Below are 72,089 nucleotides of genomic sequence, written 5' to 3'. Positions count from 1 at the left end.
CGTAACATAGCAATTAAAACCAACTTTCGAATGCCAAAGAACGTTACGTGTATCTTCGAATGCATGATTTAGGAGCGAATTTTATCTAGAACCTTCCCGAGTTTGCAATAACAACCGAACTTAATCGTTTCGTATCTTTTCGTTTGAGTGATTCCAAATAACCTGTGCTAAAATATGGCAACTTCACCTGTCCGTTGCTTCCTTCTGAGTATGAAAGTGGAAATTTTGCAAACTTCTACGTTCAAACTAAAAAGGTTTTTACCAACTCCTTTGCAAGGACGTCTTGGATGGTAAGAAGCCTTTCTAACTGTTGAGAAGTATGAAGAGTTGATGTTGTGACAACTTTGTTTTCTACACGCTGCCAGCTAGATCACACGATGATGGTCTCCATCACACCCATCACAATTAAACAATCTCCCACGATATTGGTGAAGAAGCATCATCGCGAGAATGGTGAACAAACACTCTTCACAACAGAGGCAAATTTAGCTGCTATTTCTGGCAGGTGGAACAACCAAGCAAACGTGCAAGCCATTTTAACACCTGTAAGAAAGCAGAGCTCTACCGCAGATATTATGGGTAATTCTTCTTCCAATACTTCTAACGCAGAAGCTCTTCCTCCTCCATCGCAACGTTGTTGGCCAAGCATCTGCCCTCCACATCCATTTTTGCTATTTCCTCTGAACTAGTGACGTTTCATAAGACAACTAAAGTCAAAATTCAAACTCTGACAGACAGATTCATACACTTGTAATCACCTCGATATTCTGCCTGTTCGAAATCTCATAGCTGACAGATTTTAATAAATTGATCATTCAGTCTTTGTGAGAGACCTACGATATTCTGTTGGTATCACAACCACTTTGGTGTTAAGGCACACAGATGCACCCAAAAATGTTCTTTCAAATTAACCACTCAATCGCTGAAAAACGGCAGCGCCAGGAATTAAGCGGGACTACAGCTCTAGGTGCTCTTGGCGTGTCTTCAATAAGTAGCGTCTACGACATTATTTCCATATATCGGCTTTTGGTAGACACAGAAGCAGCTTACTTGTAAGAAAAGCACTTTCGCCATTTCTTGGATAATAATGCGTAGGTTAATGGTTTATCATCAGTATAAACTGATGATAAACCATTAACCTACGCATTACTATCCAAAGCAGATAAATATTCCCCAAGAGACATTAGACACCTTGATTATATTTCATAGTTTACTGTGGCTATATGTCATAAGAAGGGTGCTGAACATTTTGTTACTATTTTAACCGGAAAAAATCATTTTCTCTTTCTTTCTTTTTTTTTTCTGCAGTCGCTAAAAAAGAAAAGAAAGAAAAAAGAACTCTTTACTCTTTTTCTTGTTTCAGTCATTTGACTGCGGCCATGCCGGAGCACCGCCTTTAGTCGAGCAAATCGACCCCAGGAATTATTCTTTGTAAGCCTAGTACTTATTCTATCGGTATCTTTTGCCGAACCGCTAAGTTACGGGGATGTAAACACACCAGCATCGGTTGTCAAGCGATGGGGGGAGGGGGAAACACACACACACATATATACATATACATATATACGACGGGCTTCTTTTCAGTTTCCATCTACCAAATCCACTCACAAGGTTTTGGTCGGCCCGAGGCTGTAGTACAAGACACTTGCCCAAGGTGTCACGCAGTGGGACAGCAACCAGAACCATGTGATTGGTAAGCAAGCTACTTACCACACAACCTATTTGCAAGTCATACAAATTTATTGCTTAGTCATTGTTACTTCTTTTTGCATTTGTGTTGCATATTGCGTGCATTTTCATTATTGTGATAATTTGTCTTTCCGTTTACACCGCAAATCACTGGCAGATGACCCTTGCGCAGATTTAAACCCCAACCGCAAGATATTCAGATAAGCATCACGATTGAGCCATTCATTCATGATGTACCAGCTCACCTTCAACAAGACACAACGCAGTTCTTTCTTCCCAGTCGGCGGTTATATTATCAGCCTCTTTCGTCTGTAAACAACCATCATAGTAGGCCATGTCATGTCCAGCATATGTTAAGAGTTAAGTTTGTAAATTTGCTTCATTTTTTATACGCGCGATGATGGCCACCACATCCATCACAATCAAACAATCTCCCACATGATATTTGTGAAGAAGCATCATCGTGGGAATGGTGAACAAACTCTTCACAAGAGGCATATTTGGCTGTTATTTCTTGCAGATGAGCAACAAAGCAGAGGCTTTCTCGTGGGCTCATTAGAACCAGCCCTTATAATATGCTTTTTACAATAGGCAGAAAGACTGAAGGATCTTGTTAAATTTCAACCACTTATTTTTTCACCTGAATATTTTCCAAAAATGTACATAACTTTAAATTCTAGTAACTTTTTTATTACTGATTTTTGAAAAAAAAAAAAAAAAAGTGAATAGTATCAAGCCATCAAGACTACGTTGATGTAGAAAATTCGGAAACAATCAGATGAGAAATTGAAATTCTTCTAGTGGCTGGAAGAAATTTAATAAGATCCAGCCTGAAATTTTCTGGCAAGTGGTTAATCGATTACGACCCCCTTGCCCAACTGGTAGTTATTTTTATTGACCCTGAAAGGATGAAAGGCAAAGCTGACTTTGACTGAATTTGAACTCAACCTGGAAGATGTACCGCTAAGCATTTTGTCCGCTGTACTAATTATTCAGCTAGCTCGCATCTTACTAGCCTTTATCATACCAATTCGAATTCAACTTCGGATGTTCCGTCTACTTAACCACTACTGCTTTCTCCATACCCATCCCAAATACTAACCACGAAGGATTCGACCTCAATATATTACTGAGAATTAGTCTATCAATTTCCTTATATTAAAGGATAACACTGACGACATCGGAACACGCACGCGCATGCGATGGGCTTCTTTCAATTTCCGCTAACCAAATCCACATTCAAGGCTTTGATGGCCCCGGCGCCACAGTGGATGACACTTGCTCAAGGTGCCGCGCGCAGTGGAACTGAATCTAAGCCACATGGTTGAGAAGCAAGCTTCTTACCACACAGCTACGCCTGTGCCTTATAGATGGTGTGTGTGTACAGACAGACTGATAGATAGATAGATAGATAGATAGATAGATAGATAGATAGATAGATAGATAGATAGATAGATATATAGATAGGTAGGTAGGTAGGTAGATAGGTAGGTTGGTAGGTAGGTAGGTAGGTAGGTAGGTATAGATATAGATTGATAGATAATCATCTGAGAATTCATATTGGTTAATATATACGAGGGGGTACCCGAAAGTAACTGGAAACGCTCAGTGTGGGACAAGCCCGTTGTAGTTCAGGCCTCCGTTGCTAGAAGCCACTTGAGGCGATCCTCAGGCATCAGTCTGCCGACCGGCGTTATCCGGTGGAGTCACACTGCCACGTGGTGAGTCTTTGGTTTGCAGTGCTTCTCCCCTGTTCGTCAATGTTTGCGATGGCGGAAACGAAGGAATAGCGTGCTTCCGTGACATTGTTTCCTGAAGGGGAAAACGGCAGCCGAAACAATTGTCATGCTTCAAACAACTTACAGGACCGTTGCCATGAGCAAAAACAGAAGTCTACAAGTGGTTTACATGCTTCAGAAATGAGCACTTCGCGCTTGAGGACCAACCTTGTTCAGGGCGACCGTCGACCTCTCAAACGAACGAAAACATCATGAAAGTTCATGAACTGATCATGGAGAACCGTCACCGAACAAATGATGAACTTGTTTATATAACTAATGTATCTTGGAGCTCCTGCCAACGAATTTTCAGCGAGGAATTGCAAATGAAAAGAGCTGCAGCAAAATTTGTTCCTCGCTTGCTCACAGAAGATCAAAAGCAGTCACGACTGAATGTGTGTCGTGAACTGAAAGAACAGTTGGAAGTTGATCCGGATCTCTTTTTGAAGGTCATTTCTGGTGGTGAAAGTTGGTGCTATGGAATCTGCAGATGTGGAAGAGGTGAAGAAAAAAAAACGACGGAGGCGTTGAAAGGCATCACGTCTCAAGAGTTTCAGCTCTGCTTCCAACAGTGGTAAACACGTCTGGACCGATGCATTGCTTCAAATAGAGAATACTTTGAAGGCGATAAAAGTATAAACATGTAAAACTAAATGAATAAAATAATATTACGAAATTCCGGTTTCTTTTAGATACCACCCTCATATATTCTTTTATACGTTTCAGCCCTAAGGCCGTGGCCATGCTGGGGCACCATCTATATTATAATAGAGAAAGCAACTATTAAAGGCTTGACCGTCTGGAAATATTTTTTTGTTAATTCATGTTCCAAGAAAGTTCCTGTAATTTCGATTTCATAAGGTTATTGAATAAACTGAACTAAATATTTTCACAAATTTAAATATTCATTGCATTCACTGCAGAGTAGATTTAATAAACAATATTAATTCGTTGCAGGCGAAATTCTCCGTTTTCATTTGCAACAGTCCCTCGCGTGGGCCCACGGGCATATGGCGTAGTGGTTAAGAGCGCGCGGCTACTAACCCTAAAATTCCAGTTCGATTCCAAGCAGTAACCTGAATAATAATAATAATAATAATAATAATAATAATAATAATAATAATAATAATAATATTAATAATAATGATAATAATAATAATAATAATAATAATAATGATAATAATAACAACAACAACATCGAAAAATACCTTAGGAATGAGAACCAAGGTTCGAAATTTCCCCAAGACACCTGATGAAGACTGGAAGGTATATCAGCCGAAACGTTGTGTTAAGAACAAAGATGAGGACAAATATCCGTAAAATGTAAATAATTTAATAAAATAATAATAATAATAATAATTGTGTACAGTGCTCAGGTGCACTACAACTCATCTAAAGTGTATATATAATCAGGTGTAGTTTCGGCGGATTTCGGAAAGCATGAGGGCCTTAAAGGATGCAGTGTCATGGCAGTCAACAACTGACGCAGGCAGTTTATTCCATGCTTCAGCAACCCTGAGCGTGAAAAAATGTTTCCGAAAGTCATGGGAGCTGTGCTGTTTTCTGACTTTGTAGGCATGTCCACGTGTGTTAGACACATGGAGATCAAAAAGGTGTTCAGTGTTGTTGTTGGTGAGGTGGTTGATAACCTTGTGGGTGTTTACCAAGTCCGTCGCTAGACGCCGGAGCTTCAGTGAATCCATGCCCAGGGAAACAAGGCGCTCAGAATATGGTAGGTGTCTGATGGAGGGTATGCGTTTGGTTGCACGTCTCTGGACAGATTCCAGGAGGTCAATGTTCTGAGCAAGATAGGGGTTCCAAACTGATGATGCGAATTCCAAGTGTGGTCGTACCATAGCTGTATACAGTTTTAAATAGATGGCTGGAGAGCGGCTAACAAAAGTCTTGCTGAGTGATGCCAAGACACCCTCGGCCTTCTTGACAATTTTAGAGATATGCTTTGTCCAACGCAAATCACTGCTGACAGTGATGCCTAGGTCACGCTCGCAAGAGGATTTCTTGATATCAGTGTTGTTGGAGGGAGTATGTGGACGCAGGGTTTTTTCTCCAAAATGCATGGTGGTACACTTGTCCACAGCCAGTTTCAGTTGCCAGTCTGTGATCCATTGCTGCATTGTGTCTAGGTCTGATTGCAGGAAAGAGTTGTAGACATCAGGATCTGTCCTCTTGATTTCAAGGTACAGCTTGATGTCGTCTGCATATTTCAATACTGTGGCATTCTTTAAATTGGCATCTATGTCATTAATGTATGCCACAAACAAGAGGGGACCAAGGACAGATCCCCGTGGTACACCCGATGACATCTCATATGGTGTAGAATGCTGTCCTAGAACTGTGACTACTTCCTTTCGGCTGAGAATGAAGGATTTCAACCAGTTAAAAAGGTCATCCCTCACACCCATTGCAGAGAGTTTCACCATAAGCCTTTTGTGTGGCACAGAGTTGAAAGCCTTAGCAAAGTCAAGGTAGACAACATCCAACCATGAGCCACTGTCAGTGATTTGAGTAATGTCCTCAAGGAACTCGACAAGCTGATCACTGCAGCTGGAGTTAGGGACAAATCCATATTGTGAGGGTCGGATGAGACTGTGAGAGCTCCAGAAGTTCCAGAGTGTTTCTCTGACACACGATTCCATCAGTTTTGCAATACAGCTAGTGAGACTGACTGGGCGATAGTTGACAGGTGATGTGCGGTCGCTCTTTTTGAACAGAGGAATGACACTGGCAGTTTTCCACTGTTCCGGAGTAGCACCATTGTTGAGACAGTACTGGAAGAAAATAGAAAGCTGGTGTAAAAGGAAGTACCTGGCACGTTTGAGAAGCAGGTATGTAACTCCATCGAGACCAGGGGAGGCATAGTTGCGCTTATTTTGAAGGTGACGTCGCAGCATTGCAGGTGTAAATTCCATAGTTGTTATGGAATTTGATGTTAGTGATGGTGAAGATGGTACATTTTGATTTTCAACAGTGAATATGTTTGCATAGCACTCGGCAATGAGTTCTGCGCATTCCTTGGGGTCGTCAGTGATCTGATTTGTGTGAGGGTTGCGAAGAGGGCCCACTGGAGAGTGAGGTCTCTGCTTTGAATGCACATATTTCCAGAAAACCTTGCTGTCAGGATTGGCTGCTATGCACTGTTCAAATTCAAGCACTGCTTTTTTTGTCACTTGCTTGAGATGGTTGGAAGATTTATTCCGCTTCTTTCTGTTGGTGTCTGATTTATGCAACTTGTATTCCCGTTCAGCAGTCCGACGTTCCTTCCTGGCAAGTCGGACCGCTGAAGTTTCCCAAATTGCCCTTTTGGGGCGGTTCGTCTTTTTCTGTTTACGTGGCACTGATGATGCACATGCTGCCCATATTGAGTCCAGGATACTCTGGAGTATAGTATTCACATCTCCAGAGTTGTAGAATTCACGCCAGTTTGGGTGCTGTAGTTCAGTGTGGTACAGGTTCCAATCTGCTCTCTTCCAATCGAAGGAAGCAGATTGGAGATGGTTCAGGTTTTTGTTGCCCGCAAGAGCCAGATTGGCGATGATCATAGCATGATCAGAGTCACCTAGAGGTTCCTCCGTAGTGCAATTGATAACCGCTTCAGGAGTTGTGGTGAAGAGCAGGTCCAAGGTGTTGTCGCCTCTTGTTGGAGAGGTGACTACTTGTGACGAGTTTGAGTCCAGCACAAGCTCAACAAAATCGTTTGCACTCTGTGGCCAATGGAAGGTTTCCCAATTGATCTCAGGATGATTGAAATCGCCTGCAATAAAAACATAATGTATCTAGTTCCTCATCACTTAAATATAGAACTGTAAGATATATATATATAGACGGGTAAAAGTCGACTATATCAAATTGTATATATATATATATATAATATTTTATATAAAATTAATTAAGGGTAGAAATTGATATTAGTCAATTAAAACCAGTGGTCTAGCATATTAAAAAGAATCCGAAGATTAAAATATTTATATATACCAATTGAGGACTGAACACGAAAAGTGGACAGTCAACATGCTAAATATAGACGTCAAATCGCCATTCTCCACAAAGAGTGTGTTCTCACATAAAACTCAGCACAAAACTGAGTTTTATGTGAGAACACACTCTTTGTGGAGAATGGCGATTTGACGTCTATATTTAGCATGTTGACTGTCCACTTTTCGTGTTCAGTCCTCAATTGGTATATATATATATATATATATATATATATATATATATATATATATATATATATATCAGAGAGTGCATGGCCAAGTGTTTGAGTTGTTGCGCTCATGATTGCGAGATCGTGGTTTGAATTCGTAGATCGGGTGGTGCGTTGTGTTCTTTGTGCAAAACACTTCATATCAAGTTACTCTTCGATCACTTCGACATTTCTACGCGTGGTGCACCGTGAACCTGTTCAGACAACGTCGATTTGATGGAGGGAGGGAGCTATTGTGCGGCACGAACATTTGATCACTATTAACGAATCATTTGTGAAGGTCGTTCGGCAAAAGCTGAACACTCATACGTTGTCTTCGACGGGATGAATTGGAAGAATCTTTATGAAATCCATTTTTAAAAGATTTCAATTAAGGATGGAACATATTTTAAAAAGATCTCCCGTGTATTATAACAAGTATCTACAAAGGTGAATATACAAACGTTAACAAAAAAGTAGTTGAAACTTCAAACTTTTCTGTTCAAGGGGAGACCACTGGTAAACACGTTCGAAGGGAAATAACCCAATAATTTCCGTTTTCAGAATTCTATTTGTCGGTTGCCTTTTCAAGTGTTAGAACAATTGAATAATTGTTATTTCACTGAAATCTATGTTAGAACTAAAGAGCTATTTCAATTTCTCTCTCTCTCTCTCTCTCTCTCTCTCTCTCTCTCTCTCTCTCTCTCTCTCTCTCTCTCTCTCTCTCTCTCTCTCTCTCTCTCTCTCTCTCTCTCTCTCTCTCTCTCTCTCTCTCTCTCTCTCTCTCACACACACACACACTCAACACCTATGTATCAATGGTTTGATTACCTCTCCTGTCCCACACAATGAATGCTACAAATACCTGGGCATAGATGAAAACCTATCAGACGAAGGTAGTGCAAATAAAAATAGAGTGATCCGAAAACATTATGCCAAACTTAGTAACATATAGAAGTCGGAACTCTCCTCTGCAATAAAACAATATCCCAACATGTCTTTGCAGTGTCAGTGTTGATTCCAGAATTTGGGATACTTGACTGGTCTGTAGAGGAAATCCACCCCATTTATGTTAAACCCCGCAAAATACTGACATCAACTGGAAATCTCCATAGGGATGGTGATATCGACAGGCTCCATCTAAGAAGACTTAAAAGAGGCAGAGCCTTGAGATCAGTGCTGACTGCACTTCCAAAGCAACAGCAGCAATAATATATACATTAACTTAGTGGTGAAAAGTGAAGAAAACAACATCTTATGTGTCGGCAGCGAGCTCCTCGGGAAGCACTCTCGTCCCGATGACCTCCAATATAACCTCAGAACAGCCGAACTACTATACCTCAAAGAAGACCTACACGTGAAACGCTTAGCCTGCAGAAAAAAAAAAGAAACTATCAAAAAACTATGCTAGGTTATGTTTCCTGAAGACTTGAAGATAGTAATATCTTTTCTAGTATAGGCACAAGGCCTGAAATTTGGGGGTAGGGGACTAGTCGATTACATCGAACCCAGTGTTTCACTAGTATTTAATATATCGATCCCGAAAGGATGAAAGGCAAAGTCGACTCTGGCGGAATTTGAACTCAGAGCGTAGCGACGGGCAAAATACGCTAAGCATTTCGTCCAGATTGCTAACGATTTTGCCAGCTCGCCGCCTTTGGAGAAGTTGGTAATATCGACATGATACGAAGTCTTTCTTGGTTTCGAGACCGCTACATCGCGCTTCGAAGGCTATGCATTTGGAATCCAAAATCAAGAGATTGCAACTAAATTCCTCATAAACAAAAGATACAGTGAAGCACTTTGTGGTCGAAGGAGGAATCACAAATTTTGATTGTCATATTTCTGCGAAAGACTTGGTTTTGTGAGGTTTTGTGCCTAACTGGCAATATAGATAAGCTTGGATTTTCAGAAAAAGATATCGACCAATTAACTCACACATTACAAGTAGTCTGTAAATGGAACAATAAAAATATGCAAGACTTTTCTCAAGTTTAAGATGTGACATTGTTTTTGTTATTTACATTCCAACAACGGAGCTTTGTATAAATAATAATAATAATGATAATAATAATAATAATTGTGTACAGTGCTCAGGTGCACTACAACTCATCTAAAGTGTATATATAATCAGGTGTAGTTTCGACGGATTTCGGGAAGCATGAGGGCCTTAAAGGATGCAGTGTCATGGCAGTCAACAACTGATGCAGGCAGTTTATTCCATGCTTCAGCAACCCTGAGCGTGAAAAAATGTTTCCGAAAGTCATGGGAGCTGTGCTGTTTTCTGACTTTGTAGGCATGTCCACGTGTGTTAGACACATGGAGATCAAAAAGGTGTTCAGTGTTGTTGTTGGTGAGGTGGTTGATAACCTTGTGGGTGTTTACCAAGTCCGTCGCTAGACGCCGGAGCTTCAGTGAATCCATGCCCAGGGAAACAAGGCGCTCAGAATATGGTAGGTGTCTGATGGAGGGTATGCGTTTGGTTGCACGTCTCTGGACAGATTCCAGGAGGTCAATGTTCTGAGCAAGATAGGGGTTCCAAACTGATGATGCGAATTCCAAGTGTGGTCGTACCATAGCTGTATACAGTTTTAAATAGATGGCTGGAGAGCGGCTAACAAAAGTCTTGCTGAGTGATGCCAAGACACCCTCGGCCTTCTTGACAATTTTAGAGATATGCTTTGTCCAACGCAAATCACTGCTGACAGTGATGCCTAGGTCACGCTCGCAAGAGGATTTCTTGATATCAGTGTTGTGAAGGGAGTATGTGGACGCAGGGTTTTTTCTCCCAAAATGCATGGTGGTACACTTGTCCACAGCCAGTTTCAGTTGCCAGTCTGTGATCCATTGCTGCATTGTGTCTAGGTCTGATTGCAGGAAAGAGTTGTAGACATCAGGATCAGTCCTCTTGATTTCAAGGTACAGCTTGATGTCGTCTGCATATTTCAATACTGTGGCATTCTTTAAATTGGCATCTATGTTAGAAACCGGCTCCTTCTTTAAAGTAAGAATTTAAATAATTTAAGTATAAGAGCATGCATGTATGCATGCACGCATACATACATACATACATACATAATACTTACATACATACATACGTGCATGCATGCATACATACATGCATGCATGCATACATACATACATACATACATACATACATACATACATACTTACATACATACATACATACATGCATGCATACATGCATACATACATACATACATACATACATACATACATACATACATACATAATACTTACATACATACATACATACATACATGCATGCATGCATACATACATGCATACATACATACATACATATATACATACATTCATACGTACGTACGTACATACATACATACATATATACATACATACGTACGTACGTACGTACGTACATACATACATATACATACATACATACATACATACATACATACATACATACATACATACATACATACATACATACATACATACATACATACATACATACATACGTAGGTACGTACGTACGTACAAGTTTGCATACATTAGGCTGATAACATCATAAGACTTGGAAAGCAGCTCCCTGAGCAGTATTCGTTGTCTGATGAACTTAAATACATGCACAAAGAAGTCACACGACTCTACCGCAATGTATCATCAAATGAAAGGAAGGAACGTATATCAGCAGAAGACCATGTATGGATATATAACTAAGATAAGTAATAAGGGAAATGTTATACGACTTGAGATGAAATGAACTGGTTAGCGACGGTTTATTCTCCGTTATAAAATACAATGATTGCCATGCATGAAATAAAATAACATAACAGGTTACAACAAAGATGTGTGAGAGACTTCTTGGTTAGGCTGGACTGTTGATCTGGTAGACATAACTGACCTACTATTCGGTGGTGTGTAGAGGCAGCTGTTGGTAGTGTGATGTCCATACAGCAATGATGTAGGCAGGCGTCACGTAGAGGTGAAAGCGTAGACTGGCTGGTATCAGGTACATCGTTGCCAAAAACGAGTTGCGTGTGGTCGGTGGCGTGTGCCAAAGACTTAGAGCAGTCGACAACTGTCGTTATTATAGAGATCAGTAGGCTCCCAAGAGCTGGTGATTAATTTCCCGCGTAAGAAAAAACGAACTGTTGCACCAACACGATTGGACGGCTGGAAACCGACCAATACAGGCAACAATTTCAGCTAATCACAAGGTCGTGTGACCTGCTGGAACGAAAGGCTTGTGGAGCCGATATCCAGGTATTTAATCCAAGACAACCCATAACGAAACATCTCACACATAATGACAGTGTAAATCACCTCTGCTACAGATATGTTTGTAGAAAGCTCCGAGATGATAGTAACATTGATCATCAAAGCAGTCTATCATGGACCAACAACCGGATTAAGAACACCCACTTTGAAGAATATGTGTTTGCAATCCAGGAACAGGAAATATCACGGTTTCACTGAAGCTCCGGCGTCTGGCGATGGACTTGGTAAACACCCACATAGTTATCAACCACCTCACCAACAACAACACTGAACACCTTTTTGATCTTCATGTGTCTAACACACGTGGACATGCCTACAAAGTCAGAAAACAACACAGCTCCCATGACTTTCGGAAACATTTTTTCACGCTCAGAGTTGCTGAAGCATGGAACAAACTGCCTGCGTCAGTTGTTGACTGCCATGACACTGCATCCTTTAAGGCCCTCATGCTTTCCGAAATCCGCCGAAACTACACCTGATTATATATACACTTTAGATGAGTTGTAGTGCACCTGAGCACTGTACACAATGTTTTTATTATTATTATTATCAACCAAATATTTACTGCACAAAAGAGTGAAAGATGCAGGTAAAGCAGCAAAATGTGACAACCGATGCAGACTTTGTGAAGTTAACACCGAAGATATCCACATCATAAGCAGGTGTCCGAAATGTCATCACGATATTATCTACCGATGAAACATGATGTTGTCGCTAGGACACTATATAACGAGATCCATCGGAAGAATAACTCCGAGGAAAAAGAAATAAGATTCCACAGTATGGCGGAAATCATAGCCACTAATAATGGAACAGAGTACTGATGAAATGTCCCAGTGAAAACCTCAATAAAATGTAAACACAATAGACCTGACATAAGGATTTGGGAGAGAAAGAGAAACTCTGTGAGGTTGTGGAAATCAGCTGCCCATCGGATGTTAACATAAAGCTAAAGATCAGCGAAAGAGAAAATACCGACGCTGAACTATTGAGAAATTTGCAGTTACTCTATCCAGGTTACAAGTTCAAGTTTATATCTGTAATTATTGGGTCCCTGAGATATGTAAGACACTTCCTAAATACCAATCTTGAGAAATTAAGGTTCTCAAAACCAGAAAGGAGAAACTGATTCGAAGACTAGAGATCCACTGGAACTGTAAAAATCTGTAAAACTTTCCAGAAGTTTATTATTAAAGTATATATGAGTATGAGCATGTCTCGTCATGCAATTATATGCACGAGAATACATACATAAAACAAAACATACAAATATGTACATACATACATACATACCCAGTTATGTTGAAATTCCAATGAAGGAGCCTTGGATCTAGGTTAGAAACCAGATCTTTCTCTATTGGCAAGAAATTTTGAAATAAAACTGAATAATAACACACACACACACACACACCTGTTAAATTCGCTTTTTAGTTTATTCCTCGTGTCATTGACGAGATTACAGTTGCGTGACAAAAATGTTGACACTCAAAGAAGTTAATCAAAATAGTTAAAATAGTATAGATAGATCGTAGACAGAAGAGAGAGATTTTGTGTCGTGTGTGTGTGTGTGTGTGTGTGTGTGTGTGTGTGTGTGTGTGTGTGTGTGTGTGTGTGTGTGTGTGTGTGTGTGTGTGTGTGTGTGTGTGAAAACAGGTAAAATATTGTATTATTTTACGGTATTACTCACAAATTTATTATTTCGTCTGCCGTTACGTTCTGAGTTCAAATTCCGTCGAGGTCGGCTTTACCTTTCATCCTTTCGGGGTCGATATATCAAGTACCAGTTGAGTACTGGGGTCAATATAATCGACTTGCCCCTTCCCCCAAAATTTCAGACTTTGTGTCTATAATAGAAAGGACTATTTACCAATTTATTTTTTCCAATGCAATTACTCTGAAAAAAATATTTTCCGTTGTTTTTCACTTATTTTGCATATCTCACCAATTCGATTTGTCATCAAAGCAATGCTGGACTAATCGAAGTTAATCTCTTTGGTGAGGCGTTTGGGAAACGCTATTTTAATGCATCCTAAGTTAGAATGTTTTTTAATGGAAAATTTCTAACAAATTATTGGTTTCCAAAATAGGAACAAGTCCACAAATTTTGGTGAGAGGTATAGTCCATAAAATCATGTCACTTTATTTTATCGAGTACGGTGTAACGGTTAAAGATATTTGTAGGTCGGGATTACCAGATGTGGCGGTAAGATGTAGCCGTCTACCAAATGTAGCGTGTAGATGTAATGCTTGTATGTAACGCTTGTTGATGTGAGGTTCTCACGACGAAGGCACCAGTGAAGAACAGCGAAAAGGAAGGAATATTATTAACATGTTAGCGGCAAGTGGTTAGCGTTTCTCAACCGGGGTTCCGCAAAAGGTTCCTAGGGATTTCGCGAGAAAGAGTGAGTTAAGCTGATGTGTCGAAGGGAGCAAAGAAACAAGATTCTCCATTATATAGCGAACATCCAGGAAGTAGGTCGCATCTGAAACAAAGAACTGACCGCTCGGTGACAGGGAAAAAATCGTAGGTCAAGTGTTTGCAAAACATCATCCAGCGTGGAGATGCAAAAACAAAGGAATTTGAGAAATGCTTCACAAGCAACAAGCGAGTGGATTCAGTTTCGAATCACAGGCAGTGCCAAGCGAGGTCCTTACACTACTCCCCTAGCTTACATAAGCTATAATGGCATGATGAAATGAAAACTAAACGGTGGCAAGATTTGAACCAAGTCGTTGCTGAATACAGCCAGGTTTGTGACCGGCCCAGTAATGGTTCTGCTAATCCGTCAAAAGTTTCTGAAAATCACGCAAAATTGCTCTCTAATTGTTCATTATTATTTCAGCCTGTGCTTATTATTTCATTTTGGAGCTTCCGTTTACTTTGGCATAGTCAAGATAAAGCTGAAGGGGGGGGGGAAATCAATCAAATACATTTACAAGAGAAACATATAAACATAGACAAGCAACAATGAAACTTATAAAAACAGATACAGAAGGGTATTACTTTGGCGTGTGACCTACAACTTAAAGGGCGATTACTCTAGGTTACTTTTTAGTTCACTTTTCAATTTCTAAAGGAAAAACGGTGAAATGTTGATTCTGTATCTCTACAGGTTAACTGATGCACCTTATCATAAGAGAAAGATTGAAAATGATTTTGTTATTTAAACCAGTACAACAGAAAAAAAAAGAATATTTCTGGTGCGGATAGACCGATAAGTTTGGCAACCGCCAGTTTGGCAAAATTCCTCCGTTTTTCCGTTTCTTCGAGCTTCTTTTATTTCTTCACCACAATGATGACATGGTGAAACATTTTCTTTATTATCTAACAGACCATTTCTTCGTAGAAATGCAACTGTCTTCGTCTCCTCGCTGATCATATTATAAAAACCTTTAGCCAACATCTTAAGGATTTTTAGAAAAGTGAACTAAAAAGTCACCTAGAGTAATCTCCCTTTAAGTTGTAGATCACACGCCAAAGTAGCACCTACAGAAGAATCTGAATTGATTTAGAAATAATTTGAGAAACCAAGAGTGATGAGCGACAGTTGTTATTTAATTAAAATTTTATTTCATTTGATCACATTAAAAAAATAACATCAATAATTGATGATAAAGTGTTATAAAAATAATGAGCAAATCCAATATTGGCGCTGATATACTATCAAAATCTTTTTTTTTAAATTAGGAAATATTAATTTTTCTAGAGTGTATTTCACAGTAATATACTGTGTTATGAAATAATGCAATTGGGTTTATAAACAGATAGTTGACTGATATTTATTCTGTTTTAGTGCACTCCAGAGAGATGAAAGGCAAATATGATACGTATAACAGATGAGCTCACAACGTAAAAAAAGACGTCACGAACCACTACACTCTGCTATTTCTTCTCTAGTCACCTTCAAACGTTGAATTATTTGTTTGTGTACGTGTGGCGACAACCTTAACGTTACGTTCTCTATCTACAATGTTTTTTCATCACAGTTTCAGTTTACTAATGATCCATAGATTACTTAAACAAAGTATGTTGCTTCTGAATAAAATCATGAATGATTTGAACTTTCGAAAATTTTTCAATATACTGAAGATAGAGGTTTTCATGTTTGATTATAGGTTCGCAGTCACATATAATTACGTATTACTCCCAAACTTGTACTGTTTCAGAGTCGTATTTCACTTCAAGGTTTCTTAACTGAAATGCTTCGATGGCCTGTTTTTAATTTCCTTGCTTGTAATTAGAACGTTGAAATTACCATCATTATAAAACTGGTAATATAAAAGCTTTTGGAACGCAGTATTCCGCCGAGCTTCATAGATTAAATGACAAAACCTCATTTTCGAAGGTTTTGTTTTAACAAGCTGATTTCTGTTTAGAAATATTTAGAGAAAAGAAAAAGGACTTTTTATTCATGCTTCCACTGACTGAGGTTTCAGTTACCTTTCCAAGTTTTTGAACAACTGAATGATAATTATTTCAATTATATCAACCTCAAAGCACTTCTAAGATCGGGTCATTTGTATTTTCTATGACAAAATGTTCACTGTTAAATTCACAAAAAAAAACCCAAAAAAAACCCCCAAAGCTCTTAGTTTGAACAGTTGGCTGTTGATGTGAACTTCATATCTCATTTTTTCTAGTGTAATATTCTTCTCCGCATCTGATGTCTATACCAGTTGCTCGTGAAAGAACAAAAGCTCAGCTAGAATATTTAGACTCATAGTTTCTTCAGCAAAGTGGTTCCTACTATTCGTTATCTTTTATTATAATAGCATCAAAATATTAATGAAGATTTTCAAGACAATTATTATTATTTCCCTGTCAAAAATTACTATTTTAAAACTAATTTTGTGCATTCTTCGTGTTATTTCTCGGCTCATTCAAACAAAGGGAATCCGATGACTTGCTAACTTCATATTTTGTCTGATCCACAATTATAGGACATTCTACGTTATGTCATTTCACTTTGTTGTCTCTTTGGTGGTAAAACAAAATCCATCGCATTGCCTAATATGGTCAAAATCAATTCATTTCTAAGTGATGGGATATCAATTCAAGTCGGTGACCAATGTATGAAAAATTATTTGTGAGGCACAGATTAGCCATTGATATGTGTAACAATACTTTATGAATGTAAGTAAATGATTTTACGAAGTTGTCATTTCATGCCAAGTCAGCTTCGATCGAGCAGGCACAGAATCAAAGGTGTTCCAGTCACTTCTTCTGCCGCTGCTTTCGCGGATTCCCATGATTCTCTGTCACCATCCGATTCCATTATTATGAATGTGAATTGGGAGCTTGTGTCATAGGGAATCTTTCATTAGCTGATTTCCCAACCATGGACGCCATCCCAGTGGATACGTTGCAGTCATTCTCCAGATAGAGCTTGGTGATCCTGACCGTTGATCTACGATTCCTGCGCTCAACATCAATTTGAGCTCTTCCACTACCTCTTCACAATCTGCCATGCTACAGTCCCATGATTTCGCCGTATCTCTGGCAGGATGGCTGAGCGGGTGCTATACCTTGCCAGCGGACAGCCCGCAACTATGCAGGGCAAGGTCGTCACTCCTTCAGGTATTTTCAAAATACCCACATACCCGCAGTCATATACACCTTCTTTTATTTATTTATTTATTTATTTATTTGCCAGACAGGGGTATATATGATCACTCTGCTTCCAAACATTAAAATGTGATCGAGGAATTTTTGTAGCTGGTCGAATGACTGCATATTTTAGGAGGTTGAGTTTGCTACAGAGGGGTTTACTTGTTCGCTCAGGTTTTACGATTTTGTCTTATATGTGTTGTTTTATTTCGGACTACCACTAATAGCGCATATTTACGATTAAAAGTATTTCAACTGTGATTCTGACTTTTAAGTGGTATGTTGGACTTCATCGAATATTTCCCGAAGATTTTTTAAATTCTTAATTATCAACTAACAAAGGGTTTACGGGAAATGTATATTACGTGTTAATTTTGTTTATACTTAACCACTAGCGTAGCTAGAATGTGTGCCGCTACCACCCCACTAGCTACGCAATTGACACATCTAGACTCCGTTGCTTCATTGTAAAAGCAGAAGGAGAAATCAACGACTGTAAAGAAAAACTTTAGGATCTTTTCCTTTTGAACGGCAGACAATTTCTAGTTAATTAAACACTTTAAAACTTCGTATACTGGTAGAATGTGTCAAAATAAAACATTTTTCTCCTTGGCTTTCTTGAGAAAATTGTAATTTGTTTGTTTAACGTAGTTTAATTTTTCGAATTTTAACCAATCCTATGCTCTCTTTTGAGCTAAAATCATTTGCTGCGTCTAAAACTGAGACAACATCCTGTCACTACCCCTCAACTTAACCCTAACCCTAATTTTTTTTTCTTAATTGTTAAATTAATTTAATTGTTACGGTTTTTTTTACACGCGTAACACTCAAATTAATTTAACAATTAAGAAAAAAAAAGGGTTAGGGTTAGGGTTAGGGGGAGGTTTAGGGTTAGTTACAGGATGTTGTCTCAGTTTTAGACGCAGCAAATGATTTTAGTTGAATGGAGGTAATCGATTGGTTAAAATTGCCGAAATGCTCGGATTTTTAGACGAAATATCTTACAAACTATAGAATTTTGGTATTCAAATAAGGAATACTAGATGTGAATAAAATTTTAATGAAAGATCAGAACTAAAAAGATAACTAGTAGTTTTAAGATTTCACAATCGCGGTTAGATTATGCTTCGCTGATGAGGTCTAATAATATCGAAACGTTCAGCGTTGCCACCATACAGCTAAAGCTGTTCGTCTTTCACTGCATTCCATAATTAATTTTAATTAAAACTTTAACTTTAAAGAGAATGATTGTTCTCATTACTAAGGTTCTAATTTTAATGAAATAGAATTTTTTTATCTTTATATATAAAAGTCAAATTGTGTGTCTGTCTCCTACGATTTAGATTCCTAACTACTCCCACATTTTGCGGTGCAGTTTAACCAAAACCGGGTATCTTATAGTCGTGATTCATATCGAGCCCTTCTGGGTATTAGCGCGCGTCTACGATGAGTCTACGATTTTAAAAAAAATTTACCATCATTTTTTTCCATTTTAATGCATTTTTTCGCTATTATATAAGGGAATTAACTCTCTAAAAATGTCTACGATGAGTCAACGATTTTAAAAAAAATTTACCATCATTTTTTTTTCCATTTTTAATGCATTTTTTTGCTATTTTTTGGTTATAACTCTCTAAAAATGCTTATATAGTTATTTCCCTTACAAACCCGAGCAACGCCGGGCGATACTGCTAGTTTATTATACAAAGCTTACTAGCGCCCACATTACTTTCAAGTTTTTATATGCAACAAGCGTCTCCAAGTAATTTTTCCGCGTTATTTTTCGCCAAAAGTGGAAGCGCCTCTCACGATGTACTGAGTTGTCTCCCTTGACGTATATTGCGTTTCAAGTAGCGAATTACAAAATGGCGGCCGTACGAAGAGCTAAAATGTTCCAGTGTCCCGCCGTAATTTGTTATTCTTTCCGTGAACTAACCGTCTGAATTCGATCTACATTTGTAGAATGGTGAGTTAATGTATCTATTCAACTGGCATTTTATTCTTTAAATCATACTGACGTTATTTCGTTATTTATTGTTTTAAATGCTGTGTCCCTCCCCAAATGCACCCATATGTGCGCGTGTGTGTGTGTGTATGGAAATACAACTCTATACAGATGGACTACGAACACACACATACGCTCGCCTTACATCTATCTACTTAACTACCAATACTAACTTCTTACCCACCTTGACACCTTCCAATATGTCGTTGGCGTGGCATCCTCTGTTTAAGGACAAACGACAAAACTTATATAAGCAGGGTTTCATTGGAAAAGGCTTCCTTGGAACCCACCTCTCGGACATCTACACTTTCTTTCTTTGTTGTTTCACTTTTTTATTCTTTTGTCGCCTTGTTCTATAATTGTATGACTTTATATTTATTACTTACGGAAAGACAGGAAAGCGTGTCGGCTTGTTGAGAGCTGCAGGGGTTGAACAGCCACAATGGGTCAACAAGTGAGCCTCTATTTATTCTTTCGATCTGCGAGGATTAGCAGCCAAACCTCGTTTAAGTCTCTGTGCTCTCTTAAAAATTGAAGGACAAGACACACGGGATAAGGAAAGTAGTCATAGGTAAAAAAATGGGGTGGCCATGCTTTTGATCAGAGGTCTGCACAATCAGGCTGATCAACAGGCCAGGCCTTGCAAACTTGTTCGAGGGATCCTCTGTTGTCGCTCGATATACCAGACAGTCATCAAGTCTCCTTCAAAAAGATCCAGTGGATAATGTCTTACATGTCCCTAAAAAGACGGGATCATCATAGAATGTCTTTAATTGTCAGCCAATCAGGATTGACTGGGGCTAAACAAGAAAAATACCTTTTTCGAGAGAGAGAGAGAGAGAGAGAGAGAGAGAGAGTCGCTGTGTAGTCTAATCGCAGCTAATTCTTCAAATTGCACTTTAACGTCTTAAATAAATGGAAAAAACCCCCAAAAAACAACCGCGTTAAATCATGTAGTCCGTCATAGCCCTAAAAAGAAAAGAGGGATCACAGGTAGAATTCCTTTGGTCATAAGTGTGCTGGATGTCGGGGTTGCCTTGTTGCTAAACAACAGTAGTAATCACCTTGTTTTTATTGTTTATTTTCGCAACATCCACTCCTTTAAGAAACTAAGTTGTACAACGCTGCTAACATTATCGATCGATCCATTTATGGACGGATAAAAAAAAAAAAAAGAAACTATTGTCATTTATGTTCGTTTAAAAATAAATTTAACATTTCATATTGAATTAAGAGATTGCCATTATCTGTCTCACCCTTCGCTCGCTCATGATCAACTTTCGGTGGAGGTAAAGAATATGCACACCACCCGTTTTCGGCGTAACCCTAAACACCAGGTGTGCGTATTCTTTACCTTCGCCCAACTTTCTTCTGTATGTGTCACCTTATTACTATATTCCCTCTTATATCAGTTCTAATATTCTCTTACCATATCTTCTCTCTCTCTCTCTCTCTCTCTCTCTCTCTCTCTCTCTCTCTCTCTCATGGTAAACTTTCTCACTCTGTCTCTCACCCTCTTACCAATACTCCTTATATCCTTTTACTAGATCTTTCTCCTTTTCTCTAATACTTTTTCATATTCTCCCCCCCCCTCTCTGTACTAGTTGCTTTTATCACAAACGCAAAATAGTACGAGTGAGTTTCATATTTGAAATAACAAATTTGCTTCATGTCTGTGAATAATGTAGTGCGAAACATTAACAGCGATATATGTTTGTTATTATACTACCGTGCTGAGCCTGCGATTCTGGCATAAATATTACTAAAAAATAAGTGTAGGAGGGAATAATCATTCGTTTTAAGTGTTTAGGGGCGATCTTTTTTGAGAAGCGAGCCGCATGAGACATTTCTCATCATAAGGTGGGCCGCACTAGTAAAAAATAGAAAATTCAAGGCGATTTTTTGATAGGCGTGGCATTGCGGAAGTGGCGCGAGCTGAACTTTGTTTATGATTGATTAAGAAAGTGAAAGAATGAACTCGGTAGATGGCGCCATAAAGAAATGAAAGTTAAATAATGTTCACCAATGAAATGAAGCTGCAAAAAGGGGTTTGGATTAAGCAGTGAATGGTAGGAGGAGGAGGAGGAGGGAGTACATCCCAGGACAAATGGTGTGTTCAACCGCGCCCCCCCCCCTGACATGACTGCGATGGCGTTGATGCGGGAAGTGGCCAGCGACACTTTGCAAATTGTTTGTTATGCAAAAATGGCCGGAATTTTGGACGGCCAGCGCCTGTGAGAATCGCAGAGGTCACAACATTCACTATGGGATAATTGGCACAATGACGATTGATATTAAAAAGTAATATGGAGTTTGTTGCAGAAACCGGAATGGACTTCGTTGAACTCTGAAATAGTTTCATTCCTGTTTATTACCAAGTTTCTGGTCGATGCCAACTTGTTTCCAGTTCTTTCACTTTGTGGATACTTAAAACGAGAGATTACCCAAAACATAACCATACAAACTTCGGGCCAATTTCTATATATAATCCTTCTAACTCTGGGCATAAAGCTAGTATTTTTGAGGGGAAGGAGTTAATCACTTCCACAACCAGAATGGTACATTTTCTTATCGATCTTGGAGAGATGAAAAACAAACTTAACCTTGGTAGGATATGAGCTCATAGCGTAAATAGTCGGATCAAAAACCACCTGACATTTATTTTGTTCGACGTTCTAACGATTCTGCCAATCCGAGTTAGCAATTCGATTTGAAAGCAAATTATGAGGAATATTTACTGCCTTTCATAGATGTATAGCCAGGGCCGTCGCTAAGCTCCTACTACCCTTGTAGTCCCAACGACCTCAGCGGTTCAGGATCCTCATGTCAAGATCAAAGTACATAGATGAGTCAGCTATTTATGTTGGTTAAGATGTTGAACAAGAATTAAACTATGTTAACTGAAAATTTCAAGAAGTAAAATGGTAATACATTGTACCTGCAAAAGTTCTTGTAAAAATATTGCATTGTACCATGAGCGTGTACCAGACTTTGTGGATTGCCTATGATATCTATTGAACACGAGCTTAGCTCTCAGCTTGATTATTCTGAACTGATCAATGATTGCGCGATGCGAAAAGTGCGCCGTGTTTGTCTTCGAAAGTTTCCTGGATTATAAAAGTGGGATCTTTTCCTTTTGAACGGCAGTTTTCAACACAATTTCTAGTTAATTAAACACTTTTAAACTTCGTATACTGGTAGAATGTGTCAAAATAAAACATTTTTTCCCCTTGGATTTCTTGAGAAAATTGTAATCTGTAAGTTTAACGTAGTTTAATTTTTCGAATTTTAACCAATCCTATGCTCTCTATTGAGCTAAAATCATTTGCTGTGTCTAAAACTGAGACAACATCCCGTCACTAACCCTAACCCTAAATTTTAGCCTTTCGGTTTTTTTTTCTTAATTGTTAAATTAATTTGATTGTTACGCGTGTCTAAAATTATTCGTTTTGTTTTGAGTTTTTGCTTTCGTTTTAGCCTTTCGTTTTTTTTTTCTTAATTGTTAAATCAAAATTATTTTCCATTGCTTTCGTTTTTTTTTTCTTAATTGTTATCCTTAAATTTATTTAACTATTAAGAAAAAAAAACGAAAGGCTAAAATTTAGGATTAGGGTGAGGGTTAGGGTTAATAACAGGATGTTGTCTGTTTTAGACGCAGCAAATGATTTTAGCTCAATATAGGGATTGGTTAAAATTCGAAAAATTAAACTACGTTAAACTTACAAATTACTATTTTCTCAAGAAAGCCAAGAGAAAAAAATGTTTTATTTTGATACATTCTACCAGTATACGAAGTTTAAAAGTGTTTAGTTAACTAGAAATTGTGTTGAAAACTGGCGTTCAAAAGGAAAAGATCCTAAAAGTGCTCTTTTATTCATATCTGGAAGTTTTACTTTTTGAAATTTGTGATAGACATAAATAAGTTTAACTTGTACTTTTAAATATGTTCTTTAGGATAACGTGAAATACTGAACTTCAGTTAGAATAAAGTAAAATAGATTATGAATTTTGATTGAAGGGATGGAGCCTCGAAACAAAAAGTTGCAGGGGGCCTCTAAAAGTCACGTGATGGAGCTGTGTATAGTACTCACCTAGCATACAGACTAGCTATTCCTATTGACATAACTTATTAACTGGCACTCCGTCGGTTACGACGGCGAGGGTTCCAGTGGGTCCGACCAATGGAACAGGCTGCTCTTGAAATGAACTTGCAACTGGTTGAGCACTCCATAAATACTCGTACCCTTAACGTTGCTCTTAGAGAAATTCAGTTGTGACACAAGATATTATAAGGCTGACCCTTTGAAATACAGGTCCTAGTGTTTTCACCAGCTGAGTGGACCACAACAACGTAAAAAGATACAATGCGCTACCGGGAATCGAACTCACGACCTAATGACTGTGAGCCGAATACCCTTACCACTAAGCCATGCGTCTTCACCTCCTGTAGAAATACGGTTGAAAAGACTGGATCGCCAGTCATTATACATCTGCTGAGGCTAAACAAAATTCAGTTATGCACACATTAACGGAATACCGAAACTAGCCATTTTGATTCATTTTTAAACTTTCCGTCTTTTTATAAGATTTCAGTCCCATCACACACACTGAAAAAAGAAATAAGAAATGCTGTTGTTATTTAACCTCAAGCCAACCTGTTGTTCTCAGTGTGGTATATTTAGAACTACATTATCCTGTGTGTCCTTCGTTCTTTTAGGTTGCTTTGGCTGCTATTTCTAGTAGATAGAACGATCGCTTAGAGGTGTGTTCTCACTGGAGACGTCAACCAGGTATCATATCATGTTAAGTATTTTTTAAAAATGCATCTTCAAATGCATCACAAATAGTGAGCGGTGTTCCGCAAGGCACTGTTCTGGGACCACTACTGTTCATAATGGCCCTCTTAGACATGCCCTCAGCCACGCAGAGAGCCACGATCACAAGTTATGCAGATGATACAAAAGTTTCACAGGCAATACAGAACCCTGAAGACACTAAGCACCTGCAATGTGAGCTGGACAAAATATACAAGTGGGCTGAAAAGAATAGCATGCAGTTCAATGCTGAAAAGTTTCAAGCTTTATACTATCAGCATGCAAAACTAAATGCAATACCCAATGAATACACTGGACCTGGAGGGATTGCAATCCCAGAGGCACAATCAGTGCGAGACCTGGGTATTTACATGAGTGATGATGCAACCTTTCATGTGCATGTTGCTAAATTGGCAATGAAATGTAGGCGGCTGACCGGATGGATTCTTAGAACCTTTAGAACAAGAGACCAGGAAACCATGATGGTTCTCTGGATGACACTTGTCCTAAGCCACTTTGATTATTGCTCTCAGCTATGGTCACCATCCAGTGTCAAGTTGATCACAGAACTTGAGGCGATTCAACGAAGCTACACGAAGAAGATAGCCTCTGTGAAGCATATAAGCTATTGGGAAAGACTCACGAGATTGAGACTCTATTCCTTGGAGCGTAGGTGAGAAAGATATGCCATCTGGAAGATCCTAGAAGGACTTGTCCCAAACTTTGGCATCGAGAGTTACACAAATGCCAGAACTGGGTGCCACTGCATAGTGCCAAGACTCCAAATTTGCCATCAAGATACTGTGATAGCCTGGCCTTCCGAGGCCCACAGCTCTTCAATATCCTCCCGAAGAACCTAAGAGACCTGCATGGGGTGGATGCAGATGTCTTTAAAATGAAACTGGATCTTTTCTTGTCAGGTGTCCCAGATGAACCAACTTCACGGCAGGAGGTGCTGATGAGGGCAGCTGCATCGAACTCTCTCATGCACCAGATGGCATTTGCTAAAAAGCATTCGTGAAGTAAAATCATGTAGCAACACCAAATGGCGGTGCCCCAGCATGGCCACAGCTTGTGAGCTGAAACTAAATAAAATAAAAATAAAAAAATAAAAAAATAGTCACTGGAAATGAAGCTGAAGGCAAAGATCAGCTCTGATAGGTCAAAGTCATTCTATAAGTGACCATACAGTTTTTTCTTTCTCAGCCAGGACTACCACTATTCACTGTCTCTTAAGACAACATGCTTACTCCATCATTGCCGTGTAAGTTACGGGGACGTAAACACACCAGCATCGGTTGTCAAGCGATGTTGGGGGGACAAACACAGACACACAAACTACACATACATATATGTGGCACGTAAAAAGCACCATTCGAGCGTGATCGTTACCAGCGTCGCCTTACTGGCACTTGTGCTGGTGTGCAGTTAACACGTAAAAAAAAAAAACACGATTTTTTCATGGCCATTGCCAGTACCGCCTGACTGGCCCTCGTGCCGGTGGCACATAAAAGCACCCACTACACTCTCGGAGTGGTTGGCGTTAGGAAGGGCATCCAGCTGTAGAAACTCTGCCAGATCAAGACTGGAGCCTGGTGCAGCCTTCTGGTTCGCTAGTCCTCAGTCAAATCGTCCAACCCCTGCTAGCATGGAAAGCGGACGTTAAACGATGATGATGATATACGACGGGCTTCTTTCAGTTTCCGTCTACCAAATCCACTCACAAGGCTTTGGTCGGCCCGAGACTATAACAGAAGACACTTGCCCAAGGTGCCATGCAGTGGGACTGAACCCAGAACCATGTGGTTGGTAAGCAAGTTACCACACAGCCGCTCCTACGCCCATTCGTTTACTTTTCCTCAATTGTGTTGGTGTGGGCTGGAGTTATAGAGAGAGGTGAAAGGTGGTCGAAATTTCTGATAGGTAGCCCACCTTAGAACACGCATGGGCAACTTCTTTGCGAAAAGCAGGTTGCATGGGACATAGCTCTTCATCTGATGGATCACACTACCAAGGTAATTTTTCGTTAGATGTGGCATTCAGAAAGTCTCTTTTCTCATGACTGTCTTAGGCAAACAAACTGAAATTTTTTGTAATTATGAAGTGAACAACCTCTTCCTTTTCTGTAAAGGTGTGTATGATTATATGATTCGTAAAAATAAATGCACGCACAATTCACGCGTGTGTGTTCAAGTTGATCAAAGACAAAACTTCAAAACTCAAACAATACGTATTTTACTACGAGTTTGCAACCTCTCAGTATTGAATCCCGTCCATTCCCCTTATTCTTGAACTTGCTTTAAAGCAAAAACCTTAGTTTAATATTTATTTTTTTAAATATAATTTTATGTATTTAATTCATATGTGCGTGCGTGTGCGTGTGTGTATATGTATGTATATATATATATATATATATAATAATAAATATTAGGGAATAAATCCAAATTTACAGGGAAAAAATCAGATTTAGGATTAAATCCAATTTTATAGTAAAATATTATATAATATTAATTCGAGACAAAACCACTATTTTGCAAAACAAACAAGGAAAGACTTAATCAATACATAATATAATTTTAATATAAAATAAATAAATTATTTATTTATTTATTTATTTTATATTAAAATTTTTATGTATTGATTAAGTCTTTCCTTGTTTGATTTGCAAAATAGTGGTTTTGTCTCGAATTAATATTATATATATATATATATATATATATATAATGTTCCCTGTATTTGTGTTGTGCCATTTTCTTTCTCAATCTTCGTCTTTCTTTTCTTCCTTTTTTTCCCCTCCGCCCCTTTTCTCACCCTCTCTTTCCCCCCTTCCCTCCCTCGTTTTTTTTTTTTATTCAAATAATAACCCGCACCACGTAGGCATAAAATGTCCTTCAACTTGTGTTGTTATTACCAAAGTCAGCCATGAATCGGGCAAACTAGGTCATCGTAACGAAAGCCATTCAAACTGTGATCCTCTTGTCTTTTTCTATTTGTTGGCCAACCTTGTTCCACGTGTTTTTCCTATTACACAGACAGACGGGTGTGTAATTAGCGATATTTGGCTGCTTGGTTTTACAAGACGAACGACCACACACACTTTCTCATTTGCTTATTCAATTAGTGCCGAAAGTACTTATATATATTAGATCAATATTTTATGAGCTGAGGGGAGCCTTTACGGGGTCGCTCGACATGCTAGAAATAGCAGTCAAAACTCCAAATCAGCCTATTGTCTTAAAAGAACAACACTGGATAACGTAGTTTTGAATGCATTGTGTGTAGGAAAAAGACGGGATGGTTAAGGTTTGAACACATTTGATCCCGGGTTTTACTCAGAGATGGCTTGGGGGTGTTCAAAACGTAAATTTTGTCTTCCAGATTTCTATGGCAAAACCTCTTCTTTTGAATACCATAGACCAGAGGTGGGGAACCCTTTTTGGTGTTAACTGTGATCTGACAAAACTACATTTCAAAAAGAAAATTACACAGCTAAACCTATTTATAAAATATTATTCATAAAACTTTACATGAAGGTGTATAGCTTAGTGGTTAAGGTGTTGGACTTACAATCACCAGATCATGGTTTCAATTTCCAGACCAGGTGGTGCAGGGCATTCTCAAACAGAACACTCCATATTTGTTGCAGTGGTTCACTGGTGCCCTTCACACAGGGAATACTCTAACCTCAGTCACTTATACACCGTGCAAACTAAATAACTTGACCCTAATATTCCTAAGACTCAAGATAGTAATGTCCAGGAGACTACTATATTAAAGCTGTTGGAAAATGTAGAAAAAAAAAAAAACAGGGCAGAGTTTGAGTTAGAAGGAGTCAGTGTTATTGTAACATTCTTTTAAACATATTCAGGGGTCTAAGTTTTAAACACAATTGTAATTAAGGGTAGTTATAAAAAAATGACTAGGCATGGTTGTATGGTAAGAAGCTTGCTTCCAAACCACATGAGTCCAGTTTCAGTCCTGCTGTTTGTGCCTTGGGCAAGTATCTCCTACTATAGCCTTGGACCAATCAAAACCTTGTGAGTGGTTTTGAGAAATGGAAACTGAAAAAAACTCGTTATATATATAGGTTTGTATGTATTTATGTATTATGAATGTATGGTTTTTGTGTGTGTGTTTGTCACCTACAACTGCTTGACAACCAGTGTTGGTGTGTTTACACTCTGTAACTTATCGATTTGGCAAAAGAAACTGATAGAATAAGTGCCAAGTTTAATTATAAAAATAAGTACTGGGATTGATTCATTCAACTAAAAATTCTTCAAGGCAATGCCCCAGCATGGCCACAGTCTAATGACTTAAACAAGTAAAAAGATAAAAAGAAGATAGTTATAAAGAGAGGATTTAAATGAAATTAAGTTTGCTTCCTTACCACGTGGTTTTGGGTTCGGTCTCATTGTGTGGCACCTTGGGCAAATACTTTCTACTGTAAGCCTTGTGAGTGAATTTTGTAGATAAAAACTAAAAGAACATCATTGTATGTGTTTATATGAATAAGTGTGTGTCCTTGTTTTAACATCACAGGATAGTTATAAATGAATGTCACTGTCATACAAGTGATGGAGAAATATTACCTTGTTTTGAAACTGGAAGGGCTTCTAGTCACCGAAGATCTGCCTTAATGAATTCCACTTAACCCATGCAAGCATGGAAAAGGGAACATTAAAATGGCAATGAGAATGTTCCAGTGTGATAATTGTGTTGCACTAAAGAGGATGTTTCATGCAAAAACACTAAAGAGATCCTCTATTCTGTGTCAGTTCTTATTCAGAGTTCCTCTCAAATGGGTGACCTACACTGTGCTTTGCAGAGTCCACATTTTGCTCATAAGTTTCATTTATTTATTTATAATTTTTGTTTTGCATAGTTTCTAAGACTGGATGTCCTTCTTTTCAACAACCACTTTACAGCATGTACTGGGTGTATTTTGTCACATTACCACAATTGTATTTGTACATTTGTTCATTTTACACCTATTCTTCTAAACTAACATGGGTTAAATCAGGGGTTCTCAACCATTTTTCATTTTGGACCCCCTTTGGTTGTTATTTCATTCTGGTGGACCCCCATGCCCATTCAAAGTATAAAAACTAGTTTTATAGATAATTCTTTCCAAATTCCATTTGTTTTTTGTCACACATTAACTTGTGTAGGTTGGACGATGTAAAATGTTAGAGAAAGAAACCTGGCTGTTTCTTGCAATACATACCAATACATGCATCTAAAGCAAAATTTTTTCAGACACTCTTAAAATACTATTGTGGTCCCCAATTTACTATATTTTTGTGTGAATCCCCCCCCCTCATTCTTATATGAATCCTCAAGGGCCATACGGACCCTGGTTGAGAACCACTGGGTTAGATGGTGAGTTAGTTAAGGTAAGATTTTACAGCTAGATGCTCTTCCAGTCACCAACCCTCAGCTGTTTTCCAAGTGAGAGTTCTATATTGATGAGTAGAATAATACCTCTCCTTCCCAAGAAATAAAGAATACAGTTGGTAGCCAATTTGTTGAATGAAAATCATTAAAATTCTATGAAATGCTTATTGATATACAATAACATAGCTGAACTGTTGCAAGAAACATCCCCTGAGCCTTTTAAATTTTGTTATTTATGTACAAAATTTCTTTTAAATTTCTATTTTAAGCATTGAAGATTACAATTGAGTATAAAAAGAAATTAAATATCTTTCTTTCTCTCTAATCTAACCCTTAGACTTAACCATAATCTTAGTAAATAGAAGTGATATATTTCAAAGTTATCTTCAATGAATAAAGATAACAGAAATCTGCCTGTCTGTCTGTGTATTCTTTTCCATGTTAACAGAGGCAAATACAAACGTTGAGACATTGTATTTTACAACTGGATAACTGTTTTGTTGCTAACCTTTACCTATTTTTCGTATTAGGGATTTTTTATTCCACATGTCTTCAAAACCTTCAGACCTATTGGATGATTTGTTAGCAGGAAATATCAACAAACTTTACCATTTGTTGCTCAGTGCTTTTTCATGCAGAGCGTAGATTACAAATATTCACACACACACACACACACTCACATATGCTAGGCTTTGTACAGTTTCCTTTTACTAAATTCACCCACAAAACAATGGTTGGCTGATCGGTGGGAGGACTATTGTAGACAACGCTTGATGAAGGTGCCGTGCAGTGGGATTGAACCCAAAATCTCAAGGTTGCAAAGCAGACTTCTTAATGATACAGTAATATGTGTGTACCTATCTCTCTGTCTCTGTCTCTCTCTCTCTCTCTCATATATATATATATATATATATATAATGTGTGTGTGCATGTGTATGAACTGAAATGTGAATTGATTTTTTTTATTTAATAAGAATTGTAGTATTTGCATAGAAGTTTTCTACTTTACTTTTTGTTTGCATTTAATAGCACCACAGTACATCTTGGGCAAGTGTCTTCTATAGCCTTGGGCTGACCAATGCCTTGTGAGTGAGTTTGGTGGACTGAAACTGTGCAGAAGCCCATTGTGTGTGTGTGTGTGTGTGTGTGTGCATACATATATTTATATTGTGTGTGTCTGTGTGTTTGTAACCCCTCACCACTTGACATGCCCATAACTGCTAAGTTATGGGGAGAAATGGCTCAGTGGAATTGGTATTGGACTTACCTGTTTATTGATTAGGACTTCAGTTAGAACTGCTGCAGGTACTTTGTTATTTCTGAGTTGAGCATTTTTTTTTTTTTTTGTTTTTGCCATTACCTCTTCAGTTCCTTCACTCAACTGACAAGATCTTCATCGATTTCAGATCATCTGGAAATTATTATCTGTAATGATTTACCAGTGTCCTATCACAGGATGGACTTATTTCTTTTATATATTCCAAGTCATGAAACTGGAGCTAAACACTGGCTTTCTAAGTTGTCATTGAAGACTCAGATGACATTTAGAAATAGTGATTTCATCCCATTTTGGCCCTGGTCAAATAGATTTAGAATCAGAGGCTGTCTTGTACAAAGAAATAGTATATTTAGGATTTCATCTCCACGGTCAAGTGACTATGTAGAGGTTCACCTCACTCACTTGTCAATCATCTTTTTTACTTCATCATTTACTTGTGAAATATTTTATTCAATTCTGAAACGGGGATCCCCATTTTGTAATTACAGGAAGAGGAAAACCAGTTCCCAACTCCCGGTGATTATCAACTGTCAGAGGAGGAGGAGGGTGAGGAGGAAGAAGCTGAAGAAGCAGATGATGATGATGACGATGATTATGACTCCTCGAAAGCATTCGACTTTGAAGCACAGCTTGATGAATTCCGCATGAAATGGCAGCAAGAGCTTTTGGGTAGCCAAGATGCAGCTGAGTCGAGTGAAGTAGCCGTCCCTTGCACTAGCAGCAGTGGTAATAATAATAATGGTGTCCAAGCTACTGTGAGTCATCTGTCCAATGAGGATCAATTAGAGGCTATCAAAAATAAAGTAAGTAACATGGCAGAACTTGTTTTTGTTTACTTTACATGTTTTGCCAAGGATGTAATATGATCGGTTACAAGTTTTCAATGGGACAGTCCCTGGTTCATTGCATATATATGCTGAGCAACATGAGAGTGTCAATGTAGCTTGAGTAGAATAAACACAAGTTATTTTTGTTCAAAAATGTTGATTTTATCATCATTTTGCATTGTATTTTGTAGCAGAGCTGCTGAGTGCTCAATACTTCTCTCTGTTATAGAACATATAAAATTGTGGTCTGATACATATGCAATTTGTATGTTCAGTACAGAAGTAAAAACAGATATATGAAATGCTGATATGAAACATAAACTTCTCCTTTTTGCCTGTGTGATCTCAGATTTCATGAAAGCATGCAATCGTCAGTGAAATGAAAAGAATTTAGTAGCCTGACACTTTTATTTTGTTCAGTTAAACTAGTCTAAATAACTAACTTACAATGGTGTCATTTTGAAATTTACTGTCTTGCAAAAGAATACATAAGGTAAAATTGAAATTGTTCAGATCTCACCTTGCATTTGGGAGTATAATTTAGATTGTATTAGAAATATATAAACATCAATGGAATTTGTATCTTTGTGGTACCAGTGCCGGTGGCACACAAGAAAACCATCCGAACGTGGCCGTAGCCAGTACCGCATCGACTGGCCTCCGTGCTGTGGGCACGTAACAAACACCATCCGATCGTGGCCGTTTGCCAGCCTCATCTGGCACCTGTGTCGGTGGCACATAAAAACACCATCCGAGCGTGGCCGTCTGCCAGCCTCGTCTGGCACCTGTATCGGTGGCACATAAAAAACACCATCCGAGCGTGGCCGTTCGCCAGCCTCGTCTGGCACCTGTGTCGGTGGCACATAAAATCACCCACTACACTCTCGGAGTGGTTGGCGTTAGGAAGGGCATCCAGCCGTAGAAACACTGCCAGATCTGACTGGGCCTGATGAAGCCTTCAAGCTTCACAGACCCCAGTTGAACCGTCCAACCCATGCTAGCATAGAAAACGGACGCTAAATGATGATGATGATGATGATGATATTATATTTTTTTAACAGAAAATCAATGTGCTTAACCCTTTGCCTGTCCTGTATATCACATATGATACACAGGACATATTTCTCCTGCATCAATACAATTGCCAATTTTTTGCAACCACCAGAGTGTCTTGGGATATATGGAAAGAAGACTTCATATTACTCAGAATGTATGAAACAAGGGCTAGCTAAAAGTTTGAAAACAACATGGACATGTAGGACAAACTTAAGAAGACAGTTCAGGAGGCAAAGGATTAAATATTGTCCTTTATAAGATTTGTGGAGCAATTTATATAGTAACATGGCTCACATGCAAGGTATATGCTCAGCATAACATAAAAAGTCAATGATGTATAAAATGTTGATGTTATCATAAGCATTTCTTTGACTGTAAGATCTCAGCTTCCATGCAAAAATGTGTGTGTGTATATGTATGTATATAAACATATGTATGTATATCTATATACTTATGTATATAAATATCTACACACACATATATATATATGTACAAAAATTTCTATGACCAGTCATGTGACTATCCTCTAGCAATCAAATCCTATTCAAAATGTATACTAATTTTAGCCATGAACTCCCTATAAAAATAAGGCAAGCTTCAAACACTAGTCAGAATCAAGACAGCCGCAACATAAGACACGTCTTTCTATTTGAACTTTTTGAAAATCAGTGGAAACTTTAAATATATCAATAAAAATATTTTAACTCTTCTCAGTGCATTTTCAACTTCTATTTTTCGTATATTTCTACCTGTGTGGAATAAAATAACTTTGTTAGACGAAGCAGGGACAACTGAAGAAGGGGAATATTCCTTGTGTTGTATGTCTTGTACTCTGTTTTTTTCGTTGTTTGAAAACAAGTTCGTTTCCATGTTTTTGTTTTTATGTTTTCGTTTCTCATTGTGTTCAACGGTTTTTTGATGTCCTGTACCCATATATGCATGTATATATACATATAGATGTAGGAATGTACATATATATATGTATATATATGCATATATTTATATATATATATATTGGAAGGTTTGGAGATGATGTACAGGTATTATATATTAGAAGAAATGAGGTACTCAGAAGATCGGATGGTTTATATTTACAGGTATTTATTTGTATATTACATTAATATACAAATATAATAATGTAATATACAAATAAATATCTGTAAATATAAACCGATTTTCTGAGTACCTCATTTCTTCTAATATATATATATTATATATATATATATTGGAAGGTTTGGAGATGATGTACAGGTATATATATTAGAAGAAATGAGGTACTCAGAAGATCGGATGGTTTATATTTACAGGTATTTATTTGTATATTACATTAATATACAAATATAATAATGTAATATACAAATAAATATCTGTAAATATAAACCGATTTTCTGAGTACCTCATTTCTTCTAATATATATATATATATATATATATGTATGTATGTATATATATTCAAATAGAGAATAAATTAGCCTCATTAAGGGATAGTAATATCCAATAAATTACTGGTTCATTATCTAATATTTGTTGTGAATAATAATAATATTCATTAAATAATAGGTCTATATATAAATCATGGTTTATAATCATTCAAAAGAAAAAAAAATTTTGATTGTTTGTATATATATATATAATCAAGTGACAGTAATAAACTTCATTAAGGGATCCAATGAAAATACTGGTTGGTTATCAACCTGTAGGAAGTTAAAGTATAAGGTAACCATATAAATTGTGTTTCAGATATTTATATATTTAAGGAATATGGAGAAAATGGAGGGGTAATTAATAAAATTATTTATTAATTATAAAAGATGACATCTCTGACAGCTGTTTTGATTCAGAAATCTTTAGATAATTAATTCATAAAATTAAAATCATTATAAGATGAATCTCTTCAGAGGTAGTAAAGAAATACCGATTAGAACTACATGTTGAGATAACGATTAAAAACTGTTAAGTGATGGCATATATACAAAAAGAACCGGTTATAGAAGGACTCAATCTAACATAGTGGGAGAAGGTAGTATATATATTTTATGTCTTAAAGAAAGAAAAGAAGAGATTAGTATAATATCATAGGGTATTGAGAAGGAGAAAAAGGAAAAAAGGAAGTAGAAAAACATATACTCTTTTTTACTCTTTTTACTTGTTTCAGTCATTTGACTGCGGCCATGCTGGAGCTTCGCCTTTAGTCAAGCAAATCGACCCCAGGACTTATTCTTTTGTAAGCCCAGTACTTATTCTATCGGTCTCTTTTGCCGAACCACTAAGTAACGGGGACATAAACACACCAGCATCGGTTGTCAAGCAATGCTAGGGAGACAAACACATACACATATATACATATATACGACAGGCTTCTTTCAGATTCTGTCTACCAAATCCACTCACAAGGGGCTATAGCAGAAGACACTTGCCCAAGATGCCACGCAGTGGGACTGAACCCGGAACCATGTGGTTGGTTAGCAAGCTACTTACCACATAGCCACTCCTGCGCCTATGTATATATAAATATATAATAATGCCATATAATATACTTATCTGTAATACTGCAATACAAAAACTTAAAGTTATAAAATTTAAGTCAGTAGAAGCAAACTGTGGCAAAATATGTATTAACTGAAGTTATCAGAAAGGGATAAATAATTTCTAAATATAATAATAATAATAATAACAATAATAATAATAATAATAATAATAATAATAACTTATTGTTTATGCTTATAATAATAATGCAAGAAAATCTAATTTAAATATATAAATAAATAAATGGCAAGTGTAGAATAATATGGAAAGAGAAAATATCAAAAATACAAAATACATCCATAATAATAATAATAATAATCAACTATTAGGTAGGAAAAAATTAAAAAAATTTTTAATTTCAGACATACTGTGTTCCATTAAATAAACTAGAAGTAAATATGCTATGAAATATGATGAAGTGGGTAAGGGTAATATTAATAAAATAAACATTATGTAAGAGGAAATACTTATATATAAATAAATTGAAAATAAACTAAAATAAATTACAATGAATTACGTAAAATGCCCACATGCATAGCTGGGATGCAGGGAAAATATATATGAAGACAACTAAACCAGAACAAATTTAAATGGGGACATATCTGAAAATATTATCAGAAGTAATGATAATTTATTTGTGTATTTAAACAGTGAATCAGGAATCAGCTCAATATGGTATTAACTTGACACATTTTAGTACTAAATAATATGAAATAATAATACTAATGGAGAAATAAGCTTAATTATACATCAGAAATAAAATATGTCATTATATATCATCATCATCATCATCATCGTTTAACGTCCGTTTTCCGCGCTAGCACGGGTTGGACGGTTCGACCGGGGTCTGGGAAGCCAGGGGCCGCTCCAGGCTCCAGTCTGATCTGGCAGAGTTTCTACGGCTGGATGCCCTTCCTAACGCCAACCACTCCGTGAGTGGAGTGGGTGCTTTTTACGTGCCACCTGCTTTTTACGGTCACGATCGGTTCGAGCTTTTTAACGTGCCCGCGGCACGGGGGCAACAGGGATCCGGGGTACTTGGAATGGGTGGGGTGGGGAAGGTTGGGGGGGTAAGGAGGAACGATGGCAGAAAGGGTTGGTGCAGGTTCGTAAGAAATAAAAACGTAGGATAATTACGAGGCGGGGAGGGGACTGGAAGGAGATAGTCGGATTGAGGCAGTGTCAGATTCAAAACAGGAGGAAGCGTAAGATCAGTGGGCGGTTGTCTTTTCACAGTGAAAGCATATGAGGAGAAGGGGTAGGAAGGGGTGGTGGGGGAGGAGGAGGGAGTATCCGGTGTAGATGGTGAGAACAGTGTTCACCGGTATTGGTGGTGGTTCGCACCGCGCATTGGGAGAAGATGAGGTTTTAGGCGGCAGAAAGAAGACAGGATTGAGATGAAATGCTTTGCGGTGGTGTGAATAAGTTTTTGTGAGTGAAAGTTTTTATGCTTCAGCTAGCATTTGAGACGAAAGACAAAGATAACGCTAATATATGGGGATACAATAATAATAAGGCTTGCAAAAACAATGAAAAGAGGAAACAGGTCATATATATATATATATATATATGTATATGTTTGTGTGTGTATATACATATATATATAGAGAGAGAGGGGTGGAGAATTCACAAAAAAGCAAAGGACAATGACAGGTGGTGTAGACAACAAAACAGATGTAATAGTTTACCATTCGGGAAGTGAAAAAGTTCTTAACATTTCAAGCCTATGCTCTTTCACAGAAAGAAACGGAGCAGTAATATCGAGTCATATAATCACTGTGTTAAACAGTTAAGGGGAGGTAATGTGAGATTTACCAAAAGCTCTTAATTTTCATAAATATTTGTAGTATATAATAACATAACATGCATTGAATTTGGTAGATCAACTGAGATGCAAAATGTAATTTTATACAAAGATTATAAAGTATGAAAGAATAAGTTAAGTAAATTATATCAAATAAGACAAAATACAATAAATATAATAAAATAAAAGAGTTAATCTTAAACCTAAAAAAGAATTAATATGCTATTGAAAGGATGTACTAATAATCCATTACAGGCATAAATGCATGAAAAGTCAGAAATTTATTGAATAAAAACATTATTACCAATACATATTAGAATAAGAGATAAATAATAAGGAATTAAACCAGGTTAAAACCAAAGAGTATTTTGCATAATATATGTGGAATTAAGAACATACATCTGATAAATTAGTAATATATCCTGAATTAAGAACTTAAATACTTGCATTTTTCTACTTCCTTTTTTCCTTTTTCCCCTTCTCAATACCCTATCATATTATATTAATCTCTTCTTTTCTTTCTTTAAGACATAAAATATATATACTACCTTTCCCCCCTATGTTAGATTGAGTCCTTCTATAACTGGCTCTTTTTGTATATATGCCATCACTTAACAGTTTCATAGCCATTATCTCAACATGTATTTCTAATCGGTATATCTTTACTACCTCTGAAGAGATTCAGCGTATAATGATTTTAATTTTATGAATTAATTATCCAAAGATTTCTGAATTGAAACAGCTGTCAAAGATGTTGTCATACTTTATAATTAATAAATAATTTTATTAATTACCTCTTTGTTTTCTCCTTATTCTTTATACACACACACACACACACAAATACATTTCCAATCACACACAAATACATTTCCAATCACACACAAATACATTTCCATCACACACAAATACATTTCCAATCACACACAAATACATTTCCAATCACACCACAAATACATTTCCAATCCACACACAAATACATTTCCAATCACACACACATACATTTCCAATCACCACACAAATACATTTCCAATCACACACACAATACATTTCCAATCACACACACAATACATTTCCATCACACACAAATACATTTCCAATCACACACAAATACATTTCCAATCACACACAAATACATTTCCAATCACACACACATACATTTCCAATCACACACACATACATTTCCAATCACACACAATACATTTCCAATCACCACACAAATACATTTCCAATCACCACAAATACATTTCCAATCACACACAAATACATTTCCAATCACACACACATACATTTCCAATCACACACACATACATTTCCAATCACACACAAATACATTTCCAATCACACCAAATACATTTCCAATCACACAACAAATACATTTCCAATCACACACAAATACATTTCCAATCACACACAAATACATTTCCAATCACACACAAATACATTTCCAATCACACACAAATACATTTCCAATCACACACAAATACATTCCATCACCCACAAATACATTTCCAATCACACAAATACATTTCCAATCACACACAAATACATTTCCAATCACACACAAATATTTCCAATCCACACAAATACATTTCCAATCACAACAATAACTTTCCAATCACACACAAATACATTTCCAATCACACACAAATACATTTCCAATCACACACAAATACATTTCCAATCACACACACAATACATTTCCAATCACACACAAATACATTTCCAATCACACACAAATACATTTCCAATCACACACAACATACATTTCCAATCACACACACATACATTTCCAATCACACACAAATACATTTCCAATCACCACAAATACATTTCCAATCCACACAAATACATTTCCAATCACACACAAATACATTTCCAATCACACCAAATACATTTCCATCACACAAATACATTTCCAATCACACAATCATTTCCAATCACACACAAATACATTTCCAATCACACACAAATACATTTCCAATCACACACAATACATTTCCAATCACACACATACATTTCCAATCACACACTACATTTCCAATCACACACAAATACATTCCAATCACACACAATACATTTCCTCACACACCAATACATTCCAATCACACACAAATACATTTCAATCACACACAAATACATTTCCAATCACACACAAATACATTTCCAATCACACACAAATACATTTCCAATCACACACAAATACATTTCCAATCACACACAAATACATTTCCAATCACACACAATACATTCCAATCACACACAAATACATTTCCAATCACACACAAATACATTTCCAATCACACACAAATACATTTCCAATCACACACAAATACATTTCCAATCCACACACACATACATTTCCAATCACACACACATACATTTCCAATCACACACAAATACATTTCCAATCACACACAAATACATTTCCAATCACACACAAATACATTTCCAATCACACACAAATACATTTCCAATCACACACAAATACATTTCCAATCACACACAAATACATTTCCAATCAACACACAAATACATTCCAATCACACACAACACAATTTCCAATCACACACAAAAACATTTCCAATCACACACAAATACATTTCCAATCACACACAAATACATTTCCAATCACCACAAATACATTTCCAATCACACACAAATACATTTCCAATCACACACAAATACATTTCCAATCACACACACAAATACATTTCCAATCACACACAAATACATTTCCAATCCACACAAATACATTTCCAATCACACACACATACATTTCCAATCACACAACAATACATTTCCAATCACACACAAATACATTTCCATCACACACAAATACATTTCCAATCACACACAAATACATTTCCAATCACACACAAATACATTTCCAATCACACACACAAATACATTTCCAATCACACACAAATACATTTCCAATCACACACAAATACATTTCCAATCACACACAAATACATTTCCAATCACACACAAATACATTTCCAATCACACACAAATACATTTCCAATCACACACAAATACATTCCCATCACACACAAATACATTTCCAATCACACACAAATACATTTCCAATCACAACACATACATTTCCAATCACACACAAATACATTTCCAATCACACACACATACATTTCCAATCACACACAAATACATTTCCAATCACACACAAATACATTTCCAATCACACACAAATACATTTCCAATCACACACAAATACATTTCCAATCACACACAAATACATTTCCAATCACACACAATACATTTCCAATCACACACAAATACATTTCCAATCACACACAAATACATTTCCAATCACACACAAATACATTTCCAATCACCACAAATATACATTTCCAATCACACACAAATACATTTCCAATCACACACAAATACATTTCCAATCACACACAAATACATTTCCAATCACACACAAATACATTTCCAATCACACACAAATACATTTCCAATCACACACAAATACATTTCCAATCACACACAACATACACAAACACACACAATTTCCAATCACACACAAATACATTCCAATCACACACAAATACATTTCCAATCACACACAAATACATTTCCAATCACACACAAATACATTTCCAATCACACACAAATACATTTCCAATCACACACAAATACATTTCCAATCACACACACATACATTTCCAATCACACACACATACATTTCCAATCACACACAAATACATTTCCAATCACACACACATACATTTCCAATCACACACAAATACATTTCCAATCACACACAAATACATTTCCAATCACACACAAATACATTTCCAATCACACACACATACATTTCCAATCACACACACATACATTTCCAATCACACACAAATACATTTCCAATCACACACAAATACATTTCCAATCACACACAAATACATTTCCAATCACACACACATACATTTCCAATCACACACACATACATTTCCAATCACACACAAATACATTTCCAATCACACACACATACATTTCCAATCACACACAAATACATTTCCAATCACACACAAATACATTTCCAATCACACACAAATACATTTCCAATCACACCACCATACATTTCCAATCACACACACAACATTTCCAATCACACACAAATACATTTCCAATCACACACAAATACATTTCCAATCACACACAAATACATTTCCAATCACACACATACATTTCCAATCACACACACATACATTTCCAATCACACACACATACATTTCCAATCACACACACATACATTTCCAATCACACACAAATACATTTCCAATCACACACAAATACATTTCCAATCACACACAAATACATTTCCAATCACACACACATACATTTCCAATCACACACAAATACATTTCCAATCACACACAAATACATTTCCAATCACACACAAATACATTTCCAATCACACACAAATACATTTCCAATCACACACAAATACATTTCCAATCACACACAAATACATTTCCAATCACACACAAATACATTTCCAATCACACACAAATACATTTCCAATCACACACAAATACATTTCCAATCACACACACATATTGATATATGTTTGCATGATGCACTTGCATGTCATGATATTTCTGCACTGTTTCTATCTGCTGAGAAATTCTACTCACTGAGTAACAGCTAACTCAAGGCTACAGCAGAAGATGACAGCCAAGGTGCCATGCCATGGGATCAAACTCCAAAAATGACATGCTTACAAAATGAACTTCATAACTATGCAGTGTATCTGCATCTTTGATCTAGATCATTCTACGTTTGTCCCTTTTATAATTTTTTTTCCCATACAGGCCACCATCACCACAGTCTTCTCTCCTGGGCTACTGCTAATCTTCAGTTAGGAGGATGTGACATAGATCTCTTGCAAGGTGGAATTGATAACAGCATGTGAAAATTAGCGAGGAGAACTTCACTAATCTCAAAAAAAAAAAAATTTGTTGTCTTTGATATACAGAAAGATATACTGATCACAGCTGGAATGTCAGTGTCCATAGATCTGCTTGATCTGAGCTGACCTGAGGCTAAACAACAACAGTTTTGCATCATTAACCCTTTAGCATTCAAACCAGCCATATCTGACCCAAATATTTTACCTGTTTTAATAATAATAATAATAATTGTGTACAGTGCTCAGGTGCACTACAACTCATCTAAAGTGTATATATAATCAGGTGTAGTTTCGACGGATTTCGGGAAGCATGAGGGCCTTAAAGGATGCAGTGTCATGGCAGTCAACAACTGATGCAGGCAATTTATTCCACGCTTCAGCAACCCTGAGTGTGAAAAAATGTTTCCGAAAGTCATGGGAGCTGTGCTGTTTTCTGACTAGGCATGTCCACGTGTGTTAGACACATGGAGATCAAAAAGGTGTTCAGTGTTGTTGTTGGTGAGGTGGTTGATAACCTTGTGGGTGTTTACCAAGTCCGTCGCCAGACGCCGGAGCTTCAGTGAATCCATGCCCAGGGAAACAAGGCGCTCAGAATATGGTAGGTGTCTGATGGAGGGTATGCGTTTGGTTGCACGTCTCTGGACAGATTCCAGGAGGTCAATGTTCTGAGCAAGATAGGGATTCCAAACTGATGATGCGAATTCCAAGTGTGGTCGTACCATAGCTGTATACAGTTTTAAATAGATGGCTGGAGAGCGGCTAACAAAAGTCTTGCTGAGTGATGCCAAGACACCCTCGGCCTTCTTGACAATTTTAGAGATATGCTTTGTCCAACGCAAATCACTGCTGACAGTGATGCCTAGGTCACGCTCGCAAGAGGATTTCTTGATATCAGTGTTGTGGAGGGAGTATGTGGACGCAGGGTTTTTTCTCCCAAAATGCATGGTGGTACACTTGTCCACAGCCAGTTTCAGTTGCCAGTCTGTGATCCATTGCTGCATTGTGTCTAGGTCTGATTGCAGGAAAGAGTTGTAGACATCAGGATCAGTCCTCTTGATTTCAAGGTACAGCTTGATGTCGTCTGCATATTTCAATACTGTGGCATTCTTTAAATTGGCATCTATGTCATTAATGTATGCCACAAACAGGAGGGGACCAAGGACAGATCCCTGTGGTACACCCGATGACATCTCATATGGTGTAGAGTGCTGTCCTAGAACTGTGACTACCTCCTTTCGGCTGAGGATGAAGGATTTATGTTCAAACCAGCCAGATCCAGCCTCTCACACCTATCCTGCAATGTCATTGTAAAAACAAACAATCACATCATTGAAATCTTGAAGTTATAGGCATAGGAGTGGCTGTGTGGTAAGTAGCTTGCTTACTAACCACATGGTTCTGGGTTCAGTCCCACTACATGTCACCTTGGACAAGTGTCTTCTACTATAGTCTCGGGCTGACCATAGCCTTGTGAGTGGATTTGGTTTACGGAAACTGAAAGAAGCTCGTCGTATATATGTATGTGTATATACATATATGTGTGTGTGTGTTTGTTTGTCTGTGTTTGCCCCCCCCCCGCCATCACTTGACAACCGATGCTAGTGTGTTTCCGTCCCTGCAACTTAGCGGTTCGGCAAAAGAGACTGATAGAATAAGTACTAGGATTACAAAGAATAAGCTCTAAGGTTGATTTGCTCGACTGAAGGTGGTGCTCCAGCATGGCTGCAGTCAAATGGCTGAAACAAGTAAAAGAGTTCTTTGACAAAGCCTGATTAATTTCAAACTGTGTGAACAAACACGCATTACATTTGATAGAGTAGTCTGAAGGCTGAATGGTTAAGCAAGTTAATCAAAGGAAGCAAGGCAGTTCTTGCAAGTAAGTAACTGTAGAGGCTTCTTCGTAGACTCAGTGACAACTACCAGTAATATATTGTGGCCAGTTCACCTGAATGTATTCTGTTCTTCCTCTTTCTCCTCCTCCTCCTCCTCCTCCTCCTTCAACAATCACTCTTATGCCTAAGCTAGAAGTCTTTTATTTTACAGGCTAAATGGTTCTATTTGGAAGGTATTAAAGCAGAACAAAATGGAAATTTGTACAATGGTAAGTTGGTGTTTGTTGTTGTCAGTGAACCCCAAGGCATAATAATCATCAAAGAATTCATTATGTTTAATGCAGACTATGTTGGATGAAGAATCTGGAATTCAAATTCATTTGAGCTATACTACACGTTTTCTATACTGACCATATCTAGCGCTCATATATTGCCTGTATGTGTGTGTGTGGTGTCTTCTGGCAGTGAGCTATCACAGGGGGAGACAGTCCATTGTAGATTGAGTTGTGGTAGGTTTGAAAGTAAAATTTAAACGAAAGAGTAAAGAAAAAAGTATGTACAGAACATATACATTTAAAATTGGACAGTTTGACTAAAGCTGGAGAGCTGCACCAGTTTCCAGCCTGATTTGGCTATTTTTTTTTATGGCTGGATGCCCTTTCTAATGCCAACAACTTTACAGAGTGTGTTGGGTGGTTTTTACGTGCCAAGAGCACATTTAATTTCATTGTAAAATATTGGAGCAAGTATCTTTCACTGCTGTGTTGTTAGTGACAGTGATTATTCAACCATAAAAGGACTATATTACCTATTCTGTAAGTCACTAGCTTACTGCAATTGTGATGAAATGTCTGTGTAATTTAGATGGGAAAGAGACATTTTAGCATCACTGATTCAATGCTGACTTATTTGACATGAAACGTTATAATGTTTCTCTCGTGCTCTCCCCCCCCCTCTCTCTCTGTATGTGTGGCCATATTTGTTTTTATGTGTATGACATGCCAGTGACACATAAAAGGCACTGACTACACTTTTGGAGCTGTAGAAACCAAGCCAAAATCAGACTTGAAACATCTAACCTATGCCAGCTTGGCAAATGTATGCTAAATGATGATGATGATGAGAAGGTAGGTCTGTGTAAATCATGTTCATTTAATAATTTGTAATGCATCACTGTATCTGTATGTATATATATATTTCTGTGTGTGCAATGAAGGAAAGGTATGCATAAGTGGGCTGGTTACACCCCTGGCATAGGCCATGAGGTTATGGTCTCACTTGGCTTGCCGGGTCTTCGCATATGCACAGCATATTTCTGAAAGTCTCGGTCACGCCTCGGTGAGGCCTAATGTTCGAAGGTCGTGCTTCACCACTTCATCCCAGGTCTTCCTGGGTCTACCTCTTCCACAGATTCCCTCAACCACTAGGGTGTGGCACTTTTTCACACAGCTATCCTCATCCATTCTTCAAAATATGTGGTTTTGTTGTTGTTGCTATTATTACGATGGTGGCAAGCTAGCTGAACCATCTTGTCTGTGCTGGACAAGATGCATAGCAGGATTACTTTCAGCTCTTTACATTCTGAGTTCAACTGTTGCTGTGGTCAACTATGCTTTTCATCCTTTATGGGTCAGTAAAATAAGTACCAGTTGAGCATTGGAGCTGATGCATTTGACTAACCACTCCCTTTAAAAAAAAATAGTTGCCTTTGTGTCAAAATTAGAAAGACTTATCATCATCATCATCATCATCATCATCATCAAGGCTGCAAGCTGGCAGAAACGTTAGCACACCGGGCAAAATGCTTAGCAGTATCTCATCTGCTGCTACGGTCTCAGTTCAAATTCCGCCAAGGTCGACTTTGCCTTTCATCCTTTCGGGGTCGATTAAATAAGTACCAGTTATGCAGTGGGGTCGATATAATCAACTTAATCCGTTTGTCTGTCCTTGTTTGTCCTCTCTGTGTTTAGCCCCTTGTGGGTAGTAAAGAAATAGGTATTTCGCCCGTCACTACGTTCTCAGTTCAAATTCCATCGAGGTTGACTTTGCTTTTCATCCTTTCAGGGTCGATAAATTAAGTACCAGAGAAACTCTGGGGTCGATGTAATTGACTAATTCCCTCCTCCAAAATTTCAGGCCTTGTACCTTTAATAGAAAGGGTTGCTGTTGTTGTTGTTGTTGTTGTTTGGTGATGGTGGAGTAGGAGGATTAATAGTGTATAAGAAAATATTTTGTGGTATTTAGTTACATCCCTTTACATTCTGAGTTCAAATCTTGACAGGTTTGACTTTACTTTGCATCATGTTGGGAGTAGATAAAATAAGTGTCTGTCTGGTATTAGAGTTGGTCTATTAAACCACCCCCAACCCCAAATTTGTTGCTTTTGTTTTAGTTAAAAATTGTTGTTTTTGTTATTAACTTTACAGAGATTTTAATTGTCAGTTTCCTGTTCCCACCCTCTCACCCTTCTCCTGCCTTTGCTTATTCTATGAAGTGAGTGGAGTTAAATGAATCAGTTTTCTTTTGATGTGAAACCAATGTGAAATCTTGCTGTTGTTCTGTCTTCTTAGCTGTGACTTTCTACAGACAAGCTGTACAATTGGTCCCAGATATTGAGTACCATGTGAATTATAACCCTGGAGTAAAAAGCAGAGGTAAGAAATGTTATGTATATTTTTACCACCTTCTTAATATCTTGAGTAAGCATAAGGGTAAAAAGATGTTGTTTTTCTTTTAATAACAGAAAAAGAACAGCAGCCCTCATGCTGTTTTTGCAGGACCTGTATGACTGATGAGTGAGAGGGAGTAAGATTTTGATGTCCTTTTAGCAGAGGATAGGTCTGAATGCAAGCAACAGACTGGCTTCTGCTAAAGACACCCATAGTGCAGGTGGTGTCATTAAACTGATTGACAGATTATGTATATTATTCAGTAAGTGAGGGCATGTGGCCTAGTGGTTAGGTTATTGCACTCATAATCACAAGACTATGGGTTCGATTCCTGGGCCAGGCAGTGTGTTTTGTTGTTGAGCAAAACACTTCATCTCCCTTAGTTGTATGATCATTTTGACACTTGACTTGTGGCTCACTTGCAGCACAGGTACAGGCAATGTCAATTTGATGGAGAGGGACTGAGATCTAATGTGCAGCACAAACATTGGATCGCTATAAACGAATGATTTGTTCAGGTTGTCCAGCAAGAAATTGCAGAACTGTCTTTTTACACTGTAACAGCTACAATTCCTTCCAATGAGTTTCTCTATAGTTTTTCCTTCTACCCACTTTCAGTGATGTTATCATTTCCCCTATCAACAAATCATCCACTTGTTTTGTACCTCTGAAAACACATGGAATAAGAGATCCCTTACTTTAAAACTAACAGGTGTTAGTAACAGAAAGGGCTTGTGAATTTAAATCAGTGCCTCTATAATATACATGTCTAACCCTTGCTAGCATTGAAATGTATAAAAGTGAATTCTTTAACAACAGCAAAGTAATACGTATCATTTAGTAAATCTTAAATAGAATTCATAAACAAAAAACAGTCTTTTTCCTTCTTTTCTTTTTTTTTCTCTATTTCACTGTTCTTTAATGGAATTGAAGCTTTGTCTCGTATATTGAAAATCTTTACAACCTTATAATGATACTTATTGTAACAATTGCTGTCTTTACAGAAAGACAAGTTAGTGAAACTTCAATTGGCAGCAAGTAAGTAAGTTCTTGTATGGTTCTCTTTGTAGAATTGTGTCTTTGTTTTCTTTGAGCCCCTATGGCTAAGAAAAAAATTATTATTATAATAATTATGAATTTTTCTTCTTTCAGTTTTCTTTCCATTTCTTGCCAAATATCTTCCCAACTCCTAGGGCAAATTGTTATTGTTATTATTATTGTTGTTGTTGTTGTTATTATTATTATGATAATAATAATAATCAATAATAAATCTCTGAACGAGGTATAAACAGTAGCTGCACAACAATGTGGAGTATATTTGCCACTTAAATGTGGCTAACCACTAAGGGTGGATGCTAAGCCCCAGGAGAACATCTTCTCCAGCTGGCTATTGACACACTTTCTGTGCTCTATCAGTATTTGCAAAGGGAAGCCATCCTTCCCATCGTTGACCTGACGTGATATGCACAGCCCCGGGTTTCTGGGTATTTACTCATCGTCAGCCCACGACAATTACCGGTCTTTGATTCGAAGGGGTCCCAAAGCAAATACATATATCCTTTTTCCAGTGACGAAAAGTCACGGATCTCGAAAAAGTGTAAACAGGCAATAATAAATCTCCGAATGAAGTATAAACAGTAGCTGCACGACAATATGGAGTATATTTGCCACTTAAATGAGGTTAACCACTAAGGGTGGATGCTACTGTAGCTTGTAGCCCCAGGAGAACATCTCCAGCTGGCTATTGACACACTTTCTGTGCTCTAGTTATTAAAAGAGACCCAGTTATTAAAAGATAAATGTCTTTCTTGGTAAACAAGGAACTTCAGTGACCAGATTAATGAACTAAGTAGCAGTTGACAGAGGTAACCATCAACAACCAGTGATGAGGATCTTGTCTTTCTCAATGCACAAAGACTACAGCAACCAGACTAACCCTTTAGCATTCAGATTATTCTGTCAAATGTAATGTTTATTCATTCACATTGTTTGGAATTAATCGTGCATTATCTTGTAGCTTTGTGATTTTGTGTTGTGATTGATTATTTTTAGAATAACATTGTAGGGTGGATGTAAGGTTAGATCTAGCTGGTCTTAACATAAAACAGAATCATTGGGCCAGATATGGCCAGTTTAAATGCTAAAGGGTCAATGAATTAGTTAAGTGGCAGCTGATGGAGGTGATTGTCTATGACCAGGACAGAATTGACAAGGTTTAGAAATGTAGGAAGAAAAGTCAGTGTACAAAATGAGCAACTTGAAAAAGTTGATTAGGAAAGACATTGCAGCTGATATACTGGTGGTGAGAATATTTAGTTTTGTTACCTTATGTTCTATGTTCAAATCCTGCCATTGTCAATTTTGCCTGTCATTTTCCAGGTTAGATACAATTGAATAAGTTTTACATTTAACTGCTTTATGAAATAACCATAAAACCTGTCGACATTGCTTAAGTACAGAAGTTGTTTAGCTGAGACATTTCAAGATTAACTTTGACACTTTGAGAAAAATTTTATTTTGTTACATTTAAAGAAGATTTTGCCTGATATATTTGAGGAACATTTTGTAAATGATAATAAATGGTTGGAATTAATTTTCAGCATGTCTAACAAAGTGTATTAAAATACTGTAAAATGTTGGCCCGTGTTGGCTTAATATAGTCACTCTAATGTTAGAATTACCATCTTGTAGCTTCTAGCCTATGACATGTTGATATCTTGGCTTATATGTTATGTAGTTTCCTAAGAGAAGTCACTGCACTGAATTAGCTGTAGCCCCATGTTAACTCTGTACAGATCTATAACATGTTGAGTATCTGTGTACGACCCAAAAATCTATTATGCACCCATCTAGCTGAGGACCATTCTACACATTACAACATACAATTGTTAATTGTATGACATGCAATGTTGCAGTCTGGACACATTGTACTCTCTAACTAGTGGTGGTGGCCATAGCAAACCTGAGGAATTAGTCAGTGTGCAACTGCTATGATTCCTCTGCACTTACCATTGGTGATGTGCATTCCAGCACAGTGTTTTGGAATAATGGCATGGCTGTGTGGTTAGAGAGCTTGCTTCCTAGCTATATGGTTTCGGGTTCAGTCCCACTGTGTGGCACTTTGGGTAGGTGTCTTCTGCTATAGCCCCGAGCCGACCGAGGCTTTGTAATTGAATTCGGTAGGCGGAAGTTACTGCCGTGTGTGCATATGTGCGTGTAGGTGCTTGTGCCTCTCCGAAAGAGAGAGAGAGAGAGAGGGTTGTTGATATTGCGGCTATTACTGTGTGCATAAGTTTGTCTGGGTTAATTCAAAGAGAGTGTTTTTAGGGATATTGTTGATCTTGATGTTTGGAGATGGTTTTTCATGTAATGCTAGCAATAGGCGTGGGAGTGGCTGTGTGGTATGTAGCTTGCTTACCAACCACATGGCCCTGGGTTCAGTCCCACTGGGTGGAACATTGGGTAAGTGTCTTCTGCTATAGCGTCGGGCCGACCAAAGCCTTGTGAGTGGATTTGGTAGATGGAAACTGGACGAAACCCATCGTATATGTGTGTGTGTGTCTGTTTGTCCCCCCAACATCGCTTGACAACTGATGGTGGTGTGTTTACATCCCCGTAACTTAGTGGTTCAGCAAAAGAGACCAATAGAATAAGTACTAGGCGTACAAAGAATAAGCTCTAAGGTTGATTTGCTCGACTAAAGGTGGTTCTCCAGCATGGCCGCAGTCAAATGACTGAAACAAGTAAAAGAGTAAGAGTGAAACTTGGAGGTAACTGCAACAGCAAACTGTTCCTTTCTTGTTCAACTGGACATGTAAAAAGTAGAGTTTAGAAAATAGAGAGATGGTTTCCTACTGAAATACCAAACTGGAGGAGCGTTTACAGTTCTTAGTTTTAGCTAGTTCAGTAATTTATATAGTTTAGATGTTATGAATAACTTAAAACTCTGAAATCAGGATATTTAGATGATTTACAGAGCTAAGGCTAAAATAGTTTGAAGTACAGCTCTAAGATTAAACTAGTTTTCCAATAATAAAAGTTATATATTTATATTAAGTTTTCAGTTACAGAGGTCATGAACTTTTCACTTGCTTTCTTTTTCTTTTCGATGCACAAACACACTCACACACTCTGATAATGATGAATGTTCTTCAAAGGTGTTTCATCTTATTCATTCTAGTGCATCTGTTGAGGATGTGGAAGAAGGAAACTTGTTGGCTTTGCTGAGTCGTTTGCAAGCATCCGAGAATGTCATTTGCTCACCTGCTTCTGAACAAAGAGTATGGATATCTTCCTGTTGTGTACATTGTTGTTTTGTTTGTTTGTTTACTTTAGTTATGATTCAGCTTGCAATAGCTCGGCTTACATAGAGCCTATTAGATAAAATGTCAGCATCCATAACTGTCAATCCTCTATCACCAGTACTTACCAGTTTGTAATTAACTGCTCCTGTAACTCATAAATTTCAACTCGTTAATGTTACTGAAACTAACAAAGAATCTAATAGATTTCCATATGTGTAGAATATGTAACAGGAAGGTTTAACATAATTCATTAGAAAATGTTGTATAACTGAAGAATAGTTGAGTTTGATATTTTCTGAAGTCAGTGAATTCCATTGATTCTGGAAGATAAAAAAGGAAATAAAAGTTATTCTAGTAACTGTAAAATGTTGACATGGGAAAAGAGAAGTCCCTGTTGCTACCTTCTCTGAAGATGTTTTATTTCTTTTCTACAGGCGACCCATATTTCTTCTTTGCCTGTAGAAGTGGTCATGTATATTTTCAAGTGGGTTGTATCAACCGATCTTGACACCAGGTCCCTAGAGCAGTTGTCACAGGTTAGTACCTTTCTTTCTTTCTCTTTTTATTCTCAGATTGTATCTAAAAGTCGAAAATGTCATAAAATTCATGTGATCTTAAAGAAATAGTAAAATCTGGAATGCAAGGAAATTTGTTGTGATCATTGTCAGCAACAGTTCAAAGGAGAGGTTATAGAAGATTTTGCTTAGTTAAATTACCATGAGAAATGAATAATCTAATGTTTTGGGTTTTTGTCCTTTATCTCAGAGTGTCAGAGTGAGAAAACAATGGAAAGTGGTGTTGGCACAGTAATTTTGCTGGCTTACAACCAAAGTAGCAACACCAATGCTGGCAAAATTGTTAGCATGCTGGACAAAATGCTTAGCAGCATTTTGTCTGTTTTTACATTCTGAGTTCAAGTTCCACTTAGGTTGACTTCACTTGCCATCTTTTCAGGGGTTGATAAAATAAGTACCAGTTAAGCAATGAGGTCAATGTAATCAACTATGCCCTTCCCTCAAAATTTTAGACCTTGTTCCTATAGTTGAAAGGATTATTATGATAATTATTCAAGAGAGAGAGAGAAAAAAATTTGTACAAAATTATGACCCAAATTAAATGTCCTACATTTATTTTGATACCCTATTTTTATTGCATTCAAATCTCACTGGCATTAATTTTGATTTTCATCTAGTTTAGGATAAATTAAAAGTTAAAAAAAAACAAACTATCAGTAGTATATTACAGCTAGATAAATTAAATATCGTTTGGCTTGAAAAAAGCAGTCTCCTACATTAAAAAAGTACCCATTAGTATTGTGATTAATTTCTATTGATAACACCATTGTAACAAATATATTTTTAAAAATCGCTATTTCCAGGTGTGCCGTGGTTTCTATGTATGCGCACGGGATGAAGAGCTTTGGAAACTAGTTTGCACCAGGTTTGGACTCACAGATTTTCTTTAACCATTTTTCCATTTTGCTGTTATGACATTTTGTTTTCTTTGGTTATGGATATTACCATTTCCTTGACTTCTCAGTGTATTATTCTATTAATTCCTAAGTAACTATTATTCACTTCCAAAATAGTCTTTTAGTCTCACAATAGTCTTTATTATTATTAACTCCCATGGTAACTATTAGTCTATTACTCTTACAGTAGCCATTTTTATTGATCTCAAAATTTACTTGTCTATTAATCCCATACTCTCTTTCTCTCTCCTCTCTTTCTCCTCTTGCTCAATGGGACTGGGGTCGTCCCAGATTAGCAGTCCCTGAGGTGCAATTGTGCTTAGAGCCAACCAGGTCCACAAGTGCTCCTCATCACTGACAGTCTCTCTGCATCCTCCAAGTTGACATTGAACCTCTGGAGATTTTTCTTAATCACATCCAGCCACCTGGTGTGAGCCCTGCCATGAGGCCCCTTCCAGCCTGCAGCTGCTGCGTTGAATGAGAATAAGGCTCTTGTAGAATGATAATTATTATGCTGATAATTTTAAAGACATCTACTTGCACACAATTTTCCACTTACACTTCCTTTATCTAGACTATCCTGTTTGTCTTAGAGTATAAATTAAATACTATTTTCTGTACTGATGTTAATGGTTTTATTCGTAAAAGGTGAAAAAAACGTGTAAAACCATCTAAAGTTGCAGTTGAATGAACAAGAAAGTGATAACTTGTTTGCTGATGGTTTAATGATTAGTAGATTGTGTATCCTGTTTATATTGGTTTCAAATTTTAGCACATAGCCAGTAAGTTTGGGAGAGGAGGTAAGTCGATTACATTGACCCCAGTGCTCAACTGGTACTTATTTTATTGACCTCAAAAGGATAAAAAGCAAACTTGACCTTGGTGGCATTTGATCTCAGAACATAAAGACAGACAAAATGCCACTTAGCATTTTGTCTGGCATCATAACAATTCTGCCAGTTCACTGCCTTGTATAGTGTTTATATTAGTCAGACTGGTGTCCTCATCTTGAATTTTACTTTGATTACATTTTAGTTGTATGCTCCAGCTTACTTCAGGTGTCTCATGTTAAACTCAGTTGTTATATTGGAATTTCATACCTAACCCTTTATTTGACCCATAGGGAAATTCTGTTCTCATTCCATTCTCTGTGTCTTGTGACATTTTTTTGCTTTAGTTGAATTATGTGAATTAGCTTAGTGCCTTGTCTGAGATTGAACTCAGAAACTCTAGGTGAGTACACTGCTTTAGCCAATGTCTTTATCCACTGTGCTATGCCTGGGCATAGAGGCAGTCCTCAGCTCTGTTGTTGTGGTATTAAGCAAATGACAGATGAATTTTTACCCCTTTTGATACGATACAAATTTGTTTCAGCATTTGAAATGATCAAAAGCTCATTATTTCAGGCAATTTTGTGAATTGAGTTATGTAAAAACAAGTATAATGCTCAAATAAAACCACATTCATAGTGTGAGTATGAACTCAAGATCTATACTATAGTCCTTTTATCTTTTAGTTTCCACTTGGCTGCCTTCAGATACCATAGGATGTTCCCTCTGTAAGTAGTAGGATCACAATAGGAATCACAACTGTTTCTTAGTTTATAATGCTGAGCTCAAATTTTTCTGGTTGATCATGTAAGCTTTGTCAAACTGATATGATCCTAATACACAACAAGCCATGGAACTATCATATTTATGTGACTTATTGGGCAATAGAAGCCTTCATACTTTGGCTTTAGTGGAACTGCTTATAATTCTTTGAAGTACAACAATAATAATGCTCAAACTAAGTTATTTTTTGACAGGCCTGCCATGATTAAATAGACCAAAATAGTTCTCTGATGCAAACTGAAGGATCACATAAACTGGTAGTTAATTTAAGGAAAGTGAATAGCTCAGTTTTCTTTCTCTTTTTTTCTTTCTCAAGTACACTCACCTACAACTATATTATTATTGTTTTTTTAAGGATGTTTAATGGTGTCAATTGCAAAAACTGTAAGAAGTATGGCTCCTGGAGGCAGATGTTCTATCAAAGACCTCACCTTCGATATAATGGTAAATTTTATCTTTTTGTTTCATTACTAATTTCATAAAGGTTGTAGAAAAAATTTCGGATGGAGTACACACCAGAATCACTTTGCCCAGAAAGCAGTTGTACAAGTGTTCGAAACCAGATGTTTTTAGGGATGTGTTTACATAGCAGCAATACGGTGTTGTTTGGTACCCTAACAACATTGCTAATTTGCTGGTCTGGCTGTCTTGTAAGAAGTTTACTTTTCAGCCATGTGGTTCTGGGTTCATCCCACTGCATGGCACCTTGAGCAAGTGTCTTCTACTATAGCCTCAGACTGACCAAGGCCTTGTGAGTGGATTTGGGAGATGGAAACTGAAAGAAGCCCATTATGTATGTGTGTATGTTTGTGTCTGTGATTGTCCCCCCCACCACTTGACAACTAATCTTTGTGTGGTTACATCCCTGTAACTTAGCAGTTCTGCAGAAGAGACCTATAGAATATGAACCAGGCTTTAAAAAAAAAGGGATAAAAATTTTGATACTCCATATCAAAGATTCCCACAAGAATAGGCAGAAAATCAGAGCTTGAGACAAGAAGACACTTTCAACCGATTAGAATTCTGTTTACATAATCAGTGTGATCGGTCACCTTCCTCTGTCAGTTGAGTAAAGTGTCATCCAAGCTGATGATTATTGATAATTAAACTTATTTTGCAACACCTGTGCATATTTATCAGCTTTGTTTTTGTTGATAAGAATTACCAACAACTTTTCTTGTGAATGTGATTTGAGAAGACTTACAGAAGTTTGCTAAAGATCGAACATTATCTCTTGTGGGCAAGAAATGTAAAATAAAGCTTACTATAAACAATACAAACACTTCATAATTTAATAGATTTTAATGTGATACCTGTTAAACAGAAATTATTTTTATTTAATGAAAATTTAATAAAATCTAATCATAAGTAAGTGAAATCAATTGAAAACCTTTTTTCCCCTGGCCATATCGGCAATTCTGAAAAATATTCGGTGTGTATTTTACACGAGTAGAAGCTTTTTTAACAATTTTTATCCTGAAAATCACCTGCTTAAATTATACAGGTACGCAAATTACATGGATTTTTACAGTATATATAAAACGCTGCTCTTCTAAATGGAAACCTTACTTGTCATTGTGGTCTTGTGGCATGAAGCAAAGCAGGCCTTGCTGTCCACTGAAGAAAACACACAGTAAATAAATGATCGAGAAGCACTCAAGCAAACTGACTCCTCATCTTATTCCATTTATAAAGAAAAAGTAGTGGGTATTGATTCATTCAACTAAAAATTCTTGAAGGTAGTGCTCCAGTATGGCCACAGTCTGATGACTGAAACAAATAAAAGAGATACACATGTGTGTATATATGATTTTAAGTTAGCTTTACCTTTTTATTATTTGCTTTTATCCTTTACTCATTGATGTATGTCATATTTACTTACCTACAAGAACCAGTTTGTGTGTATGTGTAGCCACACACACACACACACACACACACATATATATAATATGAGAGATGCTGTATTTTTCTCTTCCTCAGGCTGTTACATCAGCAAATGTTCTTACATTCGTCAAGGTGAAAAGGGTCTGGATTACTTCTACAAACCATGGAACTTAGTGGAATATTGCCGCTTTGTTCGATTCTTTCTAAATGGTAAGTACATTGATCGCTTCAGCCCCTCCTCAGCTCTCGTATCTACTGAACATGTTTGGAAACCTGTATTTTTCACTGATTACAGAATATATAGATTGATTATATTATAATCTAGTTTTACAAATGCTCTTTAGTGTGATGTGAAGCTAATATGATTCTTTGCTATATTTTCCCCCAACATCCACAGATTTTTGCTTTCATTTTAATGAATGACTAAAAGATCAAACTGAAAGTTAATACATTGCCATTAAAGCATAGTCTAGGAAGCTTGGAAAGGTCTGGGAGTCCAGGCTTAAGCACTTGTGCTGGTACCTCTTAAACAGCCCCTGTGCTAATGCTATGTAAAAAGCACCTGTACCATTGTCACGTAAAAAGCATCCAGCTATAGAAACCAACCCAAAACACACAACTACAACCTGGTGCAATTCTCCAGCTTGTGAGCTCAAACCAAACCATCCAACCCATACCAATACAGAAAACAGACGTTAAATAATGATGATTCTAAGAGACGCTTGTTTTGATTAACTTCAAAACTAGGATTTTTTAGGTGTATATATGAATTATTGAAGTAGGTGAGCCCTCTTATTAACCCTTATTTCATGGACTAATAAAAATATTTTGTAGATATTGTTGTTTATTTTCTCTCTCTTCTCTTTGATCAACTGTAATGTATTCAATATTTACCTTATATTGAAGTTTCTTATCTACAGGGGATATTGTGATGATGTCCAGTCCTGAAGAACCAGCTGTCTGTATCACAAAGCTGAATACAAAGTTCAAGAGTGCCAGCATGCTTTGTGGTTACTACAGGATCTCCGGAAGCACTGTCAGTACATCAGAGTCCTTTTTCTTGGCTAACAGTCATTCATAATAACATTGGGGGAAACATTTACTAATTTTGTCTTTCGCTATATGTCCAGAAATTGTCATTAGTGATTGTTTTTTAATTCCTCTAGATCTATTTGATTCTAAGTTTTATTTATTGGAACTAGAGGAAGAGTGCTTTCCTTGGGTGAGCCAGAGGTAGTTTACATAGAAACTTTCAAATAACTATTTGATTCTAAATTAACTTGAAAATGTTCATCTTAGCTTGATGCCCTCGACTGTTCTGTCAATAAACACCAGTAATGTTTCACTTGGATTAATTTTCCTCCTCTCTTCTATTTATGTTTGGTCAATACACACTGGCTATGCTTATCTGTTAGGCAACTTCTGCATGGTCATTATCTGTTAGAAATAGTAGCCAAATCTCCTTTGTATCACATCATATACCATTTTTGTAAAAGGGAAAAACACATTAGATAATGTAGTCTTAAATGCATTATACTTGAAAAACGACAGTTTGGTCACAGTTGAAATATTTTTAATCGTAGGTCTACTCTGCCTGAGTTGACCTCAGCTTAAACAAACAAAATGCTATCTTTGAGATAATATGTAACAAATTTGTTTTCTTATTCATTTCTTCAATTCAAGTTTCAAATTCTGTCTTCAGTCCACTTGTACAGTTACAATGATGTTGATTTACTAATACAAACATCATCAACATTGCTGCTAGCATCTTTCTTTCAAATATTTCCTACACAACATACATCACTCTACTTGTGTCAAGTAACCAAGCAGGTTTATTTATGATCAGAGGTTTTTCAGCCATCCTGTCTTTTTATAATGTTAAAACCACATTTCTGTGTGTTCTTTCCTTTTTTAAGATGATAGGGTGTGATTTAAAGATTTGGTTGCTATTTCTAGCAAGTTGAGCAACCAGCTAGAGATTCCCACTTCCAGCCTTTCTACCTCTTATCACTTTACTATAAAATATAGACGGAAATCTTTTGCCCTCACATTCTTACATGCAGGCTCATTCTATCCTATACTCAAACTATTCTGCCCAATTCATCACTGTTATAATCTGTTGCTCTCTTCCTGCAGATTACTGCCTATTTAACCCGTGCCAAGCCGAATGAGTACTCGAACCAGTACAGTCGACGTAATAAGCGTAACAGGCCAAACGAGAATGATGACCCTGAGCACACATTTAATGTGGTAGGTCTTCCTTTCTTTCTTTCTTCCTTTCTTTTTTTCTTCCTTTCTTTCTTCCTTTCTTTTTTCTTCCTTTCTTCCTTTCTTTCTTTATTGATATTGCTGTTAGTAAACATTAGTATTTTTGGATACAGATTTTCACTGAACCAGAACTGGTATATTGCATTCTGAGGGTGAGAGTGAGAAGGGAGTATCTGTAACTCAGGCAAAACAAATATCTCAAGAGACTTTTTTGTAAAGCACCAGTATTTTGAGTTTTTTGCCAATAATTCTTTGCTGACAGGTACAAGCAAATATATATATATATACATACATACATACATACATACACATGCATGTGTATATGTATATTTATATGTTTCTGTGTATGTGTCTGTATCATTATCATCATCTTCGTTTAACATCTGCCTTCCAAGCCGGCATGGGTTGGACTATATATATAATTATTTCACATCTATGTTCCCTGCTGGAAAAGATACTAAAAATTAAAACTACCTGGGCAAACAAGAGGCATGGTTTGTTGCTGCAATGACTCTTAATTCCTACAGATGCTGACACTACATAAAAAACCATCTCTGAATCTTTGGCAACACACACATCACCCCCAGAACACTACTACAATATCCTAAAAGCACTATCTCCCACTCAGTCTATGTACACATTAGCAACATCCATAGTATCACAGAGATGCACCCCAGCAGCAATAAGTGCAGAGGAACGGCAACTGTCCAGAATGTCCAGGTTTATTAGAAATAGATTGGACATTACAATAAATATAATAATCAAATCAAATGACACTTGTGAAGACCTGTTGAGGCAAGTGATAATGATAATAATAATAATAATAATAATAATAATAATAATAATAATCATAATCAAATCCAATCAAAACAAATCAAAATAGATGAACATCAATGGAATTTGTATCTTTGTGGTACCAATGCCGGTGGCACACAAGAAAACCATCCGAACGTGGCGGTAGCCAGTACCACATCGACTGGCCTCCGTGCTGTGGGCACGTAACAAACACCATCCGATCGTGGCCGTTCGCCAGCCTCATCTGGCACCTGTGTTGGTGGCACATAAAAACACCATCCAAAGACCCGCAAGACTAGTCAGGCCATAACCCGTGGCCCCTACCTGGGACGTAGTCAGTCTACCTGTGCATACCTTCCTTCTTATGACACTTGTGAAGACCTGTTGAGGCAAGTATGTGACACTTGTGAAGACCTGTTGAGGCAAGTGAAAATCAAACCAAATCAAAATAGATGAACATCAATGGAATTTGTATCTTTGTGGTACCAGTGCCAGTGGCACACAAGAAAACCATCCGAATGTGGCCGTAGCCAGTACCGCATCGACTGGCCTCCGTGCTGTGGGCACGTAACAAACACCATCCGATCGTGGCCGTCCGCCAGCCTCATCTGGCACTTGTGTCGGTGGCACATAAAAACACCATCCGAGCGTGGCCGTCTGCCAGCCTCGTCTGGCACATAAAAAAAAAACACCATCCGAGCGTGGCCGTTCGCCAGCCTCGTCTGGCACCTGTGTCGGTGGCACATAAAATCACCCACTACACTCTCGGAGTGGTTGGCGTTAGGAAGGGCATCCAGCTGTAGAAACACTGCCAGATCTGACTGGCCTGGTGCAGCCTTCGGGCTCCCCAGACTCCAGTTGAACCGTCCAACCCATGCTAGCATGGAAAGCGGACGTTAAATGAGGATGATGATGATGATGATGATGTTGACTGTCATACTGCATCCATTACAATTCATTACCTTTTATGTTAGAATGTGCAGCAGTATGGTCGTTGGCTGAATAGAGACATGAAATAACTGAGAAGATTGATTTGTTGTGAGTTGTGTTTAGTTGTTCAGTAATCCAGCTGTGTGCCATAAGACTGACAGGTCTAGGCAGATCTAAAGAATTCATTACAACACAATGTCTTATCATGCCTGTATCATAATACTACACATCATGTGCTTCAGATCAATGTGGGAGCCTCTACACAGTACTCAGCAAGCTAGAAATAGCTCTCTTCAACCACACAATCCAAGAAAAAACCTATTGGATTGTGTAGTCACAACTATCCAAGAAGACAGGATGATTATAGCTGGAATGCTTTTGGTCATACTTCTGCTCAGTCAGAGATGACCTTGGGCTAAACAACACCTTACAAGCCAACAATGGAGCTTTTACATATCACTCAACTCACTAGAAATAGCAGTTGTAGCTTCCTCAAATTACACCCAGCTGTCTTAAAAAGGACTGTTTTCTTTTTTACCATTTAGTCTTAGAGGAAAGGACAGCAACTATTACTTATACTTTTTTTCAGGGCCTTTGAGATTAGTATAAGGAAAGGAGAAAGTTGTCCTCAAATCAGAGATCTGACCCAAATACTTACAACAGAGTGAATATTACTAATGGCATCAAAGGTGACAGTGTTAAATCAAGCGATGGATTGAATCCACTGCTAAGAAATGAGAACACAAAAAGGAGAACAAAAACTGCCCCAGGCAACTCTTCTGATGCTCTGATAATTTGATTGACAAAAACTGTACAGAAACTTGTCATATATGTCTATGTCATCCTGATAATTTATTTACAAGTTAGATCTGACCATACAGACATATCAAATGTATTCCAATCATTACCATTCTATCTTTTCAAACAATATACTTAGGACTACATTAATCAAGGTGTCTTTCCTTCTGTAAGACAATAGGGTCTAATTTGAGGGAGGTTTGGCTGCTATTTTTAGCATGTAGAGGCTTCGTCATTAGTTTGTGTCTCTGATTGTGTATGCCACAGAATATCCCTTTCTACCAAAAGGTTACTAAGCTGTTTGATAGAGATTGATAAGTATGTGACTAAAATAGCTGACTGTGTCAAAATGATCAATAATTAAAAAAAAAAAAGGCCTTTGAAAATGGTGCCACTGCTTGACTGCAGTCCAATGACTATAACTAGTATATAACTAGTATATAAATAAAAACATGAATAACAACCAGATTGCCACCAAATTACGCCCTAAATGTTAAATGATGTCATGGGTTTTGTGCATCCAATTTGTTGCACCCTTTTTGGACAATGGTCCTCATCAAGGAAACTACAAGGGACCAGGAGATTTGGTGATTTACTGTACTTGATAAGATACATCAAGCTAAGTAAAATCGCCATCTTCCACACATCCAAGCTTGTCCTTTCAGGTGCCGGTGCCACATAAAGTGCACCCATGCTGCTGCTGTGGAAACGCACCCATGCCAGTGGCACGTAAAAAGCACCCAGCACACTCTGTAGAGTGGTTAGCATCCAGCTGTAGAAACTATGTCACAACAGACAATTGGAGTCAGCTAGTCAGCTCCATGTCAAACCACCCAACCCATGCCAGCATGGATAGTGCAAGTTAAATGATGATGATAGTGTAATTTGAGGGAAATTTGTGGGCTATTTCTTGTCAGCTGAGCTACTATGTAGAGGTTCTCTCATTAGATAATTTATATTGTATTTGTATACAATAACAATAAACTAATTTCATATTCCTTGTTCTTCCATTACAGGAGTTTGGGTTACAGTCAGCTGGGCGGCGTAAATTTGCAAAACTGATATGGCGCCATTATTCTTTGCATACATTCTACAAGTAAGTACAATTGAACAGTTCTGCTAGGGAAGTGATATCCCATAGCTATTGCTGTTTTTCTCCAATTCTGCTCTGATGAAGCACACCTATTATCACAGCATTAATATTTTTTTTTTTTTAATTGAGAATTATTATTTTTGGAAATTCATAATCAGTGTTAACTTATTTAATGTGGAGAGAATTTTTAAAAAGTAATTAGAAATAATTAATCCGTGAAGAAAAGGTTCTGTTAACATTTGGTTGTGCTGATTTGAACATTTCTCTAATGAGTTTTTGCTATTGATATTTCTCATCTATATTATTAGAACACCATTGAGACAAATAGGGAAGTTTAGGTATCTCAGGGCCATTTTTTTGAGTGATGGGAAGCAGGAGGCTTAATCAGATGCTAGAATTGCAGGTGCTGGTACAGAAATGTGCCAGTTTTAGCATTCAGTCCTAAAGGATAGGTTGGTAAGAAAGCTTCAGTTTAGTTTTCTTGCCTTTCCTCACTTCTGGTCATGAATATTGTGTAATGACTAAAAGAGTATGATCACAAGTGGACAAAATAGGATTCCTGTGGAAGATCTCTAGAAGAAAATTACTCAACTGGATGTGTAGCTCAAAGATCAAGGAGTCTCCCCATTCAAGCCACTTGTTCTCCAGATTGAAAGATTACATCTCTGGTACAATGGACATGTGATTAAAGTGTCTCAGGAAAGAAATCCAGTGGGTAGACCAAGAATGAGATGGCTAGATAATGTCCATAGTTTCAATTGGCCATGCCTGGGAATCCATCTAGAAAGTCTAATGACAGTTGCTTCTTATAGAGCCCTATGGAGGAGGTGTCTGACGATTCTACCCCAACAACCCTCCCAGGAATATTGAACAGAGAAGATGGATGGATATTTCTTGTATGATTTGCATTTTTCTTTTCTCTTTTTTTTTCAGATCCAGTAATAGAGAAACAGTTACAGATTTTGACCTTAATGAGCAGAATTACCCTCCGCTGTATTTCTCACGAGTGAAAAGCTACAGCACCTATGCCGTGAAACCTCTCCAATGAGGGATATATTGTTTGCTCATTTGCCCTTTGAAGGTTCTGTGCAAAGCTGGTGGCATTGGACTCTCAATGATTTCATTTGTAGAACTGCTTTTTTTTTGCTTTTTTTTACTTTTTTGTATTTTAAAATATTTATTTATATTATCTCTTTTAATTATTTTTGTTTTTGTTTTTGCTAATATTTCATTGGAAACCATCTGTAATTAGGTTGGCTTTGTACTAATATTTTGTTAAGTATTTTTTCTAACTTCTTTAAAAACATTAATTTTTCTGCTTTTTAACTTTGATCTCAATATCCATTGAACCCATTCAATGTAGCAAATCTTTCAGTCCTAACCCCATTTCGTTTGCTCTTCCTTTAGCGGAGAGATTACTTTCGAGTTAGTTGCGATTTTTCTTGTTTCATTTCTGTGTTTGATTCTCTTTTTTTTTTCATATATTTTTTTTTCTATACTTTTGTTTTTTTTTTTTATCTTAATTTTTATCAGTAAATTGATTAATTATATTTTGGGGGTCATTTCCTTTTGAAATTTTAGTGTGAACTGATGAAACTGAAATAAAAGAATTTAAACGTCCTAAAATGTAATGACCTTTCTGAAAACTTATTATCTCAGGATTTATTAGTTGAGATCTTATTCTAAAATGCTTTACTATGTTAATTTAGTAGAGCTAATTCATTATTATTATTATTGTTATTAATTGCTTTGTCATAATCTCGTTGCAAAAGGCGTGAATGTCTCAATTTTCCTTGAAACAATTGTACCTTAAACATCTGAAGCTTTATGCCTAAGTAAATAAAAACCCTCCTCATCATCATCATAATTATTATTATTATTGTGGCTAGTATTGTGACATTGTGGCAAGTTCTCGGCAACCAAATCAACAGATTTGGTTTCAATTCCTTATTGGAACTGCTTCACATAGCTAATGCCCATTCAGAAAGACATGTGTGCATATGTGTATGTATGTATGTATATATATATAAATTTATATTCAGGGCAAGCGAGTAAGTACACAGGCTTAGCTACATGCTGAAAGAAGATGCCAAATGGCTCTAAACTACCTTGAATATCACAATAAACACATGCTGAGCTTGGGGAAATAAATGAAAAAGATTCATGAAAAGGTTCAATTACATATCAATTGATTTCAGGATTGTGGGAAATATATCTATAGCTATATATATACACACACATACACGTCTTTCTCAAATTTGTGACTTCATGCCTAAGTAAGAAATTCTCATTATCACCATTATTTTTGACAGTAATTGTTGTTGTCATTTATTATTATTATTATTATTATTAAATTATTATCATCATCATCATCACTATTCTCTATGTAAATCTGGAGTGAAAAATTGTGCTCAGCATAAATATATCAGTAAAACCACAATTGCTATTTTTCTTTCTTTCTTTTAATTCTTCTTTCCCTGTTTTTCTATTTCAGGTGTCAATACATCAATACCTGTCTGACCTGATCTCTTGGGGTGGTGATACTGTCTGTTGTGCCACCAGATTTATCTGGTGGATCACTTACGTGATATGTAAACAGCTGTGTGTGGTGGATGAGCACAAGACATTTAGGTGTCTGTAGTGGATCAGCTGGTACAAACAGTGTATGTGACAGATTATCTGATGGATCATCTGTACAGTCAGTGAATGTGATAGATTAACTGTGTAGGCAAGCATCGGTGACTGTATAGAGGGATGTTTATGGTCAGTCAGATATCTGTAATAGATGAATTGTGTACAGTGATGAATATGATGAATTAGCTGCACAAGAGAGCCACCCTCTACCGAGCTTTTAATGTTGGAATGCGATTTAAGTTGGTTTTGATTGAGTAGACATGTAATCAAAAGTATACCAACGACGACCATACTGCCATTACTTTAGGCACAATGTATCTAAGACTACAGCTGATCATATATATATATATATATGTGTGTGTGTGTGTGTGTGTGTGTGTAGTGGGTGAGAGCAAATAAGCTCTGTATAGATAACACAGTAGTGTTCCATGCAAATATATGTCTCAAACCTAACTGTGTTTATTTACTACATTTCTCTTTCCCCGCTTCTCATATATATATGTATGTGTGTATTATATATACATCCACACACACAAATAGATAGAGGGACAGACAGACATGAAATAGAAAGATTTGAGGGATATTTAACTGAAATTTCTAGCAGAGCCAATCGTTGTGTAGAGTCTGTTTCATTGACTCTTGAGCTGGAGGCTTTACTTTGGAATCAGCAGTGATTCCAATAGAATGAGAGAATCAGCACTTCTTTTTTTTTGCTGACCTTTTATCAAAGACTCAGTAGGATTTCTTTCCAGCAGGGTGAACTGAGAATTGTGGATTTAAGATATTCCGTCTGTGCATGCATGCATGCGTATGTGTGATTTGAATTTTCAGATCCAGTAAGTTATTGAAAGAAGTAACTCTTTGACTATCTTTTAAGTTGAGTAATGGAAGCTATCACCTGATCCAAATATATCCATCAAGTGGAGTCTTAGCATTAATTCTTTTAAAGTGGCTCAAGCTATAACCAAAGGACTTTTAACAGAGGTAGATTTTAGTTGAAACTGCTTAGTTTCCCCACATGATAATGCATTCCTTCTCTTACAACACCATTTCTCAGATGGTTACATCTGTCTTCTGATCATATTCCACTATTTTTAAGAGGATTTATTGGATATTTTAGTCTGAGATAATCTATGTCCATAAAGATGAAATGCTCTCAACTTGATTGTCTTTTATTGTAGGTCTGCTAGGTGAAACTTAATCTGAGTTAAACAACAATAATCAAACAGTCAGAACTGCCATCTATTTTATGGTTTAGTCACACATTTCTCCTATCATTTCCCAGGTGAATACAACCTGTCATTAGCTTTGAGGAGAGAGGCTAGTGATCCTTGATGAACCTATTATGAAAGACAAAGCAAGTTAGTTCAATCCTCATTCCAAGCTACTGAAACCCTGCAGTTTAACTACAGCCTTATTCTGGCAAGCTGAGGAGGGAGCCCCTACATGGTGGCTTGATCTGCTACAAATCACAGTCACACCTCATTATATGAAAAAAAATGTATTCTTTTTTTTTTTTGCTAAGTTTTTAATGGTCTGATATGAAGAAATGGCCTTTGTAAATCCTCTTGGACCTGTAGCATCAATGTAGTTAATGTTCCCCTTAAATAAGTTATAACTGATCGTCAATTTAAAGCCAATGATAGCTTTTAATTAGCAGAAATTGTGTCAGGCAATCATTAGTCTATCTGTGCTTTCTTGATGGAGACAAATTTAGTCAATGTTGTGACAATCTACTGTACCATTTGACAGTGAAGTAATTGGGTGTAATGTACCCAGGATGTTGATGATAAAATAGCAGTGGTACCCAAGATGATTGTGGGTATCGAATTGTTGTAACCTTCTGTCATCAGAGCTACGTAGAGTATACAACACACTTCCACTTGTCCTGCTGATTCGGGGCTTTTACTGTAACCCTGGCATAGAGTACTAGAATGTTAGCACTTGCCTCTAGTGTTACTTTAATTCTCCATATCACAGATTGACTCCAAAGAGTATCCTGCACTATACCCAAAAGTATATAGCTTCCAAAAAACAAGGGCAGAGAGCTGATGTTCTGGAAACAGAAGACTGAGCATAATAATTAGTGTCAAACCTGAGGAGCTGGTCACCAGATGAGTGGAGAGATAATTGAGACAGGAGTCCCTTAGTGGAGATGACACATGATCAGTAAGACCCAGAAGCAGAAGCTACTGTAGTGATGGTCGAAGTAAAGAAGACATAATGCATTTGCAAGACAAAAACTGTTGGAGAGCAAACTCCTGTTATACAGTTTGGTGACCTTTAATCTGCATTGATGATGCAGTTTCAAATGTTTCTATGTGTAGTGCTCCATCATGGGCCTCACCTGTGCTGGTAGAGAATTATAATTTTGAGCTGAAATATTTTGGAAGGAGTTCAATGCTCTGTTTAGTTGTGCAGTACTACTAGCAGGCGCATGGCTCAGTGGTTAGAGCGTCAAGCTTACGATCGTGAGGTTGTGAGCTCGAATCCCGGACCGGGCTGCGTGTTGTGTTCTTGAGCAAGGCACTTTATTTCACGTTGCTCCAGTTCACTCAGCTGTAGAAATGAGCTGCGACGTCACTGGTTCCAAGCTGTATCGGCCTTTGTCTTTCCCTTGGATAACACTGGTGGCACGGAGAGGGGAGGCTGGTATGCATGGGCGACTACTGGTCTTCCATAAACAACCTTGCCCGGACTTGTGTCTAGGAGGGTAACTTTCTAGGTGCAATCCCATGGTCATTCATGACCGAAGGGGGTCTTTACCCTTTACTACTAGCAGGATACTCATTGAAAACTCTTCTGTAGTTGCTTTACTAAAGGCTAAGTTGACCTTGGCAAGATTTGAACTCAAAATATAAAGAGTGAACTTGGCAAATTTGCCACGGTCAACTTAGCCTTTTATCTTACTATGTCAGTAAATTAAAGTATCATTCAAATAGTAAAATTCAATTTATATTCCTACAAAGCTTTCAAGAATTATATTACAAGACATCAACACTTCTCTCTTCAAGATTCTTATCTACAAGTTTTGGAATAAATGGCAACCTACTTCCTTAAAACTGCCTTCAAAATAACCAACAATATTTATAAGCAATTAATAGTCGAACCAATGAAGGAGTCTATCTTGCCATTCAGCCGGTCAAATACCCCCAAATCCCAGCATTCTACCTTAACCCCGTTGCTGTGGAAACCACGTCTTGTCCACTCAAAATTTCATTACTCTTAACTGAAAAGCAGTTTTATACACCAGTCTGTCTTTTGCTGAGGAATGTCATATTTGGAACTTTTTTTTTTTTGCAGATAAATTAACATCATTATTGGAATAACCATGAAGTTTAATTTTTAAGTTAAAGGGTTAAAAAAATGAAGGGTACATTGGATATACTTTTGAGAAAAAAAAAAGGCTGGAAAGTTCATGGACAGAACATCTTCAATCATTGATCAGGGTTGACCTGAGACTAAATAAAAATGAGCTAAGAGTCTTTTATGCAGTCACTCAACCTTTAGAAAGAGCAACCAAATCTCATTTACCATCTTGTAAATTTAAGGATATATTGGATAATCCAGGAATTGTTATGATTCTAAAAAAGATTACTGTTGGAACCTCTTTAATTATGAGTCTTTTTGATAAAGGCTGACCTGATGCTAAACTAAAATGAGCCAATAATGAAGTCTTTATGCAGTCATTTGAGCTTCAGAAATAGCAGCCAAATCACACATCTTTAAAAAAGAGGAAGGAAACTGGATAATGTAATAAATATGCTATTACATTATCTGTGTGAGAAGTAAATGTGATTACCTTGGCTGGAATACCTTTGATCATATAGGTATGCCTTTTACAGAGTTAACTTTTTTGCAACCCATTTGGGCCAAGCCCCTCTTTTAAGGATAATTTCCTACCATCCATCAGTTGCAAAGGCCCTCAAAAAAAAAAAAAGGGGTTATATCTAGTGCTCTTCCTTCTTTGACTAAGTCATTAAAAAACGTGATCAGCATTAGTGAGAGCTGATGCAGGAGCTAGAGAGGGAAAGTTGGAATTGGTGAGTGGTACAGAGCAAATGTGTGGAGGGTGTCCTGAGTGGCACAGAGCAAATCTGTGGATGGTGTCCTGAGTGGCACAGAGCAAATCTGTGGATGGTGTAAAAGTCCCACCACCACATTACCCTAGGGTAATGTGGTGGTAGAATGATGCAGTAGACAGGGCCATTAGAGCTAAGAAACAAGGCTGGAAGAATGGGGGTTGCAGGGAACTGTATCAGATTGCCAGAAGGGATGCTAAGAGATGTATATCTAACCAAGGGAGAAGCAGAAAAAAAGTTTGCCTATGTTCAGCAACAGGATCACCAAAGAACTGAAGTGTTTCAGATTGCAAGACAGTGTGTGAGAGAAAATTGTTGTCATAGGAGAGACATGTGCCTGTATGGATGAGGGTGCACTTGATTTTTGGATGGGAGGAGGAGAGTCTGCCAAATGTTGACCTAATCGAAAGATCAGCTACCCAAATTGACAGTTGCATAGTAGATAAAGCAATTAAGGATATGAAGACAGGAAAAGCCCACAGACTCATCAGGAATCACTGTTGAGATGCTTAAAATATCTGGTGGTGTGGGTTACGGTCTAGTCTCCTGTATTGTAAATCAGGTGGTTCACAAAGGAGTCATACCCAATGACTGGTGTAGTAGCACCATAGTCAACTGCTACAAAGGTGAAGGCAATGTCTTAGAAATAATTACGGAGGTATCAAATTGCTGGATCAGGTGATGAAAGTTACAGAGAGAGTCATAGTCCAGTTAATTAGGGAGAAAGTTAGCTTAGATGAGATGCAGTTTGGTTTTGTGTCAAGTAGAAGCACTACTGATACTATATTTTTGGTAAGGCAGCTGCAGGAGAAAACCTTGCCAAAGATAAACCTCTGTATTTGGCCATTGTTGGCTTGAAGACAGCCTTTGACAGGGTCCCCTAATCCCTTATCTGGTGGTCAATGCAGAAATTAGGGATTGATGAGTGGTTCATGAGAGTTGTACAAGCTATGTACAGAGATGCTACCAGTAAGGTGAGAGTTGGTAATGAGTACAGCAAAGAATTCAGGGTACAAGTAGGGGTTCACCAAGGATCAGTGCTTAGCCCCCTCATATTCATCAAAGTCCTCCAGGCAATAACAAAAGAATTCAAGACATGCTGCCCATGGAAGCTTCTCTACACTGATGACCTTGCTCTTATAGCCAGATCACTACCTGATCTAGAGAAGTTCCAGGTATGGAAGCAAAGGGCTGATTTTGAGTTAACCTAGAGTTAACCTAGAGTTAACCTTAGAGTTAACCTAGCAAAAACCAGAGTCTTAGTAAGAAGGTAGACAAATCACAAATCCCTTCAGGTAGATGGCCCTGCTTGATCTGTAGAAAAGGTGTTGGTAGAAACTATAAGATGTACCTGGTGTAAGCTTTGGACACAAAAGGTGCAACAATATCAGAGGAAGGTGAACATGGAAACTAGCTTTTGTATGTGGAAGATGCACAGGTACAATAAATGCTGAAAATGTGCAGAAAATAGACTCCATCAAACTGCCGGGGTGGGGGGTCAAGCTAGAGTTAGATATTATCTAGGTGATCAAGTTAGTAGTAGAGGTGGATGCTCGGAGAGCGTAACTGCGAATAAGATTAGGCAAAGCAAAGTTCAGAGAGCTGCTACTCTTGCTGAGGTGCTGAAGCATGATCTTTGAGCCTCACAGGGGCAATGACTGGTGACTGAGATTTTTGGCAATGTGCTGTGCTTGAGAGGTCCCGTCAAGCCAAGTGAAATCATAGTCATGGTAACTGGCATGTAAAGAACACCTTTGAGCCTCACAGAGGCAAAGTGGCTGAGTTCCTTTTGAGTGTTGAGCCTCATAGAGGCAATGACTAAGACCTTTGGCATTATGTCGTGCTTGAGAAGACCCATCAAGCCAAGCAAAACTGCAGTCGTGGCAGATACCAGTGTCACTGAAATGTTATGTAAAAGCACCCATTACACTCTCAGAGTGGTTGGTGTTAGGAAGGGCATCCAGCCATAGAAAACCATGCCAAATCAGACCGGAGTGTGGTGCAGCCTTCCAGTGTGCCAGCCCAGTCAAACCATCCAACCTATGGATGTTAAATGATGAGGATGATGTATTAATGTGTCACTGTTCTCTGCAGAGCACTGAGCAGCCATCATGATGGCATTTTGATGCCTAGCACAAATCATCATAATATAAAATCAGTGCTCCAAATTTGTTTTTTCACTTGCGGTACACTTCAAAATTCGGCAGCACACCTGAACTAAAAGCATAGGGAAAAAAATTGCTTCGGTTACTCTGCAACATACGTAGCATCACCTCGTGACACATAAGTGTGTCACAGTATACTGGTTGCAGAGCAGATATAGATCCCACTTTTCCAATATTCAGATAGCTTCCACATCAGCTGACTGTTCATCAATACATCAAGCTTTGCCTGAAAAGGGGAGACATAAAAATCAAACTTAGCCTAAGAAACCCTGCACTTGATGGATGTTAAAACTGTATTGTTTGGGAAGTAGCTTGAACTGACAAGGCCTATACTTGTTGATTGATGTTAACCCTTCCATTAATTGTGGTGTGTGAGAGGACCTTATATGGATGAATTGTGTGCCATGCCTGCTAATACTAAGAAAACTATGGACTCAACCATCACATGGAAAACATTACAATGCAAACAACAATCAAAAATAAACTGTGTACCTCTCCAAATGTAGACACAGCCAAGATATTACTATGGATCAAATGAAATTTGTTGAGGCAGATTTTCCATGGCAGAATGCTCTTCCTATTGTCAACTTCACTTGTTTCAAAGCAAAGTAACATTTCCTCATGGCTGAGCATATTTTTCATGAAAGATTGGAAATGCTTGTACAATGGTGACACTTATGTACTACTATACACTTGTGTACAATATGAAGACATAAAAACACACATATTTATACACATTCAAAAAATACATACTTACACACACAGCAAGCTTCTTTCACTTTCTGTCAACCATATCAACACACAAGGCTTTAGTTAGCCAGGTGTTATAGTAAAAGATACCTACACAAGATGCCACATAACGGGACTGAACCTAAAATCATACGGTTGGGAAGCAAACTTCTAAACCTCACAGCCACATACAATCATAAAGTTGAACAATATGACATCAAGGTTTCAGTCAAATAGATACTTCAAGCAGAGCTTAGTAGGTGAACACTTTCACTAAAGTCAATCAACCTGCTAGAAGCCAAACTCCCCATCAAATTGCACCCTATTGTTTAACAAAGGAAGGATACTTTGATGATTGGTTGACTCAATCAGGGCTAAATAAAACGTCAATCCATTCCACCTCTGAGTCATTACCACTGCTGCCACCTTTGAGCATCTTTCATCTTCAGACTAAACTATAAATCATGAATGTATTACATATGGTGAAGGTCAGTGGTTAGTATTGAGCTCACAATCATGAGGTAGTGAGTAGGATTCCCAGACCGAGCCATGTGTTGTGTTCTTGAGGAAGACACTTTATTCCATGTTATTCCAGTTCACTCAGCTGTAGCAATGAGTTGCAACATCACTGGTG

At 37.5% G+C, this 72,089-nt stretch overlaps 1 protein-coding gene and 1 long non-coding RNA gene across 2 annotated transcripts in view; both read left to right on the top strand.

The window, feature by feature from the left end:
* LOC118763304 overlaps positions 1-1,271 on the top strand; it is an 8,521-nt gene extending 7,250 nt beyond the window's left edge. Inside the window, exons 2-3 of the long non-coding RNA XR_004999054.1 lie at positions 90-100; positions 1,115-1,271. This is a non-coding gene — a long non-coding RNA (uncharacterized LOC118763304). The remainder of the gene's footprint in view (positions 1-89; positions 101-1,114) is intronic.
* Positions 1,272-19,362: 18,091 nt separating this feature from the next.
* LOC115210663 (F-box only protein 9) lies at positions 19,363-63,706 on the top strand. The gene is made up of 14 exons (XM_029779321.2): positions 19,363-19,508; positions 31,526-31,840; positions 44,232-44,289; positions 46,591-46,674; positions 47,694-47,727; positions 50,870-50,969; positions 51,428-51,529; positions 52,372-52,433; positions 54,433-54,521; positions 56,058-56,171; positions 56,882-56,997; positions 58,098-58,211; positions 61,769-61,848; positions 62,779-63,706. Exons 1-14 carry the CDS (start codon positions 19,506-19,508, stop codon positions 62,891-62,893), a joined length of 1,386 nt encoding a protein of 461 aa, XP_029635181.1. The 5' UTR covers positions 19,363-19,505; the 3' UTR covers positions 62,894-63,706.
* Positions 63,707-72,089: the final 8,383 nt, after the last annotated feature.

The sequence above is a fragment of the Octopus sinensis genome, linkage group LG4 (assembly GCF_006345805.1).
Source record: "Octopus sinensis linkage group LG4, ASM634580v1, whole genome shotgun sequence".
NCBI lineage: Eukaryota > Metazoa > Mollusca > Cephalopoda > Octopoda > Octopodidae > Octopus > Octopus sinensis.
This window is presented reverse-complemented; position numbering and strand designations above follow the sequence as displayed.

Excerpts from the sequence above, each read along its gene's own strand:
- LOC115210663 (XM_029779321.2), top strand. Across the intron at positions 44,290-46,590 it reads AAATGGAAATTTGTACAATG|CTGTGACTTTCTACAGACAA; the intron begins GTAAGTTGGTGT and ends CTGTCTTCTTAG. Across the intron at positions 58,212-61,768 it reads CTGAGCACACATTTAATGTG|GAGTTTGGGTTACAGTCAGC; the intron begins GTAGGTCTTCCT and ends CTTCCATTACAG.